General features: G+C 47.1%; 6 protein-coding genes and 1 non-coding gene across 8 annotated transcripts; 6 read left to right on the top strand and 1 right to left on the bottom strand.

Moving 5' to 3' along the window:
* The first annotated feature begins 10,594 nt into the window (after positions 1 to 10,594).
* Positions 10,595 to 14,220, top strand: LOC117842073 (aspartyl protease family protein 1). The gene is made up of 10 exons (XM_034722423.2): positions 10,595 to 11,062; positions 11,255 to 11,387; positions 11,855 to 12,090; positions 12,169 to 12,393; positions 12,470 to 12,605; positions 12,698 to 12,771; positions 12,862 to 12,964; positions 13,061 to 13,118; positions 13,480 to 13,551; positions 13,648 to 14,220. The coding sequence occupies exons 1-10, from the start codon at positions 10,782 to 10,784 to the stop codon at positions 13,875 to 13,877; spliced, it is 1,548 nt and encodes a 515-aa protein (XP_034578314.1). The 5' UTR covers positions 10,595 to 10,781; the 3' UTR covers positions 13,878 to 14,220.
* Positions 14,221 to 14,657: 437 nt separating this feature from the next.
* LOC117842075 (uncharacterized) lies at positions 14,658 to 18,047 on the top strand. Of its 2 annotated transcripts, none has more exons than XM_034722426.1 (9): positions 14,658 to 14,818; positions 15,005 to 15,148; positions 16,467 to 16,547; positions 16,624 to 16,712; positions 16,792 to 16,866; positions 17,047 to 17,108; positions 17,196 to 17,279; positions 17,365 to 17,562; positions 17,638 to 18,047. In XM_034722426.1, exons 2-9 carry the CDS (start codon positions 15,026 to 15,028, stop codon positions 17,736 to 17,738), a joined length of 813 nt encoding a protein of 270 aa, XP_034578317.1. In that variant the 5' UTR covers positions 14,658 to 14,818; positions 15,005 to 15,025; the 3' UTR covers positions 17,739 to 18,047. The 2 variants fall into 2 exon arrangements, with proteins under 2 accessions (XP_034578317.1, XP_034578316.1); XM_034722425.1 differs by having other exon boundaries at positions 17,359 to 17,562.
* Positions 18,048 to 18,566: 519 nt separating this feature from the next.
* LOC117842074 (probable 26S proteasome non-ATPase regulatory subunit 3) lies at positions 18,567 to 21,678 on the top strand. The gene is made up of 8 exons (XM_034722424.2): positions 18,567 to 18,763; positions 18,896 to 19,086; positions 19,697 to 19,834; positions 19,904 to 20,040; positions 20,192 to 20,246; positions 20,346 to 20,456; positions 20,638 to 20,877; positions 20,961 to 21,678. Exons 1-8 carry the CDS (start codon positions 18,679 to 18,681, stop codon positions 21,471 to 21,473), a joined length of 1,470 nt encoding a protein of 489 aa, XP_034578315.1. The 5' UTR covers positions 18,567 to 18,678; the 3' UTR covers positions 21,474 to 21,678.
* A 790-nt stretch (positions 21,679 to 22,468) lies between these two features.
* Positions 22,469 to 22,541, top strand: TRNAA-AGC (transfer RNA alanine (anticodon AGC)). The gene has a single exon. It is a non-coding gene; the product is annotated as a tRNA-Ala (tRNA).
* A 180-nt stretch (positions 22,542 to 22,721) lies between these two features.
* Positions 22,722 to 25,172, bottom strand: LOC117842076 (uncharacterized). The gene is made up of 5 exons (XM_034722427.2): positions 24,849 to 25,172; positions 23,749 to 23,867; positions 23,326 to 23,383; positions 23,153 to 23,230; positions 22,722 to 23,080 (listed from the first exon to the last, which is right to left on the bottom strand). The coding sequence occupies exons 1-5, from the start codon at positions 24,985 to 24,987 to the stop codon at positions 22,887 to 22,889; spliced, it is 588 nt and encodes a 195-aa protein (XP_034578318.1). The 5' UTR covers positions 24,988 to 25,172; the 3' UTR covers positions 22,722 to 22,886.
* A 2,114-nt stretch (positions 25,173 to 27,286) lies between these two features.
* Positions 27,287 to 29,157, top strand: LOC117845984 (uncharacterized). The gene is made up of 2 exons (XM_034727080.2): positions 27,287 to 27,920; positions 28,871 to 29,157. Exon 1 carries the CDS (start codon positions 27,465 to 27,467, stop codon positions 27,915 to 27,917), a length of 453 nt encoding a protein of 150 aa, XP_034582971.1. The 5' UTR covers positions 27,287 to 27,464; the 3' UTR covers positions 27,918 to 27,920; positions 28,871 to 29,157.
* Positions 29,158 to 29,378: 221 nt separating this feature from the next.
* Positions 29,379 to 31,474, top strand: LOC117845985 (uncharacterized). The gene is made up of 5 exons (XM_034727081.2): positions 29,379 to 29,584; positions 29,715 to 29,811; positions 30,426 to 30,504; positions 30,759 to 30,840; positions 31,162 to 31,474. Exons 1-5 carry the CDS (start codon positions 29,552 to 29,554, stop codon positions 31,300 to 31,302), a joined length of 432 nt encoding a protein of 143 aa, XP_034582972.1. The 5' UTR covers positions 29,379 to 29,551; the 3' UTR covers positions 31,303 to 31,474.
* The last annotated feature ends 24,264 nt before the right edge of the window (positions 31,475 to 55,738 follow it).

Raw genomic sequence — 55,738 nt, 5'->3', positions numbered from 1 at the left:
GAAGTCCAATTGTACTCGAACTCATCCCCCAGCCTCTAACTAGGTCAAAAATTGAAAATTCACCAAAATTCTCGACGAGATCCTCTAGAGCTTGACACTGGAGCTTCATTGTTTACTTCTTCTTCTTTGGGGTTGACGCGATGGGTGAAAATTTCCAATGCCGTCTGCGATGCAAACCTAGGAGCCAAAGACGATCGCGCGCCTGTTTCAAACATGACGATTGGCTTGATGATGACTTGCGCCATCGAATTTGCCAGTGGATTCTCGGCGAGATCCCCCACCTCGCACGCCAGATGTTGGTGTTTAAACCTAGCAACCTACTTGGGGGTGCCCGAGGTAGTGTTTTAGTTAGTGGGGCTCACCGAGATTAGGAACTCGAAAGTAAACGCATACACATGATTTAGATAGGTTCGGGCCGCTGAATAGCGTAATACCCTCCATCCTGTATGTTGGTTGGATTGGATTGCTTTGGAGGGGTCCTTGCCTTGCCTTATATTGCCGGAGATAGAGTTACAGGTCGGTTGGTTACAAGAATACTAGTCGGATTTGACTAGAGGAGTTCTACTATTATTACTACGAGTATTTTTCCTAATCCTCGACTAGTTCTTGTCTTTCCACGTAGACTACACCGTCTTGCATCATAGTCTCCATGTTAGATATGTCTTGGTATCCAGCCCTATATTTAAGACTATCCAAACCTTCTAGTGGGTCCATAGATGTTACGACACCTGTGTCGCTTGACTGACAAGGGCAAAACAAAGTCTTCCGCGGGCCATTCCCCGGACTTCGTTGCGCAAGGAAAAGTGGCAAAGTTCAAAGCACGTGCAAAAAATGAACCAAATTTTGAAGAAATTTCATGACCTAAAACACCAAGTACATTACAGGGCCGCGTGCCTGACGCCAGAATAAAAATAAGCCTAAAATTTCTACTTCGCAGGGTCTTCGGGAAGGGCTTTGCCTCGAATCACGGCTGGAGAGGTCCGCCTGACCAGCTGCTGCGCACCAAGGGCCACCATCTCCTCGAGATGTGTCAGCTCCTTTGAGGTCTGATTCCTCGCATAGCGCTCCCAATGGCGGCAAAGTCCACGCCGTCGTAGTGAGTGGAGACCAAGGTGAAGGCCGTGTGGGCGCCCTGGTAGAGCGCCTCCGCGATCAGGTCATCCACCCGACCACGGGCAGCCCCGAGCCACTCCATGAGTGGGCCCTTTGGGGCCATACCCATGGATAGGTGGGCCCACAGCACCTCCGACATGCCTCGGAGCGCCTCCAGCTCCCCAGCCACTTCCTACAAGCAGGTGCCGGTCACCAGACCTGCAACAACGACCGCCCGAATCAAGACCGGCATGAAACAAGCAAGCCCATGGAGACAAGCACGACAGGAGAAGGTAAAGAACGTACCATTATAGGACTTCCAGAGGGTCTAGACCTCGACGTCAATGGCCTAGCACGCCTGCTCAGCTGCAGCGCACACATTCTCCGCCCCTTGCGCAGCATGCTCTAGTGCTGCCACACGTGTCGCCATCTCCTCCACTTGGCGAGCGAGCTCGGCTGCCAACTCCACTTCCCAGGAGGTGCGCTTCTGAGCCTCCTTCTTTGTGGCCTCGGCCGCCAAAGCCATCTCGGCAGCAACAAGGAGGGTACATGCTCCGACTCACGCACTGTCTATCCCTCCGACTTGGCTGCGGCTAAGGCCTTCAGAAGCCACTCCATATCGGTGTGTGCAACCCCCCAATGTGGCCAGCTCCTCTTCCAGCCTTCGCTGATCTGCAACCTCCCCTACCTGCAGCTGAATCATGGCGTGCAAGAACCATGACTTCATCGCTGAAATGTCCATTAGCTCCTGGACGAGGGGCACGACACGACAGGAAACAAAACATCAGAAGGCTGGCAGCATCCAGGGGAAATCAATCTCAAGCAAAAAGGAGAGATGGGAAAGGATTACCTGTCCGCGCATGAACTTGCGTGTCCATCACCCCAAAGGCACCGCTCAACGCCCCATAGCCTCGCTGAGCACCTCCCAAGCCTTGGCGAGCTCGTCGCGCGCTCAGCACCTATGCCTGAGCGCGCTCCCCCACGACGCCATTTCCGGTACATCATCGAGGGCAAACAGTGCCTTGCCCGGGCGCCAGGGATCCTCCCAGGTGAGTGTCGGGCCCCCGCCTAGCGCCAGCGCTGGCCCAGCTAGAGCCACCTGAAGTTGGACGGCGTGGTTGGGTGCGGCCTCATCAAGCGTCACTGACTGCTTGGACACCGCCTCTGCGTCGCCATCACCAATGGCCACTTCTGACGACGAGGAGTCCGCCAGAACCACCACATCCGGAGTCGCTGTCCGAGCCTCCACGGCCGTCGAGCTTTCACCCTCCCCCTCTAAAGGAGTAGCAAAGGGCAGCAGAGCGACCAACAACGGTGGTGGAAGGGCCACAGTGACACGCGGGGCGCTTGCAGGAGCAACCGGAGCTGCCCTGCCAGTTCCATCACCAGTGGCCGGCGATAGCCGGATAATCAACCCCACAAAGCCCACCGACGCGGGTGACACCGCGAGACCGCGAACAAACTCCCTGCAACACGAAACCACGGATCAAGTGGGAATTCAGATGAAAGCACGAAGCAGGCATGCGGCCTCAACTCAAAAAGGTTTGAGCAGAAGTTAAAATTCCTTACCTGTCAGATCACCGCAGAGGAAGGGGTGTCGTACGGTGCTGCAAGGCTGGCCGCCCAATTGAGGGCGAGGTGGCGGCGGGGGGGAGAGGGGATGTCCTGGGCTGCGACATCACCCCAGGGATCGCCCTCGGGGACTTCACGCACTGCCGCCCAACCTACCATAGGCTGGGAAGTTGCGGCAGCATCCTCGGAATCCTGCAAAGGTAGGGCTACCGCTGGCGCCTCCGACCTTGGCGGGGGATCGCGGCTGCTGCACACTTCGACGCCTAACATGGCAGTGCTGACACAGTGCCCGCTGGCACAAGATCTGTCCCTGAGCGTGACACGTCGGTGCTAGGTCGCTGGGCCAGCGCGGAGCCCCTGCCAGCAGCGGGAGCCTCATTTGAGCCCCCGCTCGCTGAGAATGCACCCGCCATGACCGGCTGGTGGCCACCACCCTTCGAGCCCGACCTACCATCGGGAGAAGGAAGGGACACTAACCACCGTGCCATGTTGGGCGGAGCACCGGGCGGTGGTGGCGGCAGCTACTTGGGGGCTCCCGAACCACGACCCCAAACAGCGGGCGACCACAATCTCCTGAAGTGACAACCATCCAAGCGCAGGGAAGGTCGATCGACCCCTCAACTGGAGTAGGCCCGAGCGCACTTTGTGCTCGGTTCGGCACTCGAGGTGTCAGCGGCCTATTTCTGGGACGCATGGTCCAGTGCGGGACGGCACTTCCGCCTCCCTTCGCTCCAGTCCCGACCTCCCCATCATCAAAGGTTGGGGGAAGGGGGTCAGGAAGGGCAACTAGAAGACCAAGAGAAGGCTTCGAGTTAGATGGGATGTCGAGGACGGGCGCGCCCTCGCTCACACTCTCATTCTTGTCCTCCTCCTCCTCCTCCTCCTCCTCTTCTTCCTCCTTCTCATCCTCGTCGGATGCCAACCTACGCGTTGCGACGCGCGAGGTGTCACCTCACGGTCTCGTGAATTTTCTCCTCCCAAGCACGGGCCTCCCTATCACATTTACGCCGCCGCTCTTAAGCAGCACAAAGCTTAGTAGAAGCCCATTCGGCACCCTCGGGGTTACCGTCCGGGTCGCGAAACCGGGACACCGTTCGCCCGAGCCCCTGCGCACCAACAACAGCTTGGGCCTCCGTGCGCTCGCAAGAAATACAAGGAATGGAAAGAGAAGAGTTCATGAACTCACCAGGCAGGGGGGAGGATTCCCTCGAGAAGGCCCGCGGGTGCCCCACCAGGACCGGGGGCACTAGCTCGCCGAATGTCTATCAGCTCCTGCACCCGCGCTTCTTGTGGTCGAGGAGGCTTTCTATGCATTCCCTGGAGTTGTCCGCTTCCCTAGAGTACTTGAAGAAGGCGTGGGACCTCTTCTTGAGCATCTGCATCCGCCGCTTGATGGAGGTCCAGATGACCCTCACACCGTTCACACCGGCTCGCATCAGCCCCGCCGGCACCTCGATGATTTGGTTGACCTTCCTGTTGTGCTCATCCGGGCAGCCCCCCCTCCACGACTCCTTTCATACAGGGCGTCCACCGATGAACGCCGGCAACTTCCTGGCGCCTTCCTCAAAGCCGTAGCCATCATCACGGATGTAGAATGCTAGCCCCGATTGGATTTTTTCGCTTTGATCTTCGGGTACTTGTCCACGTACTCAAGACGCGTACCCAAGACACATCTGGATAGTGACACTGCCTAACGGCGTGAGCTCGTCGTCGCTGGAGCTCACCTTCCGCTATCGGACCTCAAAGATCCCACAGAAGAGTGACGCATGGGGGGCGATGCCGAGGAAACCCTCGCACACCGTCATGAAGCCGGCGAGCTGCAGCAACCCGTTGGGGTTGAAATGCTGCAGCTCGATCCCGTGCTCATGGAGGAAGCCTCAGAGGAAGGGGTGCGCCGGCAGCCCGAACCCCCGGGGGTGGACTTGAGGATGGAGACAGTCTTCCCGGGCTAGGACTGTGGGAACTGCTCTCCTGCAGCAGTGCGCCACCTAGCCACCTCCTTCAGCAGGAGGCAGCCTGCGGCGACCAGCTGCTGTAGTTTTGCCTTTGTCACCACCAAAGGAACCCACGAACCCATCGCTGGGGAAGAAGCAGAGATAGCAGCGCCGACAAACCGGAGGGAATGCGCGCGAGTGGACCGCGGGACTCACCGAGTCACTCCCACAACTCCTCTTCTCTCTCTCTCTCTCCCTCTTCTCTCTCTCTTGTTCTCCTAGCTGCTCGAGCACGGCTACTAGGCAATGGCTGGAGGAAGGATAGGCAAGCGGGAAGAGTGAAGGGGAGAGGACAAGTGGTGGATTTAAGGGTGCAGCCCTAGGGAGGCCAACCGTCCTATTCGAGCAACTGCACGGGGTGGTGGGCTTAGCCCCTGCAGCAGCGCTGGAAACACGCATGCCAAAAGCGCGATGTGCATGCATGGCCTACACCATCAAGGCGCAACATGACGTGACGGGGCGGCCGACAGGTGGCACCTCAGCTCCCGTGCAATGACTCGTCAACTGCTCTGCCCTGGCGGTTGGGCCAAGCCAAAGCAACAAGCCAGGATACAAAGGCCATCCCGGGCTCGCAGCTATCCTGAGGCCCAACTAAACCTAGAGCTAGGGACGGATGGGCTCAGAGAGTCCCAGCAATTACGAGTCGGGATGCCACGTGGCCCCCGACCTCCTCCCACAGTATCTGAGTCCTAATGACAAGTATACTCTAGGTATTCCCAACGAGCGAAGGCAACGAGCCCTCCGACCTCCCACGCAGGAGGTCATGGACCAAAAGGGTGGACCACCACAGGATATCTCTCGTGAGACATAGCTGAACTTTCTGCAATTGGAGAGGCAATCGGGTCCCGCTCAGATTTCCTAGCGACGCTCAAACGAGCGCACTTGCCCAACCAACCTGGTAGGCAAGGAGCCGCTCCCCGCGAAGGGACCACGTGGGGCACGATCCCGACCACAGAGCGCACTCCCCCGGGAGCAGCGCACCCAGGGGCTCGGAGCGACCAACCCCCAAGGCCAAGCAAGCCATTCGCGACATGCATCGGGGAGAAAATTTATTATTCCATGGAACAAACATTACAAGAAGGGTCCCAAGATGCCATGTACAGATAAAAAAATGTTGGTGTTGCCGAGCAAGGCAACACTTGGGGCCCACGGGAAGTGCTGCTACAAGGACGGTGTGAAGCAGCGGATGCTCATGTTGCTAAGTTTCTTGTAGCATCAGCACCTCGGGGGCTGCCTATGTAGAGGTGGTACCGAGGATGAGAGCACTTTTAGCTACAGCAAGCGATGCCACCATCTCCCCTGGCAAAAGGGCAAACTATGGCCTCCCTCAAAGCCTTCCATTGGAGACAAGAGGGGGCTGTAGTTGTACCCAATAGGCCTAGGAGCAGCGTCATGGCAGCCTTCGTCGAGCCCGCTGGTCCGCCAAGGAGTCGAATGGGAGCATCGAAGCTCCCGAGTGATCTCTGAGAGACCCAGGGGCTGTTCTTTCCTGTTACCAGTTCCTCCCACCGGATCCGCGAGGATCTTGAAGCAGGATCGGCAACGGGACCGGAGGTTCCTCAGACCCCCTGTGGTACACCCAGCCCTTCATTGAGATTCTTCTAGCATCAAGGGTAGGCTGCACATCAGCCAACCCAAAAGACTCGGAGATGCCTTCTCGGTGGCCTCATCCCTTTACCCGCACATAGAAGCATTTTGGAGGTGAAGTCTGGAGCCCTAAGCAGCACCTAATGCAGGCTTTATAGCCCGAGTGGAGGCATTGCAAGCCTTGATGCCCCAGCAAACCCACGTGAACGACCGCAGGATGGGCAGAGCCCTGAGTAGGGCCTTGGGATTCCGCATCGCGCGAGGCATCAGGCAGACCGGACCTAACGACGCATCGGCAGATGACCGTGGAAAGACCAAAAGCTAAGGAAGGGTCTCCTAGCGGCCCCTAACAACAGCAAGAGAAGAGCAGCACATGCACCAATAACCTTCTGAACGAATCTCTGAATCCCTCAAAAGCTCGGGGGCTAGACCCAGTGGGTCCGCTCACGCGAACCCACCTGACATCTCAACTATCAAACGACGCACAGGGAGAATAAGTGGGCCCTCCCCCAACCTCATGGCCGGGAGAAGTCTCGGGGCTACTGACGGGTTCCTATACTAAGGGTACCATCGGGGAAGGGATTCAAGGTAGTCAAGATGCATAAAGGCCAAAGGCCCAACAACTAGAAGCATATTGGAAACAGCCCAAACGATGTTGCAGCCCACCGCCCGACCTTCCTTGGTCGGGAGCCAAGAACCATGACTTGTCGACTCAACTAGATCTGGGGCGGGCCACGTGATAGGTCCACAATGCCTCACCCACTCCTTGACTCAGAAAGACATGCGCTATACTAGAGGCATTAAATGCAGGGCGTGGCCCCCTAACCGTCCCACGTCGGAGACATGACCGGGCAAGGGGAGCCAACCTTTAACCAGGGGGTCTGAGGGTGAGGCTACACCCTTCGGATCGCCCAGGACGGCCTGCGGGACGAGGCCACAGGTGGCTGAACGTGCCCACACGCCCTGGCATCATCATCGCCTTCACCAGGGTGGCCCGTCAAGATCAAGGCCATGCCACCGCGCTAGGCCCGGTACGGTCCCGCAGGCGAGGCGTGACAGATGCTACGACAAGGAGCGGTTGTGAACACACTAAAGATGTTGGGGAAAGCCGGGGCGAGTGGCACACCTCATCCAAGCCACTAACCAAAGACCGCCCCCTCATCAACGGTACAGACGTCAGCAATGGTTCATGTCCCATTCACTGACTCGGGGTTGGTGGATAAGACGGGAGCACGCCACGGGGTAGACCAGGCCATGCGTAAGCAGCCCACGCTACACAGAAGCCACCGTATAGGGCGTGCGAAGCCCACGTCCGGCCAAAAGGACAGGACAAGAAAGCCCCTTGGTGCAAGGAAGACCCGACTATGCCACAACTCCTGACCTCTAAGGTCGGGGACTCCCTCCATTTCTCAACATTGTTGCCCGGTCCCTGGCCTATATAAAGGGAATCGGGCCTCCTTTCACTCTCTCTCTCTCTCTCGCATTCGATACATACACCCACACATCGCACGAATGCTTGCTTGCAAGCACCTTGTTGTAAGCCCAGTGCACTTGATCCAAGGAACATGACTCCTACCGAATTTGGACGTAAGGATCTTCCCAAACCAGTATAACTCCTAGTCTCTTATGTGCTAACCATCGGAAGTGAGGAGAGTGCAGCGTACAATTACTAGTCGGCGGTCTGAAATACCGACACCGTGTCTTCTTGCCGCTGGCGAGCATACCCCGGTGATCATTTGGACTTCCTTTCCCATTTCCCTGCCTCGCCTAAGCCCATCGCTCGCTGGAGCGCTGGTGATTTGCTGGCCGAGCCGCCCGTCGGCCATAGGGAAGAAACCTCGAGCTTTTGCAATCCCCGAGGAGGAGCGAAGGAGGCCAGCACAGGGGAGTCCGGGGTAGGAAGGCGTGGGGGATGCCGGCGTACAGCGTTAGGGACGCATGGGGTGGCTGACATGGGGGATGGCAGCGTCCGGCGCTAGGAAGGCGCGGGGCCGGTGGCGGGTGGCGAGGAGAGGAGAGAAGAAAAGGAGAAGAAAGAGAGGGAAGTGGTGATAGGAGGACCCCACTGCCACATGTCGTCCATGTCAGCAAAACCACCCTCCAAACCCGCCCGATGGCAAATATGCACAGTATTGATAGTTCGATGGCCAAAGATTTCTGGTTTTGGAGTTGGATGGCCTAAACCAAACCGAGATGATAGTTTGATGGCCAAAAATAGACTTTTTCCTAAAATAAAATGCAATATACAACCTTTAACTTTTCACGCCTCCTAAATTACAGTTACATAAAATCGTACCGATTTAAGGTGACGCTCAAATGCTGCAACGCCAAGGAATACATAACCGATAAGGGTTGTTTGGGAGCAGGGACAGAGCCAAGAAAGTATCAAGATGGGGGAGTCAGCTATGGACATCCTCGTAACAAAGAATGTAAATACAAAGTTTTCAATATATTTACCTTATAAATACACATGTATACAAGGGAGGGGGGCCAAGGCTCCCCAGACCCCCTTTTGCGTGGTACTTGTTTGGATAGGGATATTTTCATGGATTACGAACTTAGAGGGGGCTTGACAGTGACAAGGCGGGTTGGCGAAGTGGCAAGGTGGGACTCCACCGCTTCGTGTGCAGCGAGCATCGGCCACCGGATGGTGGCGGTGGTAGAGGGGACATAATATGGAGTGGTTAGGGTTTAGAGGGGGTGATGGTGGCGCCTTAGTGGTGAGGAAGCTGCTAAGAGATAACTGGGCGAGGATGAGTGCTACTTCATAGATGAGGGAGCACAAAGGATATTTGGGACAAAGAAGAAGTGCCGGCGCCATCCAATCTCATATCAACAGTCGTCACTCGTTTGGAAAATAAAAGGAACGGACATAGTTCACTTGAAATACTCCCTCGGTTCTAAATTATAAGGGTTTTGACTTTCCGTATATCTAAAAGGGCGTGCATTGTAATTGTAATGGTGTAACGTAAAATAACTTTTTTTTACTGGACACAACCAATGGCGCTGCATGGCCCGTCGCCCCGTCCAAACCCGTTTTTTAAAATCTGTGAACCATCACAGAGGCCGTGTCAGCTAAGCGGTCGTCCTTCTAGAATAGCAATACGTAGAATTTACTGCCAGGCCAGTGCCTGCCTGAGTTGGTACGGACTCCAGTAGTTCACTTGATCCAATCATACGGTATTTGATGATTGTCACCTAGCCGACGGCGCTATGCTTGTACCAGACATCGAAAAAGAAGTCTAAACTCTAGACACATGACGCCGAGTCCAAGCCGGAACAACTTTGGATTGGGCCAGCGCGCGTGGTGTCCTGTACCGTGGATGATGATGGTTGGTCTAGAACCGGAGGAAAACAAGCAGCCACCTTTTCGTAGCTAGTCAAACACAGGCTACAGCCGTGTTGAAACCCGTCGACAACGCGAGCAGCGTGCCGAACAGAGCACGCCGGGGGGGCGCCGCCGCGGCGGGGCCTGCGACGTCGCGCCCCCACTTTCCATGCGGTTCTCACATGGTCACGTCGAACGCGGACTGGCCGGCATGCTCTGCTGACTGCTCCTAGGCTCCTAGCCTTTAGCTGATAGCAGTAACCACAACCACCTGGACATCGCGCAACCGTGCACGCAAGATTGGCCCCTGCCTTAGCTTATTTCCTCTTCAAGGGGCAGCAATGAGCATCTTCTTTCAAGTACCAGCTGCGATTGAGCCCAGAAGAGAAATATCTCTTGCAGGGGATACCGACCTCACCTGACCCATGTCCATGTGTGCCACTGCCATCCGTTGCCTATCCATCCTATATCCGAAGACATCACGATCACCCACTCACCCATGAGGCCATGACCCAACCCTTGGTTCACTCATCCAGCCACCGGGTCTCAGGTGGAATCGCTCAAGTTGCATCTTGCTTTTGCCCGTCCATTCCTGCAGTAATCGCAACGAAGGCAACGTCTGTGCATCCCTCCGGACGCGTCGTTCCCCGACCAGACAGCGGAGCCTCGGCCACGGTTTGAACCAAGGATCCCCGGTCAGGCCGGGTGGCGCCACCCTTTACGGTCAGGCGGGGGGCATTAGCATTAGTGCATTACTGCCCTGCAGGCCCACTAACCCTTCTGAAAAACACAAGGCGAAATCGAAATGACGATGGAAAAAGCAAAGGAGTGGCGGACCCGGCGACCACGCCGCGCGCGGCAGTCTAAAGCGAAGCTTCCAGCGCATTGATGTCTGACGCCACCACTCCTCCCGGCTCGCTGGCCGGCGGGGCCCGCCACCCACCACCCCTTCCCGCGGGAAAACCCCGCGGCTGCCCCCACCACCTCCCGACGCCGAACCGGCCACCTCGCACTCGCAGTCGAAGGCGCGGCAGGTACACACACACCCTGCTGGCCTGCGCTCCTCCTCCTCCTGCCCCCCCGGGCGCCGAATCCCGCGGATAAATAGCGGCCCGCGGCCCGACGCCGGGAGACCTTTCCATCTACAGAGCTGCAAAGGTTTCTGCTTTTACCTTTACCTTGCCTTTTGCTTCGCTCGCTGCCTGCCCATGGCGGCGGCGGCGGCGTGGGTGCGGGTGGCGTTCCTGGCCGCCGTGGCCGCGTCCGCGGCGGAGGCGCTGAGCCTGGACGTCCACCACCGGTACTCGGCGATCGTGCGGGAGTGGGCGGGCCACCACAGCGGGCCGCCGGCCGGGACGGCGGAGTACTACGCGGCGCTGGCCGGGCACGACCTCCGCCGCCGGTCGCTCGCCTCCGCGGGACCCGGCGCCGGAGGGGAGGTGGCCTTCGCCGACGGCAACGACACCTACCGGCTCAACGATTTCGGATTGTGAGTGCACCGTTCCGCTTCCTCCTCCTTCCACTTCCACCATCGTCGTCTTTAAGCAGGCTTAGCTTCGAATCAGGGAGAGGGATTGGAATCATTGGTGTTTGAAGGGGTGCGCTGTGTGTGTGTTAGCTGTTCTGTCTTTTTGCTTTTGGGGCTAAAGCCGGGGGGCGGTGGTTGGTGTTGGTTGCGCAGCTTGCATTACGCGGTGGTGGCGCTGGGGACGCCGAACGTGACGTTCCTGGTGGCGCTCGACACCGGCAGCGACCTCTTCTGGGTGCCCTGCGACTGCATCAAGTGCGCCCCGCTCGTCTCCCCCAACTACGGGGTACGTACTGCTTCTCTCCTTCCTCTACTTGGCGTCTACTCTACTCTCTGTTACGTTTATTACAGTTGAGTTAGGGGGTTAGGATAATAACATGTTGCTGGTGAGATGGCATAACAGCAGATTTAAAAGTTTATGCATGGTAGAGTTTCTTCCTCCGAGATTACTACATGATCACGCGGGCATATTTTACTATGATATCTGTGGAAGCATGGCATGTGTCATGTGCTTCTTAGAAATCTTCCAGAACCACGACAGCCTGAGCTGGGACCCTGGTCGGGCTTAAAAAACAGCCTATTCTTTGGTCCTAGATCAATGTACTCTAGTTATGAAACAAGAAAATGTGGTTTTTTTTTTTGCACGAGGAAGTCAATAGTGTCATTGTGCTTCTATTGACTCTGACAAATTTTTACACGGCTCGTGTCTGTGTTCTTGCTAACTCGTGTTTGTGTGTGTCACAAATTTCACAGAATTTGAAGTTCGATGTGTATAGCCCTCAGAAGTCGAGTACTAGCCGGAAGGTCCCTTGCAGTAGCAATTTGTGTGATCAGCAGAGCGCGTGCCTATCGACAAGCAGCAGCTGCCCATACAGTATCGAATACTTGTCTGATAACACGTCGTCCTCAGGTGTGCTAGTTGAGGATCTTTTGTACCTGATAACTGAGTATGGCCAACCGAAAATTGTTACAGCCCCCATAACATTCGGGTATGTACTCTGTGATCATCCCCATGCTAAATTGGTCGTTCTTACTTCCATGTGCTGAATCTTGTGTGCATTGTTCAGTTGTGGACAGGTTCAGACAGGTTCATTTCTGGGCAACGCTGCGCCCAATGGTCTGCTTGGGCTTGGTATGGACAGTAAATCAGTTCCAAGTCTGCTTGCAAGTGGAGGAGTTGCAGCCAATTCCTTCTCAATGTGCTTTGGAGAAGATGGCCATGGTAGAATCAATTTTGGGGACACCGGAAGCTCGGACCAGCAAGAAACCCCATTAAATATTTATAAACAAAAGTATGTTCCTACTGCACATATTTCATAAACGAGAAACTGTCCATCAAACTCATGTTGGTATCCCTTCTTTCCGCAGCCCATATTACAACATAAGCATCACTGGTGCTATGGTGGGAAGTAAATCAATTAACTCCAAGTTTAGTGCTATTGTCGACTCTGGCACCTCTTTCACAGCTCTGTCTGATCCTATGTACACTGAAATCACTAGCAGTGTAAGTATTAAGTTTAATTAGGAGTGGTTTTCAGCACTCCATCTTTCACAATGGTTCTGTTCTTACTTCTTACTTATGTTCATTCTTATCAGTTCGATTCACAAGTCGAAGATAAGCCGAGCCAACTTGACTCTTCTCTGCCCTTTGAATTTTGCTACTCTGTAAGGTATTTTCATCTAGCAACAGTCCCTCATAGTTACATCTCCACGTGCTGCTATTCATGTATGCCTGATGGATATATTGCTGCACTTTCCAGTTCAAAGGGATCTATCAATCCTCCAAACATAAGTCTGACGGCAATAGGTGGGAGTGTATTTCCTGTCAATGATCCAATAATTACTATAACGGACACTGCATCTGTAAGAGAGAACTGACACTCAGCTCTATTTATTTATTTATTTTATCCATGTATGGTGTGTGTGTTAATTTACATCTACTTTACATCTACTTCTCAGAATCCACTTGGCTATTGCTTGGCTATGATGAAGAGTGAAGGTGTTAACTTGATAGGGGGTAAGCACCTCTGCATTTTAAACTCTTAGACCTTCTGTTCAAACGTGAAGATGCTTGATCCTATTAAAGTAGTACTTCGAAAATTCTGCAAGTATGCTGCTTCATTTTTTTAAAAAAACCATAGAATGGATCCTTTGTATGACTTTTAAATGGTAGACGTATTAATTTGTTACTGATGCCAAGATCTCTTATATTTCAACTTTTTAGATGCTGCCTTTTGCTTATACTGTTATTGCTTGAAAAACGTGGCTGCTCCATCCATGTTCTATTGTGCATATTTTGCATTATGAAGTAAAATGTATCGCAGTGATAGTAAGCTACCTCAATTTTCTTACCCTTGCTGGTCATTTTTTTGGTGCAGAGAATTTTATGTCTGGGCTGAAGATTGTGTTTGATCGAGAGAGGAAGGTCTTGGGTTGGAAAATTTTTGATTGTAAGCACCTCCACATCTATCTTGATGTTTCTTCAAATCCAATGCGTTAAACCTCGAAATTAGAATGATACACTTACATATTGTTGCTGTTACCAGGTTACAGCGTGGACAACTCAAGTAGACTTCCAGCGAACCCAAATCCTTCTGCTGTTCCTCCGAAGCCTCCAATGGGGCCGAACAGTTACACTCCTGAAGCTGCCAAGGGTGCTTCACCGAATGGCACCCAAGTCAACGTGTTGCAGCCTTCAGCAGGTTTTTCGCTGAAGCTGCATTTCAACACAAACGTCTTCATCGCAGCTGCTCTCCTGTTCGTCGCGATTCTTTGATCAGCTCAAATTCCACATGACAGCCTTCTGAAACAGAATACACAGATACGATAGATTTAGCTAAAGCTTCATTACCTCGTATTGATTTATGTGTAGCGGAATAGGACCACATTCTTTTGGCTTGGGTCCAGTAGGAATTACAGGGTGTTAGAACACGGGATGACTCATAGCCTCATAGACCATTTTTGTTCTACTTTTACACGTTCATATTGTACTTTTGTGATGTTTTTCTCCACCCAGTGTTTATGTCGTGGTGGCTGTACATATATAGGTAACTTGAGGATGTATTGACACTTCTATAGAATAATAGAATAAGTGAATAATGATGCTGGCATGTGCTCCATATCGGTTCTGTGTGATGTGCCTGTCCAACTATTCCCTTGGTGCTGATTTAGGTCAGAAAGGCAAACAGTGATTTCTTCAACATTCTGTCACGTTTCGAGTTTTCTAGTTTTCATCTTTTATTGATTTCGTTTGCATTTATATCGAGTTTGCGAAGAAAGTGAAATCACTTCTTGAGCAGCAAAAAGAAAAGAGTCTAGCAAATTTGTTTGAACATTCAACCAATGATGCCCATTGGTCCAAATCGAAGTCCATCAAGGAGGCCCACACAGCCCATACACCCTTCCGCAACCTACTGCCAAAACGAATCCCAGCCGCACGTCCCGACACCGTTCCCCCAAAATCCGTCCGTCCAAACGGCATCCCCAGTGCCCGAAGAACCCCGCAACGTCCAAGGGCATTTCCGTAACTGCAGCCTCCAAAACCCTAGACGCGCGGCGGGCAGCCGACCCGGTCGCTCCCCTTCCCCGGCCCGAACGGAGGCGGCCGTATAAAGGCCTTCTCCTCCCACCCCACCCGGCGGTTACCTTCACCACCGCCATCGACGCCAGCGAGCCAAGGACGGAACCGCCGGTGCCCGGGCCCTAACCGCCGCGCAGGTAACCGCCGGGACAACAGCCCGACCCCGCTTCACGGCTCGCAACCGCGCGCGCCGCCGCCGCCACTCGCTGCTCCATTATATATATCGCGCCCTCGGCGCTCGCTCTCTCGCTGTCGCTGCGCTCTCGCGTCCGGACCGGATCTGAGCGGGGCTCTCCTCGCATTGTGTTGCGCTGTGCGTGCAGCTAGAGAGAAGCGGGAGAAGGATGGACCGGTACCAGAGGGTGGAGAAGCCGAGGGAGGAGGCGCCCATCAAGGAGAATGAGATCCGCATCACCACGCAGGGGAGGATGCGCAACTACATCACCTACGCCACCGCCTTGCTCCAGGTACCACCACCTTCTCGCTCGCTCGCTCGACTGCCCGCTCTTCCGTCGATGACTGTAGCAAGTTCCAATGCCGTTGCGCTGTTTGAATTCTCGTCTTAGCGCCATAAAGTGTGCGCTACTTCTTGTACGTTGGTGGCGTGGTGAGTGATGACTGGCCGCTTAGATTAAAAGGTAAGCTGTATGATTGGGCCGTACGGGTTGTTGTGACATGCACTAAAGCATGCCTATTCCTTCTTTTTTTTTTAATGCAACTAGAGTTGTGAAAGAGAGAAGGCAGCTAGTCTCAATGCTTTGTTTGGTAGGATATGGTACTTGAAGACCACCTGATTCCAACTTTAAAGTTGTTATGTTCGGATTTTAAGAAAGGCTAAGCTTTGTTCACGTCCTGGTTATGGCATTCAATCACATTCATTATACTGCAATTGCCCATTGGTTTGTCGGGTAGTTGCCTGATTTAGCAATGCATTTTTGCTGCCAACTTTTGCAGCAGTATAGGCAAGGACAAGAGCTTTTGATGTTTCCGTGAAATCCCAAAGCATGTTTTGCTGAATACGACCAGATTTAGTATATATAGTGGACGAGGTATCTGATATATGGTGGCAAATAAATGTGGAACTATGTCTGTGACGTGATGCACCACTTAGAAAATGAAAATATGATGTGTTAAATTGTCACGCCTAAGTAGCTGCTCTTGTCGTCACTGTCAAATCGCTCTCCTGCCTTAGTTGTCGCAGTTTGGTACTTGGCATATTGTTCATCACTTAAAAATGAAATATGATGTGTTAAGTTGTCACTCCTAAGTAGCTGCTCTTGTCATCACTGTCTAATCACTCCCCTGCCTTAGTTGTCGCAGTTTGGTGCTTGGCATACTGTTCTCGTACAGTTGATTGATGTTGACAATACCATGACATCCACGTTTTGCCATTTTAGTCATTTGGTCCATGTTTGCTCCTTTATGACCCCGGTGCCCTTTAATCATGTTTCTTTTAGTTGTGTATGTTTTGCTTTTTTGTCGTAATTCGAAACAATGAAAATGCCTTGTAGAGACTCTGTGTTTCTCAGTTCATTCTTTGAGTAAGTTGCTTATAATGCTTAATTTGTTTTCTTTAGGACCCGAGTGCCCTTTAACCATGTTTCTTTGAGGAAGTTGCTGAATGCTTAATTTGTGCTTGGCCATTTGTTTAAACATTTTCTTTTTGCCCAAGTAGTTTTGTGAAATCTTCATATGCCCAAATTTTATGTGATATTTTTGCTTTTCCGTGATATATTCATGTTGTGTGCCTGATGTGTTGCTGCATGTTATATTTCTTACTTGAAGGACAAAGGTTCTGATGAGGTTGTATTCAAGGCCATGGGAAGGGCTATCAACAAAACTGTCATGATTGCAGAATTGATCAAGGTACTTCTGTTTTTTAATGCTTGCAAATATTACTTTGATTTGATTCTAATTGTTTGCTACTGTAATTGCTGTGCAGAGGAGGATCGTTGGTCTCCATCAGAATACCACCACTGGATCTACTGACATTACTGATATGTGGGAGCCATTGGAGGAAGGCCTACTTCCGTAAGTGACTTGTTTTTGTTCCAGGATATATCTGCTGGTGAACTATATTTTGGAGTCTAATGATTATATATCTCCGCAGGCTTGAGACAACAAGGCATGTCTCTATGATCACTATAACTCTTTCAAAGAAGGAGCTGGACACATCCTCTGTTGGGTATGCACACCGCATCCTGTTAACTGTATATGAAGATTTTCTCTGCGACCGCTTGTTTTTAACCGATTTCTATGGTTTCATACAACATGAGCTCATACCTTGTTGAACCACATAATTGGACAACTATTAGTTCTGGATGCAAAGGTGTCTTATCTTAGACAACTATTAATTGTTTGGCAGATATCAATCTCCTTTGCCTGCTGATGAGGTGAAGCCTTTGGTTGAATATGATAACGATGAAGGTACTGTGCAAGATTCACTTCTATTATATATTTTTAACATTTTAATAATTTTGTATAGCCTCGTAATTGATTTTATTGAAATTGTAGATGCACACTCACCTGGTGGCCGAGGGAGGGGCCGTGGTGGTCGAGGCCGTGGGCGAGGCAGGGGAAGGGGAAGAGGTGGACGTGGTGAGACTGATCGCTGCTGAGTAAATCTTCAGTTCACTACTTAACATATTGAATGTGTAATTGTTCCTTACATATTTAGTTTCAGGAAATGGATACAATGAATATGCTGATGGTGGTTGGGGGGAGGATGATCATGCCCCTGAGTATATGGGCAACGGATATCCCCGTGGAAGAGGGAGAGGTTTTAGGGGCCGTGGCAGGAGAGGAGGCTACAATGGTCAGCCTGATTACCAACAGGATGGTGGCTATTACGACGAGGCACCTGTTCCTGCTCCGACCCGAGGTGAGCAACTTCCCTCTCCCCGTTTAATTGTTTGTATAACAAGACCTTTGCTAATCTGTTTCAATTGGTAACCAGGTCGTGGTCGAGGCCGTGGCCGTGGGAGAGGCCCATCCAGAGGCCGAGGACGTGGTGGCAACGCGAACGGTGTGATGCACGCTGCTGCGGCAGGTGCTTAAGCTGTTTGCTACCAGTCCGGGACTGGTTGTTTGTTGGATGCCTGCTCCAAATATGAAGATGTATCATGTGTTGTCGGTTAACATTATACTTGGTATAAGCTTGACATTCTCTGTCGGAATGCAGCCAGGTTTTGATATTTGACTAGGCTTGTAGGGTAGCGTCTTTACAGTGCTTCCTTCGTTGCAGTAGATGTCGTAAACTAATTGTAGTTTCGTAAAGGTTTAGAGCAGTGCATTCTTTCAATTTTTTTAATATAAAAACGAAGTCTTGTTCCTTGTTGAAATGTGGATGCCTCTGTATCTTTGAAATGTGGATGTCTCTGTATGCCTCAGCAAACTAAGAGTTCGTGTTTGCGTGATAACTCTCAATCCCAATCCTTTTTGTCTAGGAGCTGAGACCAGGATCGAGTTTAACGTTACAGCTCTCAACCTCAACGATAAGTTTTAGCATCAGCCTTTGCGCCCATGAGAAGACTGCGATTTACTTGCACACTGTGACAGAGGAGGGCTTTCAAAGGTGACACCGATCGCCGTATTTGCTCGTCGAAAGAAACTTCCCGTACTTGGTTTTGAATGATTGATTTGAAATTTGAATTAAAAAGTTGCTCCTGGCCCCATTGGTTCGTCCGTCCAAATGAAAATGAATGGAGATATGAGATGTTAAATAAACTTTCGACAATATACTCTGATGTGTTTATGTCCGGCAAATTGAGCTCTAAACTAACACTGAATTAGAAAATCTGGGGCACCTCAACTAGTATAGCTCAAGGCCGAGTCGGGTATGAAAAGAAAAGCCCGAGTCGCAACTCGCAGAGAAAGAAAACGAAAATAAAATAAAACCAAACCGCAAGGCTTCAGAGTTTAGCCGCAACACCCCCACCGGCCACCGGCTTCCTGTATCTCACCGCGCGCACTCTTCGACCTCGTCGCCGACGCCACGATGCCGGAAGACGTCGAGATGAACGACTCCGCCGCCACTGCGGCCGCCGCCGACGCTCCGGCGCCCGCTCAGTCCACTCTCCACCGTGAGCAACCTCTCTCCATCGCGTCCCTCTCCCTCCAAAACCCTAGATTTTTTTTCCCTCTCCGGCTCTCCCCGACTCCGACGTCTCGCGGGGCATAGCGACGCACGCCTAACCGCGCCCTGATGCGTGCAGATCTGAAGGAGATCGCGTCGGTGATCGAGGCCGGGTCGCTGAGCAAGGAGGTCCGCCGGATCTCACGCGCCTTCCGCCTGACCATCGCCCTACGCCGCCGCCTCGCCGCCCGCGACGTCGCCGCCTTCCTCGCCTTCGCGCTGCCTCCTTCCTCGGAAGCCTTCGCCCGCCTCGCCGCCCTCGTGCCCAAGGTACTTCTACTCTGGGACTGGATTTTGGGTTATATGTTCTCACTGCCTGCTAATTATAAGACATACTCTATTGTAATTAGACGTACACGGTGATGGTGCTTTTAACCTTATAGATTTGAAAAAGAGGGACAGATCAAAACTGATTTTGGTCTTTCATTTCAAAATTTAGTTTGGTCTTACAGACATACACTATTCTTTAGTTGTGTCCTGATTCCTATGCTATTATATGCTGATACATTGACATAACAGACGTTGAAGATCCCTGTGCTATAATTTGTTGTTGCGATTTTTTCTGACCTGTGTCATAGCTGTTGTTGTACGCTTAGGATTACTTGTCTTCTCAGTAGGGTTGAGGAAATCGTAATATAGATTAATTCTCCAAACCGGCCTTACATTACTTATAATGCAGTATTCGTGCTGAATAACTGCTTTATTGGGCAAAACTGCAAACGTGTCTCAGTCTCTTCTCATGTCAAAACTTGGTTCCTTTATTCTGCTACCTCTTTGATAATTCATACCTTAATTATTTTTTTAAGTTCAAACTGAAAATTTTGAAGCTCCTTTCTCTTTCCGTAGGTTGTTGATATTTTTATGGTGTTATTCTTTGTAGGAAGATGGGAGTGAAATGGATGTTGATGCGGCAGCTCCAACAGCTCAAGTTTCAATCAAGCATGGTCTTCCAGAGATTGAAATTTATTGTTACCTGCTTGTGCTTATATTCCTTATTGATAATAAGAAATATGATGAGGTACGTCTGGGATTTTCGTCCACTTTGTTTTCTGTAGGGAAACATGCTAATTTGAATTTTGTCTCCCAGGCTAAAACTTGTGCCTCCGCAAGCATTGCTCGTCTGAAGAGTCTCAACAGGAGGACAGTTGATGTTTTAGCTTCTAGGCTGTACTCCTATTACTCAGATGTCCATGAGCTTACCAACACCCTTGCCGAGATTCGTGGGTGAGTTAATTTGAATTGTAGTGATTCCCATCAAGCCATGATCAAACAAACATTCTTTTATTGTCTTTCAGGATTTCTTTGGTACCTAGATGCACATTTTTACAGTTTTGTTGTGTCCTGGTTTACCCCTCATGCATTTGATGCTTTTCAGGACTCTTCTGGCATTGCACAGAATGGCGACTTTACACCATGATGAGCTTGGTCAGGTTGTTTTCAATTTTTCATAATCTAATCTTCAATACTTAGCAGCCTTAGTTTATAAACATCATCAAATTTATTGGGATTAACTTCTGTTTCCAATACAGGAAACTCTTCTCAATCTTCTTCTTCGCAATTACCTGCACTACAACTTGTATGACCAGGCAGAAAAGCTTCGATCAAAGGCACCGCGTTTTGAAGCACATTCAAATCAACAGGTAATTAATGAGCTAGTGCATTTGATGTTTTGTCATATACTGATATGTTATGCATTGAATGATATGTGCATATGTCTTGGTAATTGGTGGACTGTTTGATTTGATATATAACCAAAATAAGACAACTTTTCCTATCATATGGAAATACCACACAAGTGGTAACCTCTACTTTGTATTACAGTTCTGCCGGTACCTTTTTTACTTGGGCAAAATAAGGACAATTCAGTTGGAGTACACTGATGCTAAAGAAAGCCTCTTGCAAGCTGCTAGAAAGGCACCCACTACAGCTCAAGGATTTCGGATCCAGTGCAACAAATGGGCCATTATTGTAAGGCTACTCTTAGGAGAGATTCCAGAGAGAACTGTTTTCATGCAGAAAGGAATGAAAGAAGCTTTGACTCCCTATTTTGAGCTTACAAATGTATGTTTTCTCATAACTCTAGACAATACTGCATGTTGTGAATATTGAAGGTTCTGATTCTTCCTTTCATGTATGCTCTCTAGGCTGTTCGAGTTGGGGACCTGGAGCTATTCAGATCTGTTGCAGATAAATTTTCAAGCACTTTCAGTGCAGATAGGACCTGCAATTTGATAGTGAGGCTGCGCCACAACGTTATCCGGACTGGATTGCGTAACATCAGCATCTCATACTCAAGGATTTCCCTTGCTGATATTGCCAAGAAGCTGAGGTTGGACTCGGAGAACCCTGTTGCAGATGCTGAAAGCATTGTAGCTAAGGCCATCAGGGATGGGGCAATTGATGCCACCATTGATCATGCCAATGGCTGGATGGTGTCGAAGGAGACTGGTGATGTCTACTCAACTAATGAGCCACAGATAGCTTTCAACTCCAGGATTGCATTTTGCCTGAACATGCACAACGAGGCCGTCAAAGCTCTAAGATTCCCTCCAAACTCTCACAAGGAAAAGGAGAGCGCCGAGAAGAGGCGTGAGAGGCTCCAGCAGGAGGAAGAACTGGCAAAACACATGGCTGAGGAAGACGACGATGATTTCTAGACTAGTGCATCCTTTTGATGCTTTCAGCCTCTGCTTCCTAGTTTCATTTGAAGAGCAATCGACTTGTTTAGTTGATTAAAGGGGCACACGAACTCTAGTTCCCCAGTTCTGTTTGGAATGGTGTTTCAAATTCAGAATTCTTCATTGCGATTTATGTTACAATATTTTATAACTACATATGGCTTAGAAAACACATCATTTTTCACACTGTACCCCGTGTCTATTGTCCTGGCCCTGAAAATTAGATGTTGATTTCTGGACAATGACAAGTTCAGTGCATTTGTTCCTTGCGTTTATGAGGACAATTCAGACTACTCAGGCCCGCGTCCTTGAGTATATCAACTACTGAATTACAAACTCTAGAATAATGAGAAAATTCAGTAATAAATCTAATCCAGTAAACATCAACGTTTAAAAACTCAGAATTGTGTCGAGTGCTTTAGCCACCATTTGCCGCATCACTCTCCAGGATTACGCGTTCGAACTTTTTCATACAAACCGTGCTGTGCACACATCAGATGGTTTGCGGAGCATGTTCCCGCTGCTACCACAGTACCACTAGACCAGAGTGATCTTATAGAATTGTATTTTTTCAGGTGGTAATTTCCATCTTGGCCGGGTCGCTGTAGTCCCTTGTGCACTCTTTACCCTTTCGGTCCCCAATATATGCTTTATTTCGTGCGGACCACCGGCATCGCACTAGTTGAATTACTTGGCGTTGGCTGAGCTTTCTGCCACCAGGATGATCCTCTTTATCTTCCATATTTAATTTGGAGGGTGTGTTTTGCTCAAGCAGTAGCAGCTGCGCTGCGCTACACCAACGCAAAGCAAACATTACGGATTTACGGTCATCCTGTGCATCTGATCATATGTATGGATGCTACAATCACTCGAAATGTTGTCTTAACAGATGATTTATCGTCTATGTATAAAAATTATCGGCCAAAGTCCAGTTATCATTAAATTAAGTAAGTTCTATGATGCTGTCATCACTTGGGGATGTAGCTCAGATGGTAGAGCGCTCGCTTAGCATGCGAGAGGTACGGGGATCGATACCCCGCATCTCCACGTTATTTTTAATTTTTATTCCATTTTTTCCTTTTCCTCCACTGCACCCTATTATTAGTCTATTTTTACATACATCTTTTTAACAGGGAGTGCCAGCTCTTTATAGTAAAACATGTATACCTATACCAAACCATAGTTGCAGCATACATCTGAAACTAAAACTCATTGCAAACAGAAGCCTAAGAAAGAGTAAATCTCATTTTCTTAGCAATATTCACATAATCACAAGTTAAGCCGAACCACATCAGCTGAAAATCTGAAACAACGCATCAATCCAGGCATTAGGCAGCGATATGAGAAAAACAGACCATTTGCCATGAAAGCATGGCATGCTCAATGTGCATGTTAGAGCGGGAGCAGCAGAACAGGGCATGGGATGAATTCAGCCAGCAGATTGCCATCGACATGCTTTGAGTGGATTGCCTCCATGCTTAGCACAACCAGATCTAACTCCAGCTCATCAGCAACTTCCCCAATTATTGCCGTTGGTTTCCTCCCTTCCCCAAGACGCTCCATCAGTCCAAACTCCGTAAATCCACCTGGGCGCAAGCATGGGTGTCATCATTACAGTAACAAAATAGCAAGAGTGCAAGTAGCTTCAATGGCTTGACCTTCTGAGAGATGCCATCTGATGCTTGACATCTGAGTATCATGCTCTGGGAATGACTCCTTAGGTTTATCATCAATAACTTAAACAACAGATTCAGAATATATTAGTCTTAAGCTGTGGGGACGAAAAGTTTGCAACACCAGAAGAATGAAATGTTTCAAAATGAGACCATACCAACTACAGTAATGTTTGCTCCGTACTTCTTAGCTAGAGAAGCGGTTGTGGCTGCAGCCTGATACATCATTCAACCATTAAAAAGGGTAAAACACTATTGCCAGTGATGGTGAAGTAAAGAATGTACAAAATAAGTCAACAACATAAAAGGTATTAATAAATCTTCCTTACTGAAACAATCACTATATACATGCAATACCAGAAATAAAATTGCACTGCCAATCATTCACCAGATCTGAGGGTCTGGTGCTAAAGTCATGCAAATCAGAAATGATTACAACTCACATGTTGCGGTGACTATAATAAAAGAGATGTGGCTATCTATAAATTCTGTATGGCCTATATCTTACATGTTCAAACACCATAAGAGATTAGCTATGAATACATATAAACGATTGAAATACTTTGAAGAAACTGATGAACCTGTCGTGTGCCTTCAGAAAGGTAAGGGTTGCGATCAGTGACTGGAAGCAGAACATGTTTAACTTGTGAGAGAGCATCAACTGCCAAAGTGCTTCCAGATTCATTCACTTCAGCCCTCACTGATTATCCAAACGTCATAAATACTAAAAGTTAGTACCTTTCGGTCGATTAAAGAGTTAAAGTACATGGCAAGCGATAATAAAGGATGCTCTTCTATCTATAGGAACTAAAGCACAAACAAAATGGGTGTTTTTCAGCATTAAACAATTAAATTCCATCCGAGCCATTCCTTGTCAAATAGAAAATGGTATCATACATCCGTACTCTATGACCTATCTTTCTGGAGTCAGGGTGAACATGTTCACCTATGTATTTGATGGAATGGAATCCCCTACCCTGTGTTAAGCAAGACAAAATGTTTTGGTGAACTTCACAACTAAAAACTTTGACAGGAAAAGAAATAAACTTGGCACACTACAGTTACAGGCTTACAATTCTATATATTATTCCTTTAGCACTGCCTTATCAGTACAACCACGGTTAAAGCAAAAGCTGGCCAAATGAAAATCGGATTATGAAATCACTCTACGATTGATCCAATCATCCAAATCATCTCTGTAACATTATTAAAGAAAATAAGATGACCGAAGACTCAGCGTCCAGATAGAATTAAAAATTCCATACTAAAATGCTATCCTAGTTTGCAATTTGGCCAGTACTACTTCCTGCGAAGTCCAACTCAAGGTGTGCAGTTCGAATCAGGGTGTGCTTCCTGAACAATGTATCACGGTGAAGCAAAAGGGAAAGCATGATTTCCACCGCAAGCTTCTGAGAACCAAATGATGGTACATAATAAAAACTGATGCTTGATTAAGCTTCGACGTCAAATGATGGTAAGAACGGGTAATGGTTACTGGGTTCGGCACTTGAGCCACTTCCAGTCTGACAAATGAGCACAGTAGTATATCCAGAAGAGTAGAAGACTCCTCGTTCAGGAATTTCTACAAACAGCTTCCTAGTTCCTACAGTCAAACGAATCCGCAAGCAGGCGCCGCGCACCGAGCAGAGGCGAAAAGAAATGAACTCCATGTCTCCATTACCTCCGTGCCGGGATCCCCGGCGGCGCGCGGCTGCGAGGGATACGGCCTTCCTGGCGGTCGGGAAAGCGGCGAGCTCCGGCGCGGTGCTCGCGCGGACGCGGGAGACCGGAGCGGGGAGGAGCGAGCTTGCGAAGGCCATGCGGAGAGATTGGATTGGCCTGCCCTGGAGTTGAGGCTCAAATGGCTGCTGTGGCGCGGCGCGGCGCGGCGGGCGAGGGGAGAGGGTGGCGGCTTCTGGAACGGCGAGGAACGGGTAGCGGACAGACCGAGAGATTCCGTGGAAACGACGGTGACGGGGGGAGGAGGGACAGGTGGAGGTGGCGGCGCTATACCGGGGCCTGGACGGTGGCCCACTGGAAGGATGTGGATGGATAAGTTTTCCTAGTGCTCCTCTTTCTTTGTTCCTTGTAATTTTTCCACGTGACTGGTCAGCATGTACCAATTTTTTTTTGTCTTGTTTTTTTTTCCTGGATGATCTCTATCATAGCTGCTTTACTCTAGCTGCTCAACAACATCTTTTGTCTGGGATATCTTTTCTTGTTCCGAACGTTTGTCCGTTTGTACTTGCACTGTTTTTTTATCAATTTATGTAGCTTATAGTGGAGTAAATAATAAAACATATATGCACATTATATTGGTAAACAAAAACCATTTTGGAAATACGGCAATGTGTCCCGCTGCTGTAGACTTAATTTCACGGCCCCCTACTTGGAAGGTGCATTTTTATGTTGTATAATATTTTAAAGAAAAAAAGTCAATTTTACTCCTCTCACCTATTTACTTTGTCCGCTTAACCTCCGAACAAAATTTTGGCTCATTTTACTCCCCCGAACTATTTCATTTGGTTCAATCTATCTCTAATTAGATTTCTCTTTTTTGTTTCTTCGTGTACGAGTTGAGTTTTAATTTCAGATTTTGTCAGTTGTTACAAAAGTATATTGGAATTTTTTCATGATTACTTTTTGTACAATTTTATATATCTAAGATCAATTTCAAATTAAATATTCCTAACCTATGAAAATAAACATGAAAAATTCTTAGTATAATTTTTTAACATAAATCATCATGTTTTGTATCTGCTGATAAAATTTGAACTCAAAGTTCAACTCATACAGGGAGAGAAAAAAAGAGAAATCTAATTAGGGGTAGATTGGACCAAATGACATAGTTCAGGAGAGTAAAGTGAGCCGGGAGGAAAAAAAAGAGAAATCTAATTCGGAGTAGATTGGACCAAATGAAATAGTTCAGGGGAGTGAGTGAGCCAAAATTTTGTTTAGGAGTTAAGTGGACAAAGTGGATAGGTAAGAGGAGTAAAATGGACTTTTTCCTATTTTAAATCACTTATTTATCGAAGTCCTTTTCAAGTTGAAGCGGTGGCCTCACTTTTCTTAGAATCAGCGTTTGTTCAATATCCTTCCAGGTAGCCATAGATGCTATTTAGAGTACAGCGAATGTCACGTAATGGCTTAGAGCAATTTTAATAATAGTTCCTACTTCGGATCCCTACCTTATTGAGTAGGGGCTACCCAAATTTTGGGGTCTTGTTTTCTACCATCAACTTCAGCAAAAGCCCTCACAAATGAGGCCCTACTTTTATTCTTACATGTGGGGTCCATTTGTCAGTGTTCAATCTATATTTTTAACATGTGGAAACGAGAAACAAAGGTCGAGTGGGTTGCCTCCCCTGGCATCCGTGGGAGATGGGGCTAGAGGGCGGATTTGGGTGCCTCCTTACTCTAGAGATCCGAGTAGAGATCCTGTTGGAGTGGGTTTTTTTTTCCGATCCCTACGTGGGTAGAAGCTTGAATAGGGATATTACTGGAGTTGCTTTGATACATGAACAAGAAGGGATGATTTGAGAAAAAAATAGTTATATGAGATCAAGCATATGCAAATTTCAAGAATTTAGTAAAACGTGCTCAGAGTTTTACTTCATGGATCCTCCCATAACTCTAGTTAGAGTCTTAGAGTCCTAAACTAAGGGGCCGTTTGGTTCCCAGGGCTAAATTTAGCCCCTGTCACATCAAATGTTTAGATACTAATTAGCAGTATTAAACATAGACTATTTACAAAACCCATTGTACGGATGGAGGTTAAACGGCGAGACGAATCTATTAAGCCTGATTAGTCCATGATTTGATAATGTGCTGCTACAGTAACAATTTGCTAATGATGAATTAATTAGGCTTAATAGATTCGTCAAGCCGTTTAGCCTCCATCTGTGCAGTTAGTTTTATAATTAACTCATATTTAATCTTCTAATTAGCCTTCGAATATTCGATGTGACACAGACTAAATTTAGCTAGGATCCAATCGCCCCCTAAGTTGCCACAACTGCCACAATTTTGTTCCAGTCCTTCTCGACATAGTATGTCAATTTCTTCTCAGCTTTAATGCCCACTAAATCTAAAGTAAAGCCGTGGACCGGTTGCTTGGTTTTTCTTCCAAGGAAAAAAACATGTCGCGGGTCGCTACTCGGAACCATCCAGCGCATTCGCTTCCGCCGTGCGTGACCGATCCGATCCGACCCGACGCAAACGACCAAAACCCTAGCCGTCACAGCGCCGCCCCCCCAAATCATAAACCTCCACCTCGCCGGCGGCAGCCGCGGCGGCGATGGCGTTCTCGGGCCGGATTAAGCATCTCGTCAAGAAGTACGGCAAGGTGGCCGTCGGCGTCCACATCTCCGTCTCCTGCGCCTCGATCGCCGGCCTCTACGTCGCCATCAACAACAACGTAGACGTCGAAGCCGTCTTCCGCAGGTTCGGCATCTCCCCGGGCGTCGCCGTCGGCGGGGAGGCCTCACCCGCCCAGGCCCCCGGCCCCGCCGCCTGCGACGAGGCCCTGCGCGACGCCGCACTCCCGCCCAGGCCGAGTGATGTTCTTCAAGAAGGGCCGGAGCGGCCGCCGCGCAACCGGACGATGGAGCTCGTGGCGTCGAGCGGCGGCGCGCTCACGCTCGCGCTTCTCTGCAACAAGGCGCTGCTCCCCGTGAGGGTCCCCATCACCATCGCGCTCACGCCGCCCGTCGCCAGGGCCCTCAGCCGCTGGAGGCTCGTCAAGAGCTGATCTGTGAGTCCGTCCACCGATTCGGATTCTCTGCAATTGTAGGATCAGAGCAAAAATTGATGCAACCTTCACCTACTTGTAGAATGATGTGGCTGTTGTTTAATTCGAAAGAGTTCCTGTCGAATAATGGTGCTGTGAAGCTGAATTCTGTTCTAGAGAAACATGAAATTGGAGAGCAACAGATCAATTTTTTTGGCTTTGTTAGTGATACTGTCATTTGTCACTCTGTCGTTTACATGGTATTCACCATAACTGAGTGGATTTCTGTAACAATTATCTTTGGGTCATAGCGATGCTCCAGATGTCTATGTTTACTTATTTTTTCTAGTGTCTGGGAACTATTTAGTTGATGTCCAACAAACCTTCAGCCATCTATTGGCCAATTTTATTCCTTTTATGCAGAGTCTATGGGGATGGGATGCTTGCATGACCAGAGCCCAATGGAATCAGTGGTAACTTGGTTGTGATGAAGTTGTGGGCTTAACATGTTTTGAACACCAGTATTTGCCATGGGGTTATAATAATAACATAATTGCTTAATGCTTATCAGGGTGGAGCGGTGCGTCATTTGTGCTTCCTTAACGACTTAGTTTTTCTATTTGGACACAGGGTTTGCTACTATTATCATACAAGAGAGAACCTGTCGGAAAAAATTGTTGTGCAGAAATTTTAACGATGAATTTAGTGCAATAGCTTTTTGGGCATACTTGAATGATGGATAATACGTATACCCTCTATTTTTTGGTCAATACTAGCATATGGAAATTTCTTGGCAAGTGCAATACCATATCCAGAACTCAAAATTTCATTTGCCCATGTCATGGCAATCATAAAATTACTGCCTAAAAGTTCAGATTGAAGTCCACAGTATATAGAAAAGTTCCTTTGGGTCCTTGCACTTAATATATTACTTCTTGCTTACTGTCGCTATCACTTCTGTGCCTGTTCTTCAGGTGTTTTCATCACAGCTGCTCTGGGAGATTGGTGCATCCAGGATCCACCTTCCAGGGCCGTCCTGCAGTGGGTCAAAGACTGAAAATGCTGTAAAGTACTCTGTGCTGCTGTGTGGTGCTGCAGATGCGTTTGTTAAATTTTGTATCTTATCACGGATGAAAGCCTTGGAGCAAATGTCTCGCGTAGAACTTGAATTATTCTGTGAGCTTCTTGCAAAACGCCACACTGATTTTTTTTGTAACATGGACGCAAAGGTTGACGAAAATAAGCTCTACGGTTGATGCAATAGCTGTATTCTGTTTGGTCCAACTTTGCCTATTTCATTGAACTTGGCATGCCATTGTTCATCGTTTGTTCTGTAATCATGTGGATTGACCCTATCAATTGACAGTATACATTCGTATGTGCGGGAGTTTGGGGTGGGAACTGCGTCAAGATTCGCGCAGTTTGGGAGTTGGTTCTTTTGGACCGCCCGATCTTCTTTAGTGAGTTCCTGGCTCCGTCGGTCGTCTCCCTTCTCATTCCCCGGTCTCCCACGCAGGCACAGCCCAGCGCCCCAGCCTCGTGTCCCGCGGTCTGAAGACTCCGCGGGAGGGGACGCCGCCGCCGTCCGGCAGCCTCTGCCTCCCACTGCTCTCCGCCTCTCCGGCGATCGACTCTCTCTACTTCCCGGCGAAAACATGATCGTCTGCGTCGCCGTCGTCGGACACCAGGTCAGGAACCCCCGCCGCCCACTCGCCCCTCGCGTCGGATCGTGCAGATCTGATCCGATGCGATCTCACCGCGGACGCCACATGAGCTGAGTAGAAGTCTCACTTTCTGCTGTCTCCTTCGGTGGTGCAGAACAACCCGCTGTACCTGCAGAGCTTCACGGAGGCGGACGACGCCCTCAAGCTCCACCACATCGTCCACTGCTCCCTCGACGTCATCGACGAGCGAGGTAGCTAAGCGTCTCTTACCCGCGCGCGCCCCGTTTGCACATCGTGATCCAGATCTAGGTGGCCTTGTTTTTAGCGCTGGGGTTCTACTTGTGCGTGTCCGTACGCATGCTGTTATGATTTGTGGAGGAGGCCATGGTTGTTAAATTGTGTGCTTGTTACTCTGAAGTTAATTCAAAACTCAATTAGGATCTGCATCACTAGTTTCAGGTCAGAGGAATCAAAATCTAGTCCTGCAACTATCTATTTACTGTAAATATTAAAGATTAGAGAATCCATCCAACTTGTGCAAAAGGGAGCAGATTGAAATCATGTGGCATATTATTTCAAAAAAAAATCATGTGGCATATGGGACAAAAACTTGCAGTTGCCAAATTTGCAGACCTGCTTTGTGAGGAGTTGGACATGCGTAGAAGCACGGTGGTTCTAGATAATTATAACGGACTGTGTTGTTTCCTTCCATCTCATCAGAGTAGTCTTAACTCGTGTGGTTCTTTGGCATATAGTGTTGGATACAGACATCACCCTTTTTCGAGTGCTGTTCTTATATCATTTTGGTTTGTAACATTTATATTATTTGTTTTCTTACTTGTCTCTACATTCATTCTGTTGACAGTAAACAATCCTAAAAGGAGTGCGCCTACATTGAATGAGACATTTTTGGGTCTTCTCTACCCAACTGAGAACTACAAAGTGTGAGTATCTTTCAGGAATTAGTTAGTGCCTAATTTTCTCGATGGCATCTGACCCTACTGAAACTTAAAAGATCTATCGCTTCTTTTTTCAGAATTTTTTGCACTTAGATTATTCACGAATAAGTTGAAACAATGGCTATCAACTAAATATTTATGTGCCTCCGTGTCACCAGCTTCTGAAAGCACAGCCCTTCTTGATGTTGTGCTGCCAATTACTAACAGATTGATTAATTATTATGATCTACCATGTACAGTTATGGCTATTTGACAAACACAAAGGTCAAATTTATTATGGTCACGACTGATCTTGATGTCAAAGATGCAGATGCCCGAAATGTAAGTTCTTACATTGTTTAACTGTACCATTTTTAGTGAAACATGTTAATATGTGTGTCGAACATGCATACACCATATGTAATATTTCATTTCACTGGGTAGTACGGAGATATTTGCATTAGTAGTACAGCTGTTCAGTTTCTCAGTCAAAGTTCTGTAAAGGAAGGGTTCTCTGAGAAATTCTGGAGTTTTTTTTTATTTGGGGATGCACTGAGATAAGCTTGTGTAACCAATTTTAGTTTACATGATATTTGATGCTTATGCTTGCCTCTGCTATGTGGGTAAAAGAATACCAGCTCATGTCCATCTCCGTTTGCTCAGTTTTTCAGGAAATTCCATGCCGCATATGTAGATGCTGTCTCGAACCCCTTCCATGTTCCAGGGAAGAAGATTGCTTCGAGAAGCTTTGGCGCAAGAGTAAGCACCATAGTGAAGTCCTTCGGTTCAGGAACGACTGGTTGAATTAAAAAGCACTTTTGTCAGGCTTCCTGTAATCAAATATTGTTCTGTCCTGCTGATAGACGATTTACTCTCCATTGTGCACTACTTGTATGTTGAAAGAGGTGCTAGTGTGGTACTGAAGAAAGAAAGATGGTTGTTCATTCATTCAAAGATTGTGCTTTCTTTTTCTTCAGTCACCTGTTCCCATCCTGTGTTGTTATTTGCTTTGTCTTTTGCATGGGCTGCCTCCTGCAGTCACCTCCTGTCTGCTCTTAGCTGCAGATGGGAATTGCGCTTTTCAGAGCATGGGCAACTGTGGTTGAGTTTCAGTGCAAGTTCAGTGAATGGCTTTGAGGATGCATACTTCGGATGCATGTACAGTTAAATATTGATAAGGAGCTAGCCCCTTTGCTTTTCATCAGGCAGAGCTGACAGGAATTTCCATGCACCTTCTCTGAACCTAAAAAAGCTCAGTGAGTTTGGGTTAGACTTGACTGGATCCTGGTCTGGTCTGACCAGTCAGTCAGTCAACCGTCGCATGCCGAAACAACGAGATGAAAATCACACTTCCAGATGATTGTCCTAAATTTCTAAATCCTAATACGAACTGACGAATAAACATTTGCTGATACTTCAAAGCATGATGTTTTCGTTCATGATCTATTATTGATCTGGCCAGCTTTCGCAGTACGCAGTTTCACACTCACACAGGAGGGGTTGTAATAAGGTGACACCTCACTCCGGTCCCCTCGCTCATGAGGATTGCGGCCACATGCTGCGTCAGGTTCACTGCCCGGGGGACAGATTGTCATCTGAAACGCACTTGCACTAACCAATAAGGCATGTCCCTGCAGTGTCGGGCTGCCACTGCTCCTGTGAGCCAGCTCCCGTTGTGACGACAGGGTGCCCAGCCCAACTGTAATCACTCGTCTTGAGGATCCCGTTGATGGCTACCGTACTCCATGTCATTTGATTAGCTCTCTACTCAAAGGTCATCAAGAGTTTTTTTACGTAGATTTTGCTTTGCAAACTGTTAACATCAGAACTGCATTTTGGGCTGCAGTAAAATTAGGCTTCATCAAGCGGTTATGTGTTTATACGCATCCTAGCCACTTCGGTTGGTTTTGGACTGCTCCCTTGGTTTGCGTACTGCGGCTATGCGAAGGGAAGGAGCCCACGTCGAGGTGGGATCCATCCATGAAGATTTGGCAGTTTTGTTTGACCACATGTATGTAACTGCAACAGAAATCATTCAGGGTTAATTAGAAAAAGATATTTCGGTTTTATTATGACTACATTAAGACTTTGTTTAGCTAGCTTTATAAAAGACGCTTGAGTTCTGCTTAAAAAAAGATGAGTTAATTAATCATTTACAGATATAAATCGACATTGCCTGAACTCACATAATTTGAGGACTTTGTTAGTTGCTAATAGAAAAACAACCGCTTGACTACTGCTAACCACAGCGTCGCCTACTATAAATATATACATTGATGAGCTTGGTTAGCCAGACACAGCTTGTATTCTCCCACAGCTTAACAATCTAACCTCTTATTTTTTTTGGAAAGTAACTAGTTGCTTTCTCTTAGGGGCAACCATTTTCTATTTTAGTTCCTCCTAATAATGTTTCTCCGAAAGTGTTTCTATTTATTGGAAAACCATTTGCCAAACCAAGGTTTCTATTTTTGTTTCAGGTACTTTGAGTGAGAAACAAGGAGAAACCAAGTTTTCATGGGTTTCTCTGATCCCTTGTGTATTCTAAAAGTACAAACGTTTAAGCTAGTTTCTATTTCCAAACACCATGGGTTTAGATTGTTTAGCGGGGTTTCTACGTTTTCTGCTAAGAAACTGAAACTGAAACCCTACCAAATGGTGCCTAAGTCCCTCTTATCGGCCATGACACATTTACAAACTAAGATATTCACTTATATATGGAGGTAGGAGTACATATAACACATAGCATAACTGCAATTAATTTCTTCTTCGATCATGAGATAAACCCAACATCACTTCCGGCATCAGAAAACCCATCATCTTTCCTGCTCTTTCTTAGTACTGATAACATGCTTAGAATAATACAACTGCCTATAGTGCATGGCATACATATGGTGGCACTGAAAATATGCATGGTTTATAGCTACTTCTATATACATCGAAAGGTTCATATTTCATCAATCCTGGAATAACCATATAGATGGCTCAACTTGCCAACCCCAATGTATTTCAGAGTTGTGAAAAAAAAACAGAGCACATAGGTCGAATTAGTTTAAGATGGAGAAAAATTTAATTTGCCCGGTCGCATAATGAGAAGATGATAGGCTAGCTAGTGTCAATATACAACCTTTCATGAGGTCAACTACGTGAAACTAAGGACAATCATCTTGTCTATCTTCACTAGGGTGTAAGTAGAAGTCTCAAATTTCTTCACTACTTATGCTTCAATATAGTGGCTAATGACAAAATTTCATGGCCTACGACAAGGATATGCAGTACCAAGCTTGTTTAGTTAGAGCTTCATAATTGCTTTCTTTCGGTCTCTTTACAGTTATCTAGCTAGGCCCATGTTGAAAACTAAGACATCATTCACTTATCAAGATAGGAGTATGTATAACATATCACAAAACTAAACATCTTTATTACCCCTCTTCAGCCCTAGGCATCATCACTACCACGGTACCACCAATATCACGAAATCATTATCTTTTCTGCTTTCACAGCTATAACATGTTGCAAAAATACTACATGCCTGCAGCAAGCATATATATGGTGGCAGCGATAATATGCGCTCATACTAGGTTTTTGTACATACATGAAGCTTCATATTTCAACAATCCTATTAAATATGTAAATAATTAACTTCCCCATTCATGACGAACAATAGAAACTCGAGAATCAAAGTAAGTCGGTAACCTAAATCAAAGCAACATGGCAATTGAACTCAAGCAATGCTTATATAGAAGAAAAATGCCAAATAATCTGCTTTGAGCAGGGAAGCTTCTATATGCATATGCATGTACGGTTTCTGAACAACATATACAACAGAATGATAATTTCCTAAAATCAAGACAGATCCATCCATCCTTGCTAAAAATTCGACTACTAAAGCGCAATTCCTAGCTCGAATTCAGAAAAAACAATGCCGAAATGATGAAATGTCTAGTGTGATCCCGATCGATTGATGAACACCCTCGCATGCGCATTGGAACAATTAAATACATGATCTACATGCACGCTGCTTTGATGCACCGCATCATAAACTCTGTCTGATCATCCATGGTGCCAACAATCGGATCAGTAGTCTCCATTTATACCATCAATCACATCACACGGAGCATATATCAGAGCTAGCAAGACTAGATCCCGACCCAGCATAGATCAGAGCACCAGAAACAGCGACCAGGGCCAAGCACTAATATGATGAGAGAACGATTATACTGAAACAAAAGAAAGCAAGCCCGATGATTTATTGCAAAGGGAAAGTTTCTTACACTTGATCTGCAGGCTCCAGATTATGACTCTCCTAGTGAGAGAAGAAGACTGCGAGAACAAGCACAAACCGCGCAAACTCCAAGCTACCCCCTAGGGATTAGGGGTAATTACAAGCAAGCATCTCTCCTCTCTCCTCCCCGCTCTACCTCGTCAATTCCTTGATGCTGAACCTCGCGAATCGCGCGGTCGCCCGGTAGATCTCGGCGATCGTGCGGTAGCGCTTCGTCCTCCGCTGGCTCCCCGGCACCTCCTGCTCGTCCTCGTCGTCTTCTCCATCGCCACCGGCGCCGGCGCCGAGGGGCAAGGCCAGCTCCTGCGCGGGCGCGGGCGCCGGCGGGGCGTCGTTCACGGAGCTCGGGGATGAGGATCCCGAGGCGGCGGAGGCGCCGCCCCCGCCCGTGGACGTGCTGCTCCCGCTGAGCCGCGTGAGGACCTCGGCCGCGTCGAGCTCGAACGGCGTGAAGTCATCGGACGCGGACGCGGGCGGGAGCGGCGAGGCGTCCGCCGTCCCCTCGGGCCCCGGGGGCATCCCGGCGTCCGCTGGCTGCTCCTGCTGCTGTAGGGTTTCCATGGACGATTGGTCTGGGTGGGATGGGAAGAGATGGCGTGGACGCGCGTTGGCTGATTTTGCCTGCCTGCCTGCCTGCGCTCCGGCCTCGCTCGCTCGCGTTCTCTCTTGGCTCTAACCTCCTCCCAATTAATTTTCCTTTTCTTTTCCCCTTTTATTTACCTTTTTGGCCCTCGTCTATCGTCTTGTTCCGAGTGTGGTGTGGTTCGCCCATTCAGGTCCCAAACAGACCGGCTCGAGTCCGGTTGTGGTTGTGTTTACTGTTTAGGCAACAACTTACCGTTTTGAAAATTTTGCCGCCGGCCTTATTAACCGCCTGATCTCAAACCAGAATTTGAATTGCTGCTTAACAAAAAAGAGAGAATTCAAATTACTGAGCGGATACGCGAACCGGTTACTAGATTTGAGCAAATTTATTTTTGGCTAGAAAAAACACAACTCTATCTTTAGATAGGCATCTTATAATCTGCTACACTAAAATGTGTCATTGACGACCGATGCCAATCTCACGTGTCAACAGTACTAATTTCATAATTCTTAGCCTCAATCAACCACAATGATTTCAAATAATGGTTATATAATTTTTTTTACCGTCAATGGATAGCGTGTGCATCGCATATATTTATGAATTTCACATGCGCGTTCCATACACATGCCTACAAGATCACAAGCTTGCCTACACTTACTGTTTTTGAAATTTTAGTGCAATCGCATTCATTTCACCTTGTATTTTAGACCAAATCCTAAATGTAGAAGTTAATTGTATCACTATGACAAAACATCTAGAAGTTTTCCATTTATATATACTTAGTATATACCGACTACTTCCCCATCATGACCAGTAGTGTTTGAAACTACAGAACCAAAATAAAATTGGTTGCATAAATATATCCAATGTGACAATTAAACTGATTCATATATAGGGGAAAGAACATGTAACAAGGTGCATAGAATTAATTGAGTGCCAAAATCTATGCGCGTGGAAGGTTGCATAACTTCCATTATCTCCCTCCACCATTTTTTTTATCAATGTGTACAAGACTAAAATTTCCTTGAATCATTATGATTTCATCTGTGCATGTGAATCAGACTACCAAATTGTAATCCCCTAGCCTGAATATAGGTAAAAACAGTGCTAAATGATGATATATGTAAAGTAGTAAGTGTCTTGGATGGATGAGTGTGCGTGGACAAATTCATAGCCTGGATCGTATCAAATATTTGCAAACAAATGATGTTTAAATATTTTGCATCAATGGATACCATGTGCATCAAATTTATTTACGACATGAACTTCATGCGCGTTCCATACACACGCCACACAAATTCACAAGCTTGCTCAGGGCATTAGGATCAAGCTAATAATCAGGTTAACATACATTTAGATCATCTAGTCTCATCCCACTATCTAGCAATAACAAAGATCAGGTTATAATTTAGTGTCATTAACCCAATCTAGAGAATCAAAAAGTGCATCCGAAGTCCAAACAAAGAACCACCTATATATTGATCAGAGAGCCATTGACGAAACATGTGTAGCAGCTAGCTCGCGTAGAGATTCAAAGCCAGTATGAATTGATCCTGGAGATCAAATTCACCACGCACAAAAGCGTAAGAATCGGGATGCATGTTCAGATACCTGAATTTCTTGTAACCAAACAAAGGTGGCACTTATGGCTCGGTGGTCAACTAGGTAGAAAAAGGATTGACCTTGACAGGTTGTCAAACTTTTATAGTAATATAAGGTGTGCCGGTGATGTGGTACCCACACATAACTTCTGCTCTCTCCTTTTCTTGTGCTTTTGGCTGGTGGTTCTTAAGGGCGTGTTTGGATCATCGGGCTAAAGTTTAGCCCTTGTCACATCGAGTATTCGGATACTAATTAGGAAGACTAAATATGAACTAATTATAAAACTAATTTCAGAAGTCTTGGGCTAATTCGCGAGATGAATTTATTAAGCCTAATTAATCCATCATTAGCAAATGGTTACCATAGCACCATATTGTCAAATCATGGATTAATTAGGCTTAATAGATTCGTCTCGCTAATTAGTCTCTATTTGTGCAATTAGTTTTATAATTAGCCTATATTTAATACTTGTGCAATTAGTTTTATAATTAGCCTATATTTAATACTTCTGATTAGTATCCAAACATCCGATGTGACATGGGCTAAAGTTTAGCCCCTAGGAAACAAACACCCCCTAAGTGTGGTTGGCTTAAGGCTCTGTTTGGATCCATCAACTAAAGTTTAGCTAGCTAAATTTAGTTGATTTGGATCCAAACAGGTCAGCTAAAGGACCAGCTAAAACTCCTCCCAGCTAAAAAATCCTTTTGCTAGTTCCACCCAGCTAAACCAGCTAAAACTGTTGAAAGACCAAAATGCCCATATGAGTTTGGAGATATTACCCACTGCCACATAAGCATTAACTTCCCCTCCTCTCGGTCCAATTTTCCCGTAAGCCGCCCCGTCCACTGCGCCGCACCCATCAGACTTCCCAATCCCTTTTTCTTCTCCACGCCGCCCGCCCCTCACCTTCCACCGCGCCGTCCCATCCCACCTCTACCGCCAGTAGATTTCCGCCGGCGCAAGATGGTTCGCTTGGAGGATGCCACCGCCGTCGCCGTCTTGTTTTGGGAAGCCAATGCCTCGCCCCACAATCGGTCGTTCATCCCCACATTCGCGTCAGCCTCGGCCCCCAACCACAACGGTGCAAGCTTAAGCACGCCGGCCTCATCCTTTGTCGACTGAGCTATTGGTGAGCTAGACCTGAACTCTAAGGCGTAGGACATCGATGAATTGTCCTTTATGGACATCTTGGGTGCATCGTTGGCCGACGCGCTCCGAGCGGCCTCAGATGGCATCGACGGTACCCAGACAGGCGTCCCCCTTGGAGGTCGCGGCGGCCGTGGGGCCGGTGGCACCCGCGGTGGCAGTGTCCCAGGTATCGGCCATGGCACCCTTGCTTGTGGTGGTGCTGGTGCTGGTCATGTATCCAACGTCAGCCATGGTGACAGTGTTGCGCCACCCTGTCCTTCTGTAGCGCAGCCTTATCAGGCTTCTCGGTCGACTGGCCAAACTTCAAGTGCCGCTGGTGGGCGTGGCCGCGTTCATGCTGCAACTTCAGAGTCTTATGGCGCCTCACCGGAAGAAGAAGACGATGTCGAAGAGGTTGTTGGCCATGGAAATCAGGTGAGAAAGTGGATCCAAACTTAAGTTGCGGTGTACGTGGTTGATAGATTGTTAGTGTGTTAATTGTTAATTGCTTCTATTTGACAAATGCTAGTGCCTCACAAATGTTTGTGTGTTAATTGTTAATTGCTTGTTTCACATGGATATACTTCTATTTTCTGTATAGAGATCTTGATTAGTAATTTCATTATTCTATTATGAGTGCTCATGGTATGTTAATCTGAATATGAAATAGGAGGGTAGCTTTGACAAGGCTAATTGGACCAGTTTCAACAACAATATGGTGTTCTATGACCTTTGTGTTGAGCAAATAAGGGATGGAAATAGGAGCACAAGTAGTTCAAGAATAGATAGGATCAACTTAAGGGCTTGTTCACCTTTTGGATCTATTGTAACAAACAAAGTGGACTCGGCAAGACTCCTCAAGGCGGTATTGTGGCAAGCGAAGTATTTTGGGATAAGCACACTAAGGTAATTGTCCTTGTTCTGTTTGTCTCTCCATCTGTCCACTATAATGTACTTGTTCTTATTTTTCTTTTGTTTTTTTCAGAAACAACCTGAGAGGAAGAAGCTCAAGTATGGCCCTTCAGAGTGTCTAGAAGATCTTGAAGTGATGTTTGAAGGAATAACTGTTGATGGGTCATCTACTTGCATTCTTGGAGAGATTCCGTGTGATAGGGATGATGAGGAGGAGAACAATGAAAATGAGGATAGAGGTCAAGATGGCAGTCCTATGAATATTGGTAGTTTGAAGAGGAAGAGTAGTAGTACCAATACTACTATCACTATCCCGATGAAGAAAGTGAAGATCCCTTTGGTGAAGATATGAAAGGCATGTAGGGGACTATGCAGGCTCCTGCCAATGTGGCCCAAAAGGCAATGCAGGGGGATTTGAAACTAAATCCATCAACAAAGTGATGTGTTTGGCTGTGGATAGTGTCGACCATACACCTCTGGGCCCACTGGGAGGCTTGGACACTCTTACAATACGGGGCTGTACACCAAGATGTATCAGACATAGAGGCTACGGTGCAGGATGGCGTGGTCTACGTGGTGGACAAGGACTAGTTATGGATCAGAAAATTACTCGTAGCAATTAGTGTAAGATTCTCTGGTCGAATCCGACTAGTACTCTTGTACAACAATCGATTTGTAACCCTGCCTCCGGCAATAAAAGGTGAGGCAGGGACCCCCTCCAAACATATCATCAATCAATACAAACCAACCAACACACAGGACGTAGGGTATTACGTGACATTAGCGGCCCGAACCTGTCTAAATCGTGCGTTCAAGTTCACCTTCGAGTTCCTGGTCTTCAGTGAGCCCCACGCACAAAATACTACCTCAGGTACCCCCTCGGTTGGTTGCCGGGTCTAAACATCGACAACTAGCGTGCTAGGTAGGGGAACTCACCAAAGATCTGCCGACGAACTCGATGGCTCAAGTCATCATCAAATCCATCATTGCGTTCGAAGTAGGGATGGCAACGGGCAGAAATTACCCTCGTGCCCGCGGGCAAAAACCCGGTAGGGCAAGGATACATGTGCTATTTTGTGCCCAGGGGCATGGGTGCGGGTTTGAGTTTGTGCCCGTAGGAAAAAAATTAGCGGGCATAAAAATATCTTACCCATGCCGACAAACCCATGAACCTGCGCCTAACAGTAGACCCCTTGTCCTCCTATCTATCCTTATCCTCCCACAGTCCACCAATCCACCATCTCACACGCACCCCGTCTCCCGCTCCGCCGCTCCTGCACCCCGCCGCCACCTCCCCGCCGCCCGCCCTCGCCCCTCGCTCCCAGCCGGTCCCCGCCCGCACTCGCTCCCCGTCGCCACCTCTCCGTCGCCACCTTCCCAAGCCACCTCTCCGCCGCTCACCCTCGCCCCTCGCTCCTAGCCAGTCCCCGCCCGCACTTGCTCCCCGTCGCCATCGCTCCACCGCCACCTTCCCACGCCACCTCTCCGCCGCCCGCCACCCCCCTCCGCCGCTCGCTCAGTTGCCCGCCGCCACCTATCCGCCGCCACCTCCCCGCTGCCCACAGCTTGCCGCCCGCTCCGCCGCCCACTGCCCCCTCTGCAGCTCGCTCTACTGCCCGCCGCCCCCTCCGCCGCCCCCGTCGCCACGGGCACGGGTGTGCCCGCGGGTCACGGGCGCGGGCACAAGTTCTTGCCCGTGACGGGCGGTATGCGTGGGTACGGGTACAGGGTTTGCCTCGCAGGTGTGGATTTGTAAACCCTCTACCCGCGGGTAATGTGCCCGTTGCCATCCATAGTTCGAAGTAGGCGCGATGTTCGTCTTCGGCTCCAAGGTTTCCATCACGGATGACACTGGGAACTTCTACCGCCACATCCGCTGGCCCCGGTGGAGAAGCACTACGACATCAACCTCCATCGCCTAGCTCTGGAGGATTTCGTTGAAAAGTTCAACAAAATTTTCAACCTCTTCCGAGGTTCCATGGACAAGTCCAAGTACAACTCGACTTCTCCCACTAATCGGACTGGTTCCCACGAGTTGGCGCATGAGCCATCGTGTGAATCGGTCTATGATACAACTCGGTTCTCGTTCGGACTTTGAAACACAGGTGGTGTTTTCCAAACCACCCTATCCAGATCCCTATCCAATTCGGATTTGATCGAGGGCCTTGACTAGTACTCGGATCCGGACGAGGAGATTCCCTTATCAGGTTCGCAACAGGGTCTGGTAATCACATCTACTCTTCAAGACAGATTCGTCTACTAACCCAACATGAAGCCATCAGCTCTAGCCAAGGACAATGAGTCACGCCTTGTCGTGTACCTCGACAAGCTGCCATACCAGGAAGGAACACGTCTGTCGCCTATCTACGAAGACGGTTCTATAGAGATCATCACGTCAAGCTTGGCCAGTTTTTCCCCAGAACGGGAACTACTCACCATAATCACTCCTCAAGGGGCCAACGACGGCAAAGAGGAACCAGAAAGAAATCCACGACGCGAGCGCCATCCAGACGACGTGTCGGTGGATGAACTCTCCACCAACGTACAAGAAGAAGAGACCGAAAGCCAAAGGGCATGCCGCAAAGAAAGAAATGCAAAGCGAGCAGAACGTCGACGCCGCCTTGGAAACGACCTACCCACCATGAACTTGGATCACACGTTTGAAGCAATGTCAACGTGCAACATAACGGCCCTCTCACCATCATCACGTCCATCAATCTACTTACTCGAGCGATGGTGCAAGACAAATACACCAGGCAACTAGCTCGACTGGCGGAGCACGCGTACGAACTACTTGATCGGGACAACCTGATTAGCTCAGTCCAACACACCTCCTCCCACCATGGCAGTAGCTGCAGGTATCCAAGTCACCTCGAAGCCCCTAGAAATGAGGTTCCTAGAATTGAGCAACCCAGGGCTAGTCAACACAGGGCAGAAGGTAGTTAGACAAGACCCTCAGGAGGCCGCAGCCACCGAGGACCCCGCCAAGAGCCTGAGCAACCTCGTGATCTCCGTCAGCAGCTCAACCAGATTCCTGACGCCCGTACGATCATCAACGGATTCCATTGTGAATGCGAGCAAGAAGTTGACTACTCGGGAGAAGACACGGACGGGTTCCCTGCCTTTTCAAGCCGAGTACGCAAGATGATTCTACCTTACAAGTTTAAACTTCTAGGTACCAACAAGTATGATGGTAAGTAGGACCTAGTCCAATGGCTGGGGTGCTACTCGCTAGTAGTCCAAACACTGGGAGGAAGCGATGATACCAAAGTCATCTATTTCCCCATCTGCATGGAGGTAGGGCCACTCACTTGGCTCGAGTCTCTAGAAAGGAATTTCATTGACACGTGGAGTCAGCTGAAAGCGGCGTTCACAAACAACTTCGCGGGAGCGATGCAACATCCTGGTAACAGGATCGAGTTGTCGCAAGTCAAACAGCAACAAGGCGAAGCCCTGCGTAGTTACTTCCGCCATTTTTTCAACAAGAAGGCCACTGTCGTGGATATCACGGAGAAGGACGCCATAGAGTGCTTCCAGAACGGTCTCTATGACCGCTAGATGTTCCAAGACTTTGGCAGAAGATGCCCAGAGGATATCAAGTCTCTCAACACCATGATACAAGCCTGGGCAAATGAAGAAGACAAGGAGGTTGAGCGCTTCGAGTCTAGTCATAACAAAGGAGACAAATAACAACCAGACCAATGGCCAACGCAACGACAAGAATCACAACGATCACCCCAATGACAACCAAGGTAACTACTCGGGTGGTCAAAATCAAATGAGGAAGCCAGACAACACTATTGCGGCAATGTCCCAGTCCTCCAAGAAGAGCGATGGAAAGTAAGAAAGGACTCCATTCAAGGAGCTCCTAAAGAAGCAGTGCCCATGGCACCCACACTCCAAGCACTCTGCGATGGACTGCATAAGCCTTCGCAGAGCCATGAAAGATCTGCCAAAACCTTCTAGGACAAAGGACAAGGGAAAGGCCAAAGAAGACGAAGACGAGGACGGCAAAGGAAAATTCCAGAACCCATCCAACATCGTCAATGTCATATTTGTCGGCACTTCGGGTACTTTTACCAAGTGATCCCAGAAACTAGCCCTCCAGGAAATCATGTTCATTGAACCAGCAACGCCTATGTTCCTCAAGTGGTCCGAGATGCCAATTACCATTTCAAGAAAGGATCAGTGGACTAGTTTCTCCGACCCAGGACACTATCCTCTCATCCTGGATCTAGTTGTCACAGGCTCTCACCTCACAAAAGTACTCATCGACAGTAGCAGCGGTCTCAACATGCTCTTCGCTAAGACTTTGAGGAAGATGGGCCTCGATGTAACAGATATGCTCACCCCGATGAACTCTCCGTTCTAGGGGATTGTCCCGGGGAACACGGTTGTACCCCTTGGTCAGGTGGTTTTGCCAATTACCTTCAGGACCAAGAATCATTACCGGACTGAGTACATCCGTTTTGAGGTGGCTGACTTTGAAACTTCATATCATTCCATCCTCGAAAGACCTACATTAGCCAAGTTCATGGCCATCCTGCATGACGTGTACCTAGTACTCAAGATGCCAGGATCCAAGGGAGTACTCTCATTGCGCGAAGACATGAAGAAATCCTACGACTGCGACATAGAAGTGGTGGAGCTGGTAGCGACTACCCTGGTGCCAAACTCCATGATGCAAGTCTTCGCTGCCTCTAAGAAATTGTCCTCGATAGAACTCGAAATTCCAGAGAAGAAGTCGAGGGTAACCAAAGTCAAGCCGGCAGGAGGAGTCAATATCAAAGCAATTGACCTCGAGACCGGCGACAGCTCCAAGACAGCCCTGATTGGCTCAGGGCTGGATCCCAAATAGGAAGACGCGCTCATCAACTTTCTTTGGGCCAATCGAGACATTTTCGCATGGAAGCCATCTGATATGCCAGGGGTGCCTAGGAATTTGATTGAGCACTCACTGAACGTGGATCCCAAAGCCACGCCCAAGCGACAACGACTACGCTGATTCGCTCAAGACAAGAGAGAAGCCATCAGAAAAGAGTTGACCAAACTACTCGTGGCTGGCTTCATAAAAGAAGTCTATCATCCAAAGTGACTAGCCAATCCTGTCTTGGTGCGAAAAAAGAATAACGAGTGGAGGATGTGTGTCGAGTACACCGACCTCAACAAGCACTGTCCAAAGGACCCATCGGGCTCCATAGGATTGATCAAGTCATCGACTCAATGGTCGGGTGCGCTCTACTTCGCTTTCTTGACTCGGGGTATCACTAGGTAGTGCTCAAGGAAGAAGACCATATCAAGACCACGCTTATCACCCCATATGGAGCTTTCTACTACACCACAATATCCTTCGGGTTAAAGAACGCAGGCACCACATATCAACGAGCCATCCAGGAGTGCTTTCAAGAACCAGCTACACCGCAACATAGAGGTGTACATGGATGACATGGTCGTAAAGACTAGAAATCCCGATGACTTCATTGCGGATCTGGAAGAAACCTTCACAAGCTTGCGAGCATACCGGTGGAAACTGAACCCAACAAAGTACGTGTTCAGTGTACCCTCCGGAAAACTACTCGGGTTCATCATCAGCCATTGAGGAATCGAGGCCAATCCCGAAAAGACTGCCGCCATCACCAACTTGCATGTCCCATCGTGCAGAGGTAAAGAAAGCTTTGGCGCCGAAACACAAACAGAATAGGTCACGTTGGCACCAACGATGGTTGAGATAAATGTGTAATTAATGAAGGGTACTATGATGACTTACTTTCAACAACTAGCATTTAGCTAGGATCCAAACACCCCCAACTAAAGTTTAGCCAACTAAACTTGAGCTAGCTTAAAAAAAAGTTACTTAATTTTTGCTAGTTGGGTGGATCCAAATAGGGCCTAAGCATATGCATAATGATCAATTTTTGCCTTCTTTCTGTGTGTAGTCGTTCATTGGTTCGTTCTCACCTCTCAATTTCCTTATTTTCCTTTAAGATTTAGCTTTGGCTTTATTCTTAGTATTTTCTTTCTTTGATTTTTTTTGTGAAACATGGATAATTATTTGTTCCCAAGATACTCCCTCCAACCCACAAAGACTGTTCATTCAGCCTTCAAAACTTGTCCCACAAAGAGTGTTCATATAACTTTTAGACCATCCAACAAAGACTCTCATAATACCTTCTATCCCAGTTAACAAATCGATCATTTACTCTCACCATCGATGCCCGAGCTAGACTCGCTAAATAAGGAAGGCTAATAGGTCCGACAATTACTGCAAGCGTGCATGTATAATTAATTCTACTCAGTAATCCATTTGATTAAGAAAAGTTATTAGAGATACTTTGGACTTTTAGCATTACTACTATCTTGTCTATAATTTTCTAAACGAACAGTCTTTGTGGTACGTAGGGAGTATGTAGCAGTGGAGTAGCTCCTAAAATTTGTGTGGCTACAGATAACCGCTTGATGGGAACAAGGGTCCCGATCTTCCATCAGGCGAGGGTAACTATTGATTAGGCGAAGATGAAATACAAGCGATCCGGCTTCCGATCAGTGAGATTGAATCCCTGCAATCGCAGCACCACTTCTCCTCTAGTTATCAACCGTGCACTGTCCGATTGACCTTGCCACAAAGGCTAATCCCTGCATGCGAATCGAAGAACACAAGAAAGAACGTAGAAGATGCAACTGAATTGCTGATTTAGGTGAAGAACACAAGTTGAGGTCTCACAAACCGACTGGCAGCGAAACTTTTCGATGATAGATTAATCTAAGAAAAACTCAAATCCTATTTGGGGTGGCGGCTACTATTTATGGAGGTTTAGGGGTGTGCACCCCTGAACACGTCCCTAATGGACTCTAACACGATACACGGCCCAACGGCCCAAAAGACGGTGACGCAGCACCCTGGCAGATTCTGGACGGCCTCTTGTTTCGACGATTCCTGTTCAATCAAATATAGTTTGGATATGGGACCAGTGCCATTGGAAAACTTTGAAATTATCTTTCCATCCATATAAAGAACGTTAAAAACGGTGTCCGTATGCGATCTGGGCGTCGATTTTAGTGCAGGCTGCTCCTGGACTCCGAGATGGGCCTCGAGTTTGATACGGATTGGGCCTCCACTTGGCTTGGATGCCCTTGCCAATCTTCTCGGTCTCCAGACCTTTCATCCAATTCTTGCTGGTCCTCTCCATGGTTCCTAAGGATAATGACTTCATTATGTAGCAATCTATTCTCAATATTACATAAGGAAGTACTTAGGAACAAGCTCACCTGGAGATTTAATTGTCGTGCTTGCGCTCTAGTGATTGGTCCTTGCATAGTAACTTGAGGAATGTCATGTGTAGCCATAGGAGCGATGTCCTCATCACCTCTGGACCACACTGCTGGGGAAAACGCCTTCAGTATCGGGTCCTAACCCCCTTTAGTATAGGTTGTGCAACCGGTATTGCTACTTTGGTACTGGGATGGTCTTTAGTACTGGGTCAATAACATGTACTAAAGGGAGGCCTTTAGTACCGGTTGTTTATACCAACCGGTGGTAGCCAATTTAGTACCGGTTGGTATAAACAACCGGTACTGAAGGTCTTTTTTCATTTCTATTTCTTTTCTCATTTTCTTTTCTGTTTCTTTATTCTATATTAGTATTTTATATTTGTTTCCTTTAATATGCTAATATATCTAAAGTTTTATTTCATCTATAATATTACATTTGAGATAATATTATATATATAGACATCTTCTGCATACACATTTATGAATAATATTACATTGCATCAACACTTGAAGTTCAACATTTGGATCAACTATTCTGAACCCGAGTCCTAACGGTGATGCAGATTTGGTCCATCATTATGGAACTCCCCCGCCGGATTTACTACCTCTTCCAGAACAAATCCACTGAGTTGTTCTTGAATTGCCCTGATTTTTTTCATCTCGCGGAGTGCTTCCTTCATATCTCTCATCTGTGTCATTTGCACAGGTTATTATATAGTATATCAATGGATCTGCACAATTAGAACTAATTTATTGTTATGAAATTTGTATGCGTACTCTAAATTCGTGGTCGGTTATATGCTTGGGACCTACAAAGCCATGGACGAACTCACATACGTAGTATCCGCATAAATTATTTCGCGGATTCTGTCTCAAACACTATATATATGGCAAAAGAAGTTATAAAATATTTGTTGTGTTCAAGGAAGTGTCACGAGATGTGGAAATTCAACACATATCGGGAATTCAGGCTTGAAATCAAGTTCCTCCTTGAATTCACCTGCGTGATGTCGATGGAAGCGAGCTCATGCTTTGTTAAGAATGTCTATGAGGTTTTTGTATTGATCTCTCGATTTCCTCAAAGAGTCCATGATACAGACTGCGCTTCGATCAACCACGATAACAAGAAGTATCCAGTGGAAGCTGTACATATATGAATAGCCAAAGCTAGTTAGTCTTATGTTTAACTTCTAGTTCAAAAAATAAAAGAGATGGGAAACATACTCACTCGAAGTTGTATGGTAGAATTATGTACTTCTTGTAATGTTGGTTGTCTAGGAACTTATATATGTTCTTCAAGGTCTGATTTGGTATATCTCTTACAGTTGACTCATTTATAATATCCGGGTCCATGAAGTCGATGTCATAGTATGCTTTCCTCCGGCAAGTTTGAATCTCCATCCTACATGATACAAAATCAAATAGGAGTTAAGACATCGCACAATGACTAGAGCGGGAATTTTGAAGTTAGAGCAAATTAAAGACTTAAAGAACCCAGGAACTGATGAGTGACTTATCAAGTGTGTCTTGCGTCTCAATTGTAAAGGAAATAGAGTTCCTCTAGCGGTACATTTATAATGTCTTCCCCAGGGAAATAATATTGATCTCCAATCCAAACTTCGAGCATGAGTAAACCGTTGGCTAAAGCCTCCATGTACCATTGGTGCAATTTGTACATCTTCGTTGAAAGGCGGTCCACCAACTGCAGCCACACAAGTGGTTTCGCTAACTCAAATTTCCATTTAGCAGCCCCAGGGTGCATTGAAATGTGATCCTCCCCTTGAAGTTGAGTTGGGGTAAGATTTGTATCTTCAGCAAAGAGAAGCAGGTTCTTATCAAACTCCGGAAGCATATGGAGCGAGGCAATCGATTGGTCGGATTAGGTTCCGAGCTGTGAAATACTTGACCCACTTTTCTTCTTCTTCTGAAAAGCCTTTGTTATTGAGCGGTTGTAGTCAGATAACAGTGGTTTCTCTAGCTTTTTCTCAATGCTTCTAATGAAAGCCCGGAATTTAACCTTATCAAGTGGTGGATTTTTCTTCACGGGAGGCTTTGGTGCGAAGTAAGCTTTAACCTCAGCATCCACTACTGCGTTGATTTCCGCATCAGTCATCTTGTAGGCTTTCTTGGGCTCTAGTTGCTTCTCCTTCGGCCTTTTCTGCTTCTTCTTTGTAGCCACAGTAGGCAGAACTGAAGGCATCTTTCGCTGTGTAGCCTTGCTCATAACAGGGGGAGGTTGACTCATGCTAGGATCCATGTTAGGTGGTGCAGAGCGTGGACTCATGTTAGGATCCCTGTCATCTAGTGGATTCATGCTAGGATCCCTTTCTGGTAGTGGAGAGGGTGCCCTGGCAGATGGCATAGGTGATCTTGCCCTTGAGCCGTGAGGAGATGATCCCAAGGTCAGGGGATTCGGCTACGTATTCCTTATGTAATGCTTGGGCCATAGAATCCAACCGTGGATGGCTTCTCCTAGATTCATTTCCCCATCACCTCCAGGGATCTCCAATTCCAAGTCATCCCAACAGTCGACCACTCGATCCACCCCAACTTTGGTGTAACCACAAGCTGGAATCTCCACGCCATGAATTGTTTGGCCTTATGTTGGTTGTTCAGCTACACCATAAGCCACCATGATGAGCTTGTTTTTCACGGGACTAACAAGCTCATATGGGGCTCTCCCAGTGATGTCATTCACGGGGTGGTGTTGGTTGTCCTCAAACATGTCAGAATATCCTCCAACTGGGGTTTTCGTGGAAGCGACGCTGCTTTGACGTTGAGAAGGGCAGGCTAGCAAGAAGAAAATTCCTACAGGTCGGTTGTTGTACAAGAGTACTAGTCGGATTCGACTAGAAAGTCCTACTCTAATTGCTACAAGTAGTTTCCTAATCCTTGACTAGTCCTTGTTCGCCATGTAGACCACACCGTCCTGCATCGCAGTCTCCGTGTCTGACACGTCTTGGTGTACAGCATGGTATTGCAGGACTATCCAAGCCTCTCGGCGGGCCCATAGGTATATAGCTGACATTCGTATCCTTGGAATGTCGATACTAAGATAGATGGACCCCTAGCCAACCGTACTAGTTGTTCTTCAATCGTGTCATCACCCATCAGTCGTCGCCACAACCAAGAGGCGAAAGTGTCAAAGTGATGACGTGTAATTCAGACCTCAGTCTTCCCTTGGTTTGAGGACCGTGTAATAGCCTTGTGCTCCTCCATATATGGAGCCTCCAGGGATGATTGTTGCAGGACCATGAAGTGTGCTTTATGCATGTACTCTCATCAATGTCCATCCGAGCTTTCCTCCCTAGTGTGCCCTTTCCCATGAGTCTCCCCTCATGGCGTGATACAGGGACTCCAATCGAACTCAGGCCGTCAATAAAATCAGCACAAAACTCAATAACCTCCTCTGTTCCGTATCCCTTTATGATGCTTCCTTCTAAACAGGCACGATTACGAACATACTTCTTCAAAACTACCATAAACCTCTCAAAAGGGAACATATTGTGTAGAAACATAGGACCGAGAACAAAAACCTCTTCAACAAGGTGGACTAGAAGGTGGGTCATGATATTAAAGAAGGAAGGTGGAAAGACCATCTCAAAGCTGACAAGGTATTGCACCACGTCATTTTGTAGTTTTAGTAGATTTTTTGGATAGATTGCCTCCTGAGAAATCATGTTGAGGAATGCAAATAGCTTCATGATTGTCATTCTCACATTCTCTAGTAGAATATGTGGCGGAACCGCCCAACTTAAACTGGTTTAAATGCGCCTAATCGCTGTCGGAACAGCAATTATCCGAAACGCATAAGTCCGGTAGTCTGTCGAGTGTCCCTAGGACTCCTCGAAAGATCCACATCATGTCTTATAGCCATACACCAGGAGCGCTTCCACGATGGGAAAGCATCAACAAATATTACATTTTTACATACATATAAGGGGTACGAATTATTACAGACCATAATTTGAAACAAACTTAACAGTGCAGGTTAGAAGGGTTCTAGGAGTTTTAAAACATAAACTGGTCCAGATGAAAGATAAACATAAAGTTTTATTTCTAGGGTATTACGAGACTCGTAACAATACCCTAGTTTTTCGGGGCTTCCTCCTCTGCGGACTCCTGCTGTGGCTCTGAAACAGCAACAAGGGATAACCCTGAGTACGGGGTACTCAGCAAGGTTTACCCAACTAACCAATATAATAGTTTTTCTGGAACTACATGATAGCTGTTTAGTGTACTGGCTGACTCACCTTTTGCCAAAAGAGCTTACTAAAAGTGAGACCTTAACTTTATCTTTTAATTCAATTAAGTTATTACCTAACCAATCTAGATGATGACAAAGAGATACTTCTGCAAACAGTAGGAAATTAAGTCGTACAGCAAATTAATTTCGGAGAGACATTGCATTCATGAGATTATACTACGATGCTCAACAGTGATCAAGTGCATTCATAACCGAGAATTGCGGCGATCCGAATCAATTTACATCCTGTAGGAGAGTACCCTGATCAAAAGCTATGTACAACTGTCCGGGTCGTACATAACGACCTTTCGATTAGCATACCCAAAGATTGGGAATAAGACTACCCGAACCCAGGGACGCACCCCCACATGGGACCCCACATCTGGCCCGATCTCCATGTGAGTTTCAGGCTACACCCCTACCAATCTCCAGCACGTCAAGCACGGGTACGAAATATTCCCGATCAGAGAGTCTACTAACCTACCGGGCTTTACTGGTCCCATACCCAGTAAGCAACCAGGTGACAATCACTTGATCAAAGGTTAAGACAACGATCGGGCCTTAACCAAATTAAACTGGCGGACAGAAGTAACATCTCTAACTTCTGTCGGCTTTCCAGATTTCCAAGCTATCTTTACATATCTAGCATGTATGACCCAACATTTTATCTTAAGGTTCGGTAACCAAGTTACTTTAAGCATCTAAGCATTTCTAAACTTGGGTTACTTACTAATTGTTGAACAAGTGGCAAAGATGTCCTTAAAATAAGGTAAGATCATGCACAAGAATGGGTTTCAATCAACTCCTAGACTTAATGCATTCATATAGAAATTAACCAATAATTGAACACATGAAATAATAATTCCAAAGTAGATAGGTATAAATGCACTGGGGCTTGCCTTGATCTATAAAAATGTTAGCGCTGTCCGACGGACTGGCTTCACAGGGGATCAATTCGACGATCTCCTCAAACTCTGAAGGTCCTTCTGATAATTCCAAGAATTCCTCTTCAGGTGCTTCGATGTCTACGATATAACATATGCATGGGTTAGTGATGCAACTTTTTGAATACAAGACTATACAACTTTCCTTCATGATAAAGTTGCAAGCCAACAAGTGACTACACAATTTATCATGATAAAGTTGCAAGTCAACACACAAAAACCGGAAAAGATTAACCCATCATTTTTATTTTCTTTACTAATCCTACATGAGGCTTTTTCTTTTACTTTTAGAAAATATTATAGTCTCAAAACCTAATTCCTATGGGTTAATAATAATTTGTGAATATGAAAACATTATTCCATATTTTATGCATTTAATAAAGGTTAAGTATTTATTTAAATACCTTAATGAAAGGCATTAAACAAATACCTAAGTTTTTATTATTTTTCCTAAGGTATAAGAATTTTAATGCATAAAGGAAAATAAAACAATCCCAACAAAATTGGTTTCACTAATTTTGGACATTCCTAGAAATTTCTGTGATTTAAAAGGTGATAAACGAATTTAATCTATTAATCTAATAAAGGAAAACCTAAATTTTATCCCAAAACCCCCGGCCTAACTTTTCTCACTCGCCCCCTCTCTACCCTCTCTCACTCGCGCTGGGCCCGTGGCTTGGGTCCACCTTCTCCTCTACTTGTCCTTACCCGCCGGCCCACTCCTAACAGTGCCGGCCTACTGGGCCGATTTCCCTTCTTTTCTCCCTTCTATTTTTCCCTTCTATCTCTTCGCCGGCCAACCGGCCCATCTTTCCTTTTCTTTTCTTTCCCCGGCATCCAGCCTGCTACACCGGCCCACGGCCTCTTTCTTCACCGATCTCCGCTTCGGCACCTGGGCCTGCTGGACCCGGCCCACGCCTACTTCTCCACCTGGCCTGCCTTCTCCCCTTCTCCTCTTTCCCCTCTATCGCGTGGGCCTTCGGCGCTGGGGCCTTCTTCAACCCCGCGCCAAAATCGAGCGCGGCAAGGGGCGGCGCGCCTTGACGGCCGACGCCCCACCGGCGACGGGGCCGGGCTGGGGAGGCATCCCCAAGCCACAGCGCACCCGTAGGCGGCGGCGGCTTCCCAAGAGACAGCCGGAGCTACTCTCTCCACGGCGGTGGGCAGCTTGACCGACGGCCGGCCGTAGCCAAGCACGGCAACGGCACAACTCGGTCCTCCAACTACCCCTACAACTTCCTAGTGACCTACGGACCTACTTAGGACAGAACACCCGAAGAAATATAAGCGGCAAGGAGAAGCTCACCGTGAGCTGGAGGTTTGGCGATGGCGGGCGGAAACGGCGATGGCGGGCGGAAACGGCGACGGCTAGGAGCTCGCCGGCGGAGAAGTGGGGCAACAAGTAGGCACGGCTGTTGGCAAGGTGTTAGCGGAGGTGTGGGCGAAAGGAATCGACGGGGGAGGCAAGGTGGCGGTGGAATTTCGCCCGGCGGCAGGAGCGCGCTTGTTGCGGTAAAAATGGCGGTGCAGTGAAATAGGTGAGCGCGGCGGCGGGAGGAGTAACTATACGAAGTTTTCACTGTGTGCATGAACGACAGCGTGGCCTAGTCGTAGGCTTGCGTGGTGAGGAGGTGGCCTTAGGCGTTGAGCTGGCTGACGGGCGAGCTGCCGGTGGTGACACGTTTCTGCCGCTCTGTTTTTCTCCTCCCCCTCTCTTTCTTTCATCCGAAAGTTTAGACTTTCGCCACGGCCGATTTTTAATCCAACGGTCCACAAGTCTCTTAAGCAAAGTTGGAGATAAACTTGAGCTCTTTGATTTATATTTAAACTTCCACCCGAGATAAACATCCCAAGGTTGCCAATTTTGAATTCTTCTCTCGGGCAAACTAAAATGCTCTGAACTTCCGATTCAGTTCAACAGGCCCTGTTCATGGCCATTTGCCCTTCTTTTGATTTGTTTTCAGTGGCTTAAACTCAGTCCACATAGCCCAAACACTAACCATTCGTACTCTACAACTAATAGGGATCCCATTTTGCTCATAAACACCTATACCTCTTGCACTACATTTTTCTAAATCTTGCTCCAAACATAGCGACTTACTGTTGTTTCAAACTTAGAGAAAAATGCACTTTCAGCAGTTAAGCCGATATTGCCAGAGTGCTGACTTTGAGCCTCAATTTGAATTTGATTCCTTCACTATTCCTAATCAACAACACCCTATTATACTTGTCCAAAGATCATACTTCATTGCTGTGTAGTTGCCTTTGTCCACTTACTTGGAAAGTTTGGCAGAAATCAATTTCCAAGTTGGATACTTGCATTGTTTTTCTGAAATTCCTATTTTCAGATAATGAATAGTGCTTACCTGATTTTTGTTTTTTTTTCGATTGCTTTTCTTGAGGGGTTTAGGCCTAGGATTAGTCTCCAATTTTAATCCCTGAAGTTCCAAACACTCTCAGGCCTCCATTTCATATTTTTGCCAAATTTTTCCGAATTTGAATTCCAAAATTCAAATTTTGGTCAAATTCAACTTGAATTTGACTTCCAGTCAATTTCTTTCCTTTTCTCCACAATTCACTCTTAACCTTTCTTTGTCATCTTTGATCATCAAAACACCAGGTGTTACAGAATACCCCTCAGTGCAACAGGCAGCAATTGTGTCATCAGGACGTGGCAGTCATGGGCTTTAGATTTATAAATTTCTTTTCTTTAATATTTCTTATTCCCTGTATATTCGAGGAGGACCTTGATACTATTCAAGCACTCAAACATGATTTCCTTCTCTTCCTTATTAAGAGTGTAACTGGTTGGATGCAAGTAATGTTCATCATCTCTCTTTTCCAGATGTAGGCCATATTGTTGTTTCATATGTTTCAGGTCCCGATGTGTTTCAATTGTATCTTTTGTCTTTCCATATGAACCTAGGAAGCCAAGCATATTCATGTAAAGATTTTTCATCAGCACATCGATTACATTACGGATCTCAAGGACTTCTCCCCAAATATAAACTTCTTCTTCCACATGGGTGCATGTCCATCCTTGTCGTTTGGAACTGGTTGGCTACCATAGCCCTTGCCAAAGACTACCCTCACATCCTTGTATCATAGAAAATACATGTTTACTATTACGGTGAATGGGCGTAATACATTTTTCTTCCTCCCCTTCAAAATGCTTCCCTTTCTTTCTTAACAGGTGCTTAGCAGGAAGAAATTGACAATGGCCCGTATACACGACGTTTCAAATACATGCTACAAGTATCATCTAAACAGTGCGTGCAAGCTCAATATCCCTTGTTTGTCAATCCTGATATATTACCAAGCGCGGGCCAATTATTGATGGTTACCAATAGCAATGCTCGTAGATTAAAATTCTTCTTTTGTCCTCATCCCACACATGTACACCTTCTTTCTTCCATAACATTAAAAGTTCATCAACCAACGGTCTTAGATAAACATCAATATCGTTGCCAAGTTGTTTTGGGCCTTGGATAATTACCGGGATCATAATAAACTTCTGCTTCATGTACAACGAGGGCGAAAGGTTGAACATATATAAGGTCACAGGCCAAGTGCTATGACCACTACTGAACTTACCGAATGGATTGAATCCATTTGTACTTAAACCAAACTGTATGTTCCTTGCATCCTCTTCAAACTCGAGAAATTCTCTGTCAACTGTTCTCCACTAGGACACATCAGCGGGGTGTCTGATCATTTCATCTTGCTTACGTTCTTCTTTGTGCCAACACATCAACTTTGCATGTGCCTTGTTTCTGAACAAACGCTTCAAGCGTGGTACTACAGAGAAATACCACATTACTTTCATAGGAATTTTCATCTTGTTGGCCTGCCCCTCAACATCACCGGGGTCATCTCGCCCAATCTTATAACACAGCGCTTCGCACACAGGACGAGCCTCCAATTTCTCGTTTTCCTCACCACGATAGAGGATATAGTTATTAGGACATGCATGCATCTTTTGTACCTCCATACCTAGAGGGGAAACAACCTTTTCGCTTCGTATGTTGAGAATGGAAATTCGTTTCCCTCGGGAAGTATGTTCTTTATGATTTTCATTAACTCGTCAAAACTCTTGTCATAAACTCCATTTTTTACCTTCCATTGCAGCATTTCCAATGTGGTACCCAACTTTTTGTGCCCCTATTTGCAATCTGGATACAACAATTTCTTATGATCATCTAACATACAATTAAACTTCTTTGACTCCTTCACGTTCTCGTAGACTTCCTTTGCATCTCGCAACACCTGAC

Source organism: Setaria viridis, chromosome 2 (genome assembly GCF_005286985.2).
Source record: "Setaria viridis chromosome 2, Setaria_viridis_v4.0, whole genome shotgun sequence".
Taxonomy (NCBI): domain Eukaryota; kingdom Viridiplantae; phylum Streptophyta; class Magnoliopsida; order Poales; family Poaceae; genus Setaria; species Setaria viridis.
Note: the sequence above shows the minus strand (reverse complement) of the source record. Positions and strands in the feature narration are given on the sequence as shown.

Excerpts from the sequence above, each read along its gene's own strand:
- LOC117842073 (XM_034722423.2), top strand. The coding sequence starts at position 10,782 with ATGGCGGCGGCGGCGGCGTGGGTGCGGGTGGCGTTCCTGGCCGCCGTG. Across the intron at positions 12,965-13,060 it reads CTATAACGGACACTGCATCT|AATCCACTTGGCTATTGCTT; the intron begins GTAAGAGAGAAC and ends TCTACTTCTCAG. Across the intron at positions 13,119-13,479 it reads AGGTGTTAACTTGATAGGGG|AGAATTTTATGTCTGGGCTG; the intron begins GTAAGCACCTCT and ends TTTTTGGTGCAG.
- LOC117842075 (XM_034722425.1), top strand. The coding sequence starts at position 15,026 with ATGGACCGGTACCAGAGGGTGGAGAAGCCGAGGGAGGAGGCGCCCATC. Across the intron at positions 16,713-16,791 it reads TTGGAGGAAGGCCTACTTCC|GCTTGAGACAACAAGGCATG; the intron begins GTAAGTGACTTG and ends ATATCTCCGCAG. Across the intron at positions 17,109-17,195 it reads TGAATATGATAACGATGAAG|ATGCACACTCACCTGGTGGC; the intron begins GTACTGTGCAAG and ends TTGAAATTGTAG.
- LOC117842074 (XM_034722424.2), top strand. The coding sequence starts at position 18,679 with ATGCCGGAAGACGTCGAGATGAACGACTCCGCCGCCACTGCGGCCGCC. Across the intron at positions 20,041-20,191 it reads ACCCTTGCCGAGATTCGTGG|GACTCTTCTGGCATTGCACA; the intron begins GTGAGTTAATTT and ends GATGCTTTTCAG. Across the intron at positions 20,878-20,960 it reads CCTATTTTGAGCTTACAAAT|GCTGTTCGAGTTGGGGACCT; the intron begins GTATGTTTTCTC and ends TATGCTCTCTAG.
- LOC117842076 (XM_034722427.2), bottom strand. The coding sequence starts at position 24,987 with ATGGCCTTCGCAAGCTCGCTCCTCCCCGCTCCGGTCTCCCGCGTCCGC. Across the intron at positions 23,384-23,748 it reads TTTCTGAAGGCACACGACAG|GCTGCAGCCACAACCGCTTC; the intron begins GTTCATCAGTTT and ends ATGATGTATCAG. Across the intron at positions 23,231-23,325 it reads AGCAAACATTACTGTAGTTG|TTATTGATGATAAACCTAAG; the intron begins GTATGGTCTCAT and ends CTGTTGTTTAAG.
- LOC117845984 (XM_034727080.2), top strand. The coding sequence starts at position 27,465 with ATGGCGTTCTCGGGCCGGATTAAGCATCTCGTCAAGAAGTACGGCAAG.
- LOC117845985 (XM_034727081.2), top strand. The coding sequence starts at position 29,552 with ATGATCGTCTGCGTCGCCGTCGTCGGACACCAG. Across the intron at positions 30,505-30,758 it reads CCAACTGAGAACTACAAAGT|TTATGGCTATTTGACAAACA; the intron begins GTGAGTATCTTT and ends TACCATGTACAG. Across the intron at positions 30,841-31,161 it reads AAGATGCAGATGCCCGAAAT|TTTTTCAGGAAATTCCATGC; the intron begins GTAAGTTCTTAC and ends CCGTTTGCTCAG.